General features: G+C 40.4%; 2 protein-coding genes and 1 long non-coding RNA gene across 4 annotated transcripts; all 3 read left to right on the top strand.

The window, feature by feature from the left end:
• The first annotated feature begins 2,268 nt into the window (after nucleotides 1-2,268).
• Nucleotides 2,269-2,721, top strand: LOC138868279 (uncharacterized). The gene has a single exon (XM_070145820.1). It carries the CDS (start codon nucleotides 2,269-2,271, stop codon nucleotides 2,719-2,721), a length of 453 nt encoding a protein of 150 aa, XP_070001921.1.
• Nucleotides 2,722-33,442: 30,721 nt separating this feature from the next.
• Nucleotides 33,443-40,164, top strand: LOC104210786 (iron-sulfur assembly protein IscA, chloroplastic). Of its 2 annotated transcripts, none has more exons than XM_009759749.2 (3): nucleotides 33,443-33,826; nucleotides 38,736-38,954; nucleotides 39,859-40,164. In XM_009759749.2, the coding sequence occupies exons 1-3, from the start codon at nucleotides 33,658-33,660 to the stop codon at nucleotides 39,999-40,001; spliced, it is 531 nt and encodes a 176-aa protein (XP_009758051.1). In that variant the 5' UTR covers nucleotides 33,443-33,657; the 3' UTR covers nucleotides 40,002-40,164. The 2 variants fall into 2 exon arrangements, with proteins under 2 accessions (XP_009758051.1, XP_009758052.1); XM_009759750.2 differs by having other exon boundaries at nucleotides 33,550-33,826; nucleotides 38,739-38,954.
• Nucleotides 33,833-37,314, top strand: LOC104210785 (uncharacterized). Its single transcript, XR_011407508.1, has 2 exons — nucleotides 33,833-35,939; nucleotides 37,039-37,314. It is a non-coding gene; the product is annotated as an uncharacterized lncRNA (long non-coding RNA).
• Nucleotides 40,165-72,089: the final 31,925 nt, after the last annotated feature.

Genomic DNA, 72,089 nt, shown 5'->3' with positions numbered 1-72,089 from the left:
TTCGGGCTCCCGAGGGACTTGAAACCTTTTACCAAACCAAGTCATGTAATTAGGATCTAATTCACCTTTAGATAGATCCCAAACTCGGGTCTTTTGGCTCTAGAAATCTACACTTATTCCAAATCTGACGAACTTTTCCTTCTGGGAACACTACTTTTGGACCCAATTCGATGACTTGTCGGCTTAGATCTTTGTCATGTGGGATATTAATACCTTCCTATGGATGAATACTCTGGAGACCCATTAAGAGAAGATAGCATACCTTAGTTGACATGTATATGACTTCAGTGACCGGGAGCACACCGAAGGTCCACTCAATTTTGTCTGAAGTTAAGGAAATCAAATGCACAAACCAGGCCTCTGTACCTTCTAGAAATTCATAACCCACCATTCGGTTTTCATGTTCTTCAATGCATTCAGACCAGTCATGCCATAATTCATGTACCTCAAACGGTGGCAGAGATGTTCTTGTATCCACAGTTGTAGAAGTATGTTACAGCCCTCAAACAATTTACCCCCTTCTTGGAAAACAGTTAAGGCTCGGTAAATCTCTGCTAAGATCATTGGAATAAGGGTGCCATTCGGTTTTTTAATCATGACGTCGTCCATTCCCACAAGACCCAATTCTATATTTCCATCCTTTCTTGGGCAGATTAAAACACTGATGGATTTTCAATGTCTTAGCCTTATACTTCTTATGTTTTGATGATCTAACAAACTTATTATGAAGAACCAGACAAAGAATCTTGTCGCACAAGTTATACATCTCATATGAACAATTCAGCAACAGGAAGGAACTAAACGATCACAGAGAGGAACATCACAAGGACCTGGTGCCCCGATCTCTTAGAGTTCTCCGGCACAAAGAAGTCAATGACTGTATGCAATCAATATAAAGAGGAACAAAACAGGGACCTGCTCCATGTAGGTTCTCTGACAAAAGTACAGGTCAAGTACACAGCTAGAATGTGACAGAAGAAAGTGACCATCTGGTAACTATTACAGAAGCGGAACACAACGAGGACCTAGTCCGTTAGTGGGTTCTAACAGAAGTACAAAGTCCACTATCCAGCTGGAACGCAACTACCCAGTTGTGGTTGTGCAGAGAGTGCAGCAGTCACTTCTCTCTGGGAAAACGTACACCACAAGTTGACATCACTACCTATTGTGATATCTTTTGTGATAAAACAACCTGGTTCAAGACTCACCAGGAGGTGTACATTCAGTGATATTCTCTCAATAAGAAGAAGCATCGATCCAGCATTGAAATCACTTGTGTGTCAAGAACAAGAAGACAACTCCACTAAGGATCAGTTTCTAAACGAAGTCTTATGTATATCCATAGTGGAGTTGTAATCTTGTTAATTGTTCTACATTGTAATTCCTAGTTTGCTTTCTTAGAACCGTTGTTTTAGGAACAAACAAAATTCTTAAACTTTAGAGTTTATGTTGTGACTAGAAATAGTCATAAGTTAAATCCTCTGTAACTAGGAGAGTTAGAGAGTGGCTTGTGGTAGTTGTATCACAAGTTAGTTTAAAGTCTTTGCAATAGGGAAATTGCAAAGTGGCTTGTAATAGGTAGATTGCAAGTTAGTTGGGTTAAAATCCTACAAGAGTAGGTCATGGTTTTTTGATCCCCTTGTGTGGGATTTTTCCACGTAAAAAAATCTCTTACCTTCTTTACTTTCAGCCTTTACAGCATTCTACATATCAGTCTCATACGGGACCAGCTACTCTATAGTTTGGTGGACTCATATAAGCTATCAATTGGTATTAGAGCAAGGTTCCTCCTATCAGGCTAACACCTAGGAAGGATCTTAAATGGCTGCTCCACCAAACTTTGAAGAAGGACAATCAACCTATAGACCTCCTAGATTCAATGGTCAATACTACAGCTGGTGGAAGACTCGGATGCATGATTTCATAATGGCTGAAGATTTAGAACTGTGGGACATCATTTGTGATAGTCCACATGTTCCCATGAAGAAACTTGAAGAAATAGGACCATTCGTACCCAAAGGGAGAAGAGAGTACAGCGACACTGACAGAAAAGCTGTAGAAAAGAACTATCGCACCAAAAAAATCATGATGTGTGGCATAGGACCTGATGAGTACAACAGAGCATCAACTTGTGATACTGCCAAGTAGATATGGGAAGCCTTACAAACTGCACACGAAGGAACCACTCAAGTCAAACAATCCAAGATCGACATGCTCACTACTAAATACGAGCTCTTTAGGATGAAGGATGGTGAGTCCATATAAGATATGCACACCAGATTTACCTCCATCATAAATGAGCTTCACTCACTTGGAGATGTCATTCCCAGAAACAAGCTTGTAAGGAAAATTCTTAGTGTTCTACCTGGGTCTTGGGAAAGTAAGGTAAATGCCATCACAGAAGCCAAAGATCTACAGACTCTGACCATGGATGAGTTGATTGGTAATCTGAAAACATACGAGATGAAAAGAAAGAAAAATACTGAAAGAAGAGAGCCTAAGAAGGAAAAGAACCTGGTGCTTAAGGCTAAAAGGAGTGACTCAAGTGATGAAGATAGTGACATGGCATATCTTACGAAGAGATTTCAAAAAATGGTTCGAATAAATTGTGGCATACCAAAGTGGGGCAGTTCAAGTAAAACAACGAACAATGATCTCTGTCACGGATATGGAAAGCCAGGGCATTTCATCAAAGACTGCCCACTCACGAAACAGGAGTAGTACAAGCAAAATCCTGACAAAGCTGGAAAAAGGAACCTGGTTCCAGAGAAAAGATTTAATCGATAAAGTGCTGCAGACAATATCGTTAAGCAAGCTCTTGCTGCTTGGGGAGACTCCTCAAGTGAATTTGAAAGGGAATCAGATGCATAAAACAGTTCCATGATGGAAATGGAAACTGAAGCAACAAAGTACGATTCACTGTTCGCGCTGATGGCTCAGTCAAATGATGATGATGAAAAAGATGAAGATGATGAGGTAAACTTCAGGGATGTTCAGAGAAATCTGAAATCCTATTCCTCTAAGAAACTAAGGTCTTTATCAAATGTCCTAATTGATGCTTATTATAGTCTTGTAAATGATAAGGAGATCTTGACTGTAGAACTAGGGGAAGCCGAACAATCTAGAGATGATCTAGTGGTCTGTGTAGTGGACTTAAATGAAACCATAGCTAATCTTGAACTAGAGAAGGAGGCCCTAAATGAAAAAATAACCAGTGTGGAGAATGAGAGAGACGACTTGATGGTAGTAGTAGTAGTTGATCTAAAAGAAACAATAGAAGGTCTTAGCAATGAGAAACACTCCTTAAAAGAAAAGATTGCCTCCACTGAGGAGGAAAGAGATGACCTTCTAGTAATATGCGTTGATCTGGAGGAAACCATTGAGGGACTCAATAGAGAACATAGGAATGTAACTCTTGGTAAAGGGAAGGAAGTAGCCAGTGAGTCGCACATCTTGATCGAAAAGGAGTTAACTATTGTAAAAACCAATTTTTACAATGAACTCGAGAGAAATCAGCAACTCCAAGATGAGTTGGAAAACGTAAGAAATGATCTTGACAAATCCTTGAAATGGACCTGGTCCTCAGATGAAGTCACTGCCATGTATCTCAACAATAGTGGGAACAAACAGGGCATCGGGTTCCAAAGGGAGAAAAATCCCTACAACCCACACAACAAGTATGTCATTGTACCTGATAACTGGCTATGTACCCACTGCGGAAACAATTGGTATTTTAAAGAAAATTGCCAGGCTAGGGTTCAGTATGCTCAGAAGAACAAAGCATTTACTGATAGAGTGACTACTAACAAAGGATCAGGTACCACTCGCAAAAGGCGGATGCTGCCTGCGTGGACCAAGAAAACCCTCATTCATCCTTTTTATAGTAACAAGGGACCAAAACTAGTTTGGGTTCCTAAATCTAACCCCTTGATGTATATGTGCAGGGAGCAGTGAGAGGAAGCAGACTTCGATGGACTATAGACATTGGATGCTTAAAGCACACAACATCATGAATTTCTTCTCATTGAAAGCCCTGCAGGAAGGGAATGTATCCTTGAAAAGAAAATAAAGGGTACATTCTCAGTGGATGAAAGGGCAGCATATGCAAATTTCTCACCTCCAAAGAAACTAACTCAGTCGGACCTGGTCCATAATCTTCCAAACTCAAACGTGACCTGGACATGAGCTCACAAAACTGATGTAGGAGGAGGAGAAGGGATTTTGCACAATTTCTCAAACTCCAAGAATTGCATAACCAAAATGGCGTAGTAGAAAGAAAGAACAGATCTGGAAATTACTGCATGAATTGTGCTCATCGTCTAGGGAATCGCCAAGAAACTCTGGGAAAAGGAATGAACATTCCTCTCTACTTGGAGAACAGGTGTCGGACCAGGTGCCTCCAAAATCAAAACTCACAAGGAACTGCCAAAATGGAAGAAAATGCCTCGTGCTTGACAACAGGAAGGGTCAGCTTGGGGAGCTCAATACAAAAGGACGAGCTAAGGACTTCTTACAAAGTTCAATCCACAAAACAAGGCCACAGGGTCTTCAACAAGGAAGCACAAAATGGCAGGAAATGCTCATGAGGCTTCAAATCATGAGGGTGATAGAGTGAGCAAAATGAAAGAAGACTAGTGAGAGACAATGCAACATCATCTTCCATGTCTCACAAAGAACCTTGTATGTCATTTGCCACAACTGAAGCTGAAGGAAGAAGAAAAGATGCAGCTCATAGCACTACACAAGCAGTAGAACACAAAGTGTGAGGAAATCAAACTGGCCTCCATCTGTATCTTCCCAACCAACCTCTATCTCAAGTTGGGAAACCAAAGTGCACCTATCATGACTCATGCATTATCTTCTGGAAGACAAGGAAGCAAGACAAAATGACCTCATCAACATATGGAGAGAAATTGCAAACATATTGAAAGGTGAAATCCTCTTCTGAGGGTGAATATGAAGAAGGGATTGATCAATGGAAAGGATTGCATAACAGAAGACCAAACTCCAGATATCTGCATACGCCTCAAGTAGAGAATATTTCAGATAAATCAAGGTGAAGACGGGGTCACAAAAATCTAATAAAGAACCTGATTCTCCATCTGTTGGCTGTGTAAGACACCTTCAGGTAAACATAGCTAAAGTGGTTTCTAACCAAGCCTAATTCACATCAATACCATTGTAGGCAAACATGCATGACGATCATAGAAGCCAAAGGTACAGTTATGAACTGCAAGGAGGGGAGCTGTTAAAATCTTGTTCAAAAGATTGCTCTGGCATCAGTTTCTTGTACTTGAGGTTAGTAGGAATATGCTTAATTTTTGCATGACCTTTATAAACAAAAAAAGGCATATAAATACTTTGTAATTCAGTTGCAACGTCATTCAACTTTTCAATGTCTGAGTTCCATGTCTTGTCAGTCAAATCCTTCATCCCCTCTGCATGGTAACACTTCCCCACAAATCTACTGCCGTTTCAGGCGTTTCAGAACCTGTTTCGCTCCCCACTCATCATTAGTTCTTCTTCCAATAAGAAACTTCCTCTCTTTCTCATGGCAAGTTATGAACCCTCATCCTCTATTCATAGTGATCGCTTCAAACTCCACACTACTAAAAAGTAGGAAGAGAGGGTCGCAATAGCTTTTACCCGATATGAGGGTCGGGATCGATTTCCACAGGGAGCTAGGAATGGAGTTGAGTATCTATCTAGACTAGAAGTGTGTATTTATTCCAAATGTCACTTCCATACATTTTTTGGTTTTTAGATTATAAACTACTATTACCAAGCTATTAACTGAAACTAGATTATGCTACGAGATAATTGTTAAGTTGTATCTAATGGGAAAAGGGCACTAGGGTCGTGACATTACCTAGGTTGCTAATTGACGGGTAGAAGTTATTAAAGTTTGATTGACATAATTGGGGCTTATGCTATAACCGTTGCACAATTTTACCCACTCTTACACCTCTCGGTAGAGAGAGTGATTTTTCCCAATTGACTCTCTCGAGACCAAATGGGTAGGCAAATTAGATCAAACAACTAGGATTCAAGTAGGGTGATTACTCTCTCGAGGTTTAACCCATTAACTAGGACTATCAATTCTCTTGAGTCCATTCCAATTCCTTGTTGGGTTAATTTTGGAGACTTAGGCACTCTTTCTCAAGAAGAGCCAAGTCAACTTAGCACAAACCAGTGTTTGCAACCACCAATTTTCTTTCATAGATTATACCATAAAATTGACCCAAATAACAAACACCCACAGTCAATCTAACAATAAATGGCAACACACATCAATTACCCATATTAGGGTTAAGCTACAACCCTAGCTAATGGGTTTAGCTACTCATGCTTGAAGAAGGAAATAAAGAAATAGATGAAGAACAAAGCATATTAATTAAATGCTAATGTAAATACAGAGAATCTATCGTTAATTTGAATCTAAGATACCAAAAATGGCTACAAATGAGGTTCCCACGAGCGCAGCTCAGCTCTAATATATCTGATGACCTAAAAATTGGTAAAATGTTCTATTTATACTTGGCTGGAAAAACTGGACAAAAATACCCCTGCGGGGTCAGTGCGGGCCGCAAAAATGGACCGCGACCACACTAGGCTCTTGGACTTCAATTCTGGGCTCTTTGAACTTGGGCTCCGCGGACCGCGTAGAATGGACCGCGGCCGCGGAGGCAGCTGTCGCGGTCCGCACATCCATGACCGTGGACTGTATTGGTATTTCCCATCTCTTTGAATATCTCTTTCGCGGACCGCACAAAAGGTAGCGCGGCCGCGGAGCCTTCACCGCGGATCGCGAAATGTGTATCGCGGCCACGTTACCTGAAGCCTATTTTTGCCAACTCTCTGAACCTCCTTCCGCGGACCGCACAAAAAGGTAGCGCGGCCGCGGAGCCTTCACCGCGGACTGCGAAATGTGTACCGCAGCCGCGTTGGTTAAAGCCTATTTTTTCTTCTCTCTGAATCACCTAGTGGGGCCGCATTCGACTTTGTGCGGTCCGAACTAGGCTTGTTTGCCCTCAGTTTACTATGTCTTTGATACTTGAGCAGGTTTTACTCCTTTTGAGCGCATCTTTGACATTTCGTCACTTTGTCGATCAAACCTACAATCAAGCACAACTTATAAGCCTTTTGGGACTATTTTGTAACAATTTATAATCAAAGCATAGGCAAGAAGGATCATGAAACTCGTTAAAATCCCTACTTATCAACTCCCCCAAACTTAAGCCTTTGCTTGTCCTCAAGAAAACAAAATAAGACTCACACCTTAAGGAAAAATCCAAATAGTTCCAACTATCCTAAAGTAACCTCAACAAGCATCAATTGGGACTAACAGTTGCCCTCAATACGACTGAATCATTAACAACATTTAAACTTTGAAAAACTATGGATCAAGTGTGACACAAGAGCATCAAGAGTTGACTCATTACATCAAAGAGCTTTCTCAATTACTTTGGTCATTGTGGAACCCAAACTCACACATCCTCAACTCTCCCTAAGCAAACCTCACCTTTTAGAATATTAGCACACAAATCAAGGTTAATGGGAATTTACTAATCTCTCTCAAGGAAAGGTCACAAGTCCGGCTTTAAGTACCATATGTTTACCCCTCATGTAAGTATCCACTAATATAAACGTCCTTCAAATCAAGATCATATAGGGTTTTTGAGGAGTCAATGTGAAAGCTTTTGGTTCAGGGTAGGAAAAGTTTGGTCTAAATGGGTTCCATTTTCCCTTAAGCACTTATTTTGATTCATTTGGCACAATTCTCTTGACTCTTTGAGTATCTCACTTCTTTTTAAGGGGTTAGAGAGATGTAATGTCACTCTTTTTATTGCACTTCAAAGCGTTTCTCCTTTTTCAACTTTTTCCATACCTTTTTCTCTTTTTTTTGAATCCCTTTTTATTCTTTTTCACATTGGGCTTTCTTTTTGTCTTTTTCTTTTTTTTTTTTTAATTGCCTTCCTTTTCTTTGCTTTAGTACCTTTTACCACTTGTTCCTTCTCTCGTCTCTCCTTCCAAACTTAGACTTTTGCCATTTCTCAAGGGAAGATCGGGTGTCGAAAAAGGGCATATTTTAGAATGGATACAGGCTGATAGTATTGGTTCTTGAAAGAAAAAGGTTTAAGGCTCAAAAGGGTTAACTAGGGAGTATATCATTGGTGGGCTATGGAATTGTTCAACTATCATTTGGATCAAGCAGAGCCTATAATCACTTCTCAAGCCAAATTTCACTTAAGATTTCGCCTCAACAGACATTCAGGGCAAGTTCTAGACATTGGCTCGGAACTTGGACTCATAATTCAATTTCTCACCACACAAGCTCAAGGATTGCTAAAGACATAGAGTCAGGGACCCACAACAACCATAGACACAATTTGAGCACACAATGGTCCTGAAAGACCACGTGATGATTGTTTGGTCAACACAAGAGTCTCAAGGTCACGACTTTCATCATCCTTAACACAATGACTTGCCTTTGACCATGGGATCAAAGGCAACTGTGTTAGGCCCAAGTGAAGCTTTGCTTGAGGAAATCTTAATTACAAGCTACCAAAAATAGAAACAAAAATGGACTCAAACCCTTAAGAAGGTTATCACGCCATCCATCATCGGGAAGAGCCACCCGGTTCACACAATACTCCACCGTTGGAAAGAACCGTGGCATTAAGAAAACTAAAGGCCAAAGAAAACAAAAAGCTACGAGCCTATCTAAGGAACTAAAAACGAAAAAAATTACGAAAATAGAAAATAGAATGAATGTGTACAATAGAGGATTTGAATATACAACGGGGATGAATATATAAAATAATGTAACTTTATATACAGACCAAATGAAAGATAAAAAGTGCAATATAAGTAGCTAAACGTAAAATTATATACAGACCAAAGTTGAAAATCAAAAAGACATAAAATGTAACAATATATACAGTCATCCAAAAATGTAGGGCGCACCCCCTCAAACAAAAGTTGGCATTGTCCCCAATGCCAACTAAACAAATAAGCACCAAAAAGCATAAAGAAAGGATATGGGAACTCCCTAAGTTGTGTCCGTCTGCATGGGATCATCAGTGGTCCCTGGGTCCTCTGTATGCGTGGGAACCTCAGACTAGTTCCCGGTCTCCTGCTGCTCAGCTACTGGGACTGGGCCCTAGACCTGGACGGGCTGAATATCAGGAACATCCTGTGGCTGACTGGCGCCTTATCTGCATTAGGGAGCTTTCTCTTCTTCTTTGGAAGCCTCTATGTCTGCTCTTGCTGTGGCTTTGCTACTGGTACTGCTGCTGGAGCTGGATCCTCAAATAGAAAGTCTAAAGGCAGTTGGTCTGCCTTCAGTTTGTCCACATCCGCTCTAAACTCCTTCACAGACTCCTTGGAAGCCCGTGTTTTGCGCAGCTTCTTGTGCTCCCTGGCAAGCTCCTTCAGGGCCTTGCCATGTGAATCTACTACCTTAGCCAAGGCACCCTGAGTACTGATGATCTTTTCCTGGTTCTCCAGGATCTTCTTCAATGTATCCTCAATGGCATGTGGAAGTTGTGTTGGCTGCGGTGCCGACTGAGACGCAATGGTAGAAGTCAAGATGGACAACTTGGATGATGCAACTGACATCCAGTTGTTCAAGCTATAAAATGTCTGACTCGGCTGGTGGGCAGTGATAGGATGGGCCCGGGAAGATGGAATCCCTGGGTCAGCTGAAATAGAGGGACCAGCAGTAGTGGAAGGTCCAGGAGGCATGTCAGCAGCTGTGGAAGCAGGCTCAGTGGAGGGCTCTACCGCAACCGGCTCTTCAGACTGGCCGGTTGAGGCGGAATAAGGTGGCCTATAATTTTTGTCCTTGGGGTTGTCTGACCCCTTCAGACTGTACCATGAAAACGGAGCCACAGGTTTGACCTTGATGTCAAAAGGTCTCTTCTCCACCTCCAAGTCCCTGAAATACATAGTGAGGGTGCTGGAAAAAGAGTAGTTCCAGTCATGCTTAACCCCCACTGCAAAAATGATGCGGGACATCACATTACCCATGTTGATAGGGTATCCCGCCATAATAGATGCAACAAGAATAGCTCGGGCAAGCGGAATAGTCTGATCATGGGTAGTTGGGTCAAGGCGACTGCACACAAAAGTCAACCACCCCTAGCCTCAAATTTAAAAGTCCTCCAAAGTATTTTGACCCGTGCTTGCAACCACTCTGGAACCGTACCCGGGACTGCCAGGTATGAGGCTAACCACGGACGAACCTCCTCGCCCATTGCCAACTTTTCATTGTAAAGGGACTCATCTTCTTCGTTGAACCCCAGGTATTCATTTAGTGCCTCCCCGGTAAAAACCATATTTTTGTTTCACACTTTGGTCACTTTAGTGCCCTTCAAGATGTGGGCCACATTACTATAAAACTCCTTGACCATGTGCTCATTCGCCTTCACACAATTATCTTTGAAGTGTTCCCAAACCACTCGAGCTCGAAACTGTCTATGTACATTGGGGTGTAGGGGTAGAAGGTCTCTGTCAATAAAGCTCCTTTCAAGAATCAACTTTCGTGCCGGCCACCATTCCCTAAACTTATGGAACGTCACCTGGCTGATGAATCTATCTTCCCAAACAGTGGAATTTCTAGTCCAGTCAACACCCCCAACTTGAGGCACACCACCCCCAGGTAACTCCTCATACCCCTCATCACCTCTAGCACCCTCTCCAGATATTGACGTTGTGGGAGAGGTAGAGTATTCATCCCCACAACCTGCCGTTGAGCCCTCAGACGACCCAGAAGAAATGTTGATTGAAGCTCGAGTATCGGGGGAAGAGGGAGGGGTGTCTCTATGTATGGCGTTCTTCGGGTACAGGATGTATAGTGGGACTGAATCTGAAAAGATCTCCCGGGAGGGCTCGTACTCACTCCCCGAGTAGTCAATGGCTCTGTCGGCCGCTTTGATTGCTTTCCTCATGTCCTTTATGTTTTTTCTAGCTTGGGGAGTGAGTTTTACCATTCTTTGCTTCCCTCCCTGGGAGGAATTACCTCGGCTGGGTTGTTTCGAGCCTTTGCCTCTTTGTTTAACCATTGCCTGCAAGCATAAACATCTAGCTTTGTTAGTATCAACACAGACAGTGAAAGATTTGTGGAAAATGAATTGCAGAATAGAAGATCAAAAGTTGCAGAACATATTGCAGAAATAGTGTACCGCGGCCTGCACAAAAAGGAGTGTGGCCGCATTGGGTGCACCGCGGACCACACAAAAGCCACTGCGGTCCGCATTGGGGTAGGGTCTAGAAAACCACTCCTATGAATCTCTCCACCGCGGTCCGCACAAAGTGATATCGCGGCTGCGGTGGGACAGCACGGACCACACTAAGTGCAATGCAGCCGCGCTGGGCACAAGTCAACTTTCAGACACATGAGTACCGCGATCCGTACAAAATGGCACTGTGGACCACGTCAGGGCACCGCGAACCGCACAAAAGCTACCGCGGTCCGCGGAGGGTGCTTAGTTCAGGCACTGAGTTAGGGTTTCCAATTTTTGCATTTTTGTTCAAGTTGTCACCTACTTTGTCCATACTCAATTTACCCAGTCATTATGCACATTAAGCACCCCAGAACTAACATTTAAACCAACCTAAGCTAACAAAAATAGAGAAAACAGGACGAAAAAGAAGTTACAGGCTAATAGTAATAAAATAAAAACAAAATTAATCAATTAAACGAACAAGGAATGCGTGAAATATTACCAGATGTAAAGATGAAATGCAATTAGTCAGTCTAAGCAAGAATTACGGTCACAAGAGAGTATGAATAGTAGCTTTTAGGTCTCTGAGTGTTAAAATTTCGAAAAGTGTAAATGGTGACCCCTGAGCTCTATTTATAGAAAAAGATGTGGGACCCAGTTTTACCTACCAGCGCGACCGCACAAAATAGACCGCGGACCGCGCTGGGTTTATTCAGAAGAAGCTTGAGAAGGCAACCTCTGCGGTCCGCACAAAATCAGACCGCGGCCGCAGAGGTCCACCGCGGACCGCACTAAATGGAATGCGGCCGCGGTGGCAAACTTCAGAGAGTACCTCACTTGGCTTCACCAGTGCGGACCGCATAAAGTGCAATACGGCCGCACTGGCAAACTTCAGAGACTGTTCAATTTTTCCAAAATGTTTTTTGCATTGTATCAACACAATCCCTACAACGTCTCACAAACAATTAGCTCAAAAATAAATCCTAAACTACAAAGAAAATCAGAGAAAACAAGAAGGAAAAGACATGGGTTGCCTCCCAAGAAGCACCTGATTTAACGTCGTGGCACGACGCATGTTACCATCACATCACTTTAGATGAAGAAGTGCCACCACGTGGCTGTCATCAATTTTTCCAAGATAATGCTTGACCCAGTGTCCATTAACTCTGAAAACTTCACCATTTTTGTTCCTTATATCAAGAGCACCAAATGGGGTCACGAACATAATTTCAAATGGCCCACTCCACTTTGATTTGAGCTTACCTGGAAATAGACATAACCGGGAATTGAACAAGAGAACCATATCTCCAACCTTGAACTCCTTACCCCGAGCATATTTGTCATGAAGGTACTTCATTTTGTCCTTATACAAGGATGAACTTGAGTAGGCATGGAATCTAAACTCATCGAGCTCATTGAGTTGTTCAACACGAAGATTTGCAGCAACATCCCATTCCAAATTCAACTTCCTCAAAGCCCACATGGCCTTGTGCTCTAACTCAACCGGAAGATGACAAGCTTTTCCAAACACCAACCGATATGGAGACATACCAATCCGAGTTTTGTAAGCCATCCGATAAGCCCATAGAGCGTCATCCAACTTTTTCGACCAATCGGTCCTATTTGCATTGACCGTCTTTGACAAGATACTTTTAATTTCTCTGTTAGAGACTTCCACTTGACCATTAGCTTGAGGGTGATAAGGGGTAGAAACCTTATGATTGACACCATACTTGGAAAGTAATGTGTCGAAAGCTTTATTGCAAAAGTGAGACCCCCCATCACTAATAATCGCACGAGGAGTGTCAAACCTTGTGAAGATGCTCTTTTTAAGAAATGCAACAACACTTTGGGCTTCATTGTTAGGCAAAGCCACGGTTTCAACCCATTTTGAGACATAGTCAACCGCCACGAGAATGTAAATGTTCCCACAAGAGCTAACAAATGGACCCACGAAATCAATGCCCCAAACATCAAAGATATCCACTTCGAGAATCGTATTGAGAGGAATCTCATTCCTTTTTGAAATTCCGCCCGCTCTTTGGCACTCATCACACCTCTTCACCAATTCGCCCGCATCTTTGAACAAAGTGGCCCAATAGAATCCACAACTAAGAACTTTCGAGGTGGTCCTCACCCCACTATAATGGCCACCATAGGGTGAAGAATGGCAAGCCTCTAATATACTCAATTGTTCTTCCTCCAGGACACATCTACGAATCACACCATCCATGTAAATCTTGAACAAGTATGTCCCATCCCAATAGAAATCCAAACTATCCCGCTTGAGCTTCTTCCTTTGGTTAGAAGAGAGCTCACACAGGATTATTCTGGTCACAAGGTAATTGGCAACATCGGCAAACCATGGCATATCCTTCATTGACACCGCAAGGAGTTGTTCGTCGGAAAATGAATCATTGATCTCAAGGCCATCACAAGGCCTCCCCTCCTCCTCCAAATGGAACAAGTGGTCCGCCACTTGATTCTCACTACCCTTCCGGTCAATAATTTCTAGATCAAACTCTTGAAGAAGTAACACCTATCTCATCAATCTCGGGGAGTCTTTCTTGGTCATCAAATACCTAAGGGCGGCATGGTCGGTGTGCACTATAACTTTGGCCCCCATAAGGTAAGGTCAAAACTTTTCCATAGCAAACACAATAGCCAACAACTCTTTCTCGATGAATGTATAGTTCCCTTGAGCCTCATTCATGGTCTTGCTTGTGTAGTACATCGGATGAAACATCTTGTTGATTCTTTGGCCCAAAACAGCCCCAACCGCAACATCACTAGCATCACACATGAGCTCGAAAGGCAAGCTCCAATTTGGTGCAGTAATAATGGGGGTAGAAGTCAACTTGAGCTTGAGAAGCTCGAATGCTTGCATACAACTCTCGTCGAACAAGAACTTTTCATCTTTCTCTAGCAACTTGCACAAAGGGTGTACAACTTTAGAAAAATCCTTTATGAACCTCCGTAAAAACCCACGTGCCCAAGAAAACTCCTCACCCCTTTGATAGAAATAGGGGGAGGAAGCCTTAAAATCACCTCTATCTTGGCTTTGTCAACCTCAAGTCCTCGCTTCGAGATTTTGTGACCCAACACTATACCCTCTTCAACCATGAAATGGCATTTTTCCCAATTGAGTACGAGGTTTGTGTCTTCACACCTGGCCAATACTCTATCCAAATTTTTTAGACACTCATCAAAAGAATCCCCAACCACACTGAAATCATCCATGAAAACCTCCAAGATATCCTCCAATATGTCGGTGAAATAGCCATCATGCAACGTTGGAAGGTTGCCGGAGCATTACACAATCCAAATGGCATTCGAGATAAGGCGAATGTGCCATAGGGACATGTAAAAGTTGTCTTCTCTTGGTCCTCCGGGGCAATTAAAATTTGATTGTACCCCGAGTAACCATCCAAGAAGCAATAGAATTCACGCCCCACAAGACGATCTAGCATTTGGTCAAGGAATGGCAATGGGAAATGATCTTTTCGGGTCACCTTGTTTAGCTTTCGGTAGTCCATACATACTCTCCACCCGGTGACCGTGCGAGTAGGAATGAGTTCATTGTTGTCATTGGTCACCACAGGCATACCACCCTTCTTCGACACACATTGCACCGGAGAAGTCCAAGAACTGTCAGAAATAGGATAAACCACACCGGCATCCAACCACTTGATAACCTCTTTCTTTACCACTTCTTGCATTGCCTCATTTAATCTTCTTTGATGCTCCAATGAAGGCTTTGCATCCTCCTCCAAGATGATTTTGTGCATGCAAAATGCGGGGCTTATTCCCCGAATGTCAGCTAGAGTCCATCCAATTGCCCTTTTTCGCTTTTGAAGCACCGCCAAAGTGGCCTCAACCTGCATGTTAGTAAGGCAAGAAGAAAGAATAACTGGTAAAATAGAATTTGAACCCAAGAATTCATACCTGAGGTGTGGAGGAAGTGGCTTCAACTCCAACACTGGTGGCTCCTCAATGGATGGCTTTGTTGGTGGAGTTTTCCGGTTTTCAAGATCCAAAGATAGCTTCCTCGGCTCATAAGCATAAGAGCCCATCCCATGTAGGGCATTGACACTTTCCACTCTACTAGAATCATCATTGACATCCATATTCAAGAGCACTGCTTCAAGCAGATCTTCCACGTTAATCATAGCACTGGTATCATCCACAATCACTGCTGTGACAAGGTCTACAAATGAGCATACCTCGGTGCTATTGGGTTGCTTCATAGATTTGCATACGTGGAAAATGACCTTTTTGTCTCCCACTCGGAAAGTGAGCTCACCCGCTTCAACATCAACCAATGCCTTCCCCGTTGCAAGGAAAGGTCTGCCCAAGATAATAGGAACCTCATAGTCCACCTCACAATCCAAAATCACAAAGTCGACCGGCAATATGAATTTGTCCACCCGGACAAGCACATCATCAATAATTCCCAAAGGTCGCTTCATCGATTGATCCGCCATTTGAAGTCTCATTGAAGTTGGCCTAGGTTACCCAATACCCAAAGTTTTGAAAACCGAGTAGAGCATTAAATTGATACTAGCTCCCAAGTCACAAAGAGCTTTAGCAAAATACGCACTCCTAATGGTGCAAGGAATGGGGAAAACACCGGGATCTTCAAGCTTCGGGGCCATTGAATGCACTATAGCACTAACCTGGTGAGTCATCTTTATAGTTTCACAATCCATAGAACGCTTCTTTGTAACCAATTCTTTCATGAATTTTGCATAGCCCGACATTTGTTCAAGTGCCTCCACTAGAGACACATTAATAGATAAGCTCTTCATCATGTCAATGAACTTTTTAAACTGGTTATCAATCTTCTACTTTGCGAGCCTTTGAGGATAAGGTGGAGGTGGCCTTGGCAGAGGAACCTTGGCTTTTGGCATCACCGGCTCGGGCATGTCAATCACATGTTCCCTAGATGGGTTCACGGCATCATGGGTTTCTACCCCTGCCTCACCAATATCAATCCTTACATCATTGTTCACATTCTCTTCAACCACATCTTCAACAATCAAAGGTACATCAACATCCCGCAACTCAACATCTTCATCCACAACTTGCTTTTGCTTTGAGGCATTCACATCACCGCCTCTCCCACTTCTTGTTGTAACCACCATCACATGATTGTTATTTCCACCATTCGGTTTCACTACCGTATCACTTGGTAGAGCACCCTTCGGGTGAGTATTCAATGACTGAGAGATTTGGCCTAATTGCACCTCCAAGTTTCGGATAGAGGTGTTGTAAGAAGCCAATTGTGAATTGGAATCCGTATTCCTCTTCATCATCTGCTCGAACATTATTTCAATTCTACCCATATCATTACCAGAAGAACTAGGACCTTGAGAAGAGAAAGGGGGTGGATTGTTTGGTTGTTGGTACATTGGGGGCCTTTGAAAACCTTGCCCCCTGTTGCCTTGGTTTCCATTGTTGTTCCACCCTTCTTGATTATTGTTGTTGCCCCAGTTGTTGTTATTTCCATTCCAGTTGCCTTAGTTGTTGTTCTGATTACCCCAATTATTGTTTTGGTTGTTGTTCCAATTGCCACCACTTTGTTGTTGATTACCCCAATTTCCTTGGTCGCCATTGTTGGTTTGAAGAGTTGCCCCTATTGCCTTGATAGTTGTTGACATAATGTACCTCTTTACTTTGGTCATCATAACCATCATTTTAACACCCATCATATTTATCAACAAATCGCTCAGAATTTCCTTGATTTTGTTGCCTCCTTTGCCTTCTCTTGTTGACAAGCATACTAACACCCTCCATGGCATTCACTTGGCGAGGATTCTGAACTTGTTGCAACTGTGCCTTAGCCAATTGATTCATCGTGGTGGTAAGCTCAGTTATCGCTTGCCCGTGATCATGTAATTCCTTGTGCAAATGGATAACCGTAGGGTCACCTTGAGGTACGTTTGCTCTACTCTGCCATGCTGAAGATATGTCCGCCATTTCATCAACTACATCACATGCCTCCTCATAAGAAAGTTTCATAAAATTGCCCCCGTCCAATTGGTTAACAATGCATTGATTTGTAGTATTTATGCCTCGGTAGAAGGTTTGTTGGATCATGTCCTCGGTCATATCATTATTTGGGCACTCCTTCACCATCGTTCTATATCACTCCCAAATCTCATGTAAAGGTTCCATTGGTTCTTGCTTGAAGGCTAATATTTCATCTCGAAGTGCCGTCATATGACTAAGAGAGAAGAATTTGGCAATAAACTTATCTACCAACTCATCCCAAGTTGTGATGGAATGGTTGGGGAGTCTCTCGAGCCAATCCAATGCCTTTCCCCGAAGTAAGAACGGGAAAAGTCTCAATCTCAACGCATCCTCGAACACATTCGTCTGTTTGCTCCCCCAACATGTATCTACGAACCCCTTGAGATGTTTGTAGGCATTTTGATTTGTAGCACCCGTGAAGTACCCACGCTGCTCAAGTAAGGTCAACATCACATTAGTTATCTGAAAGTTTTCCGCCCAGATTCGGGGCGGAACAATAGCACTTGCGTAGCCCTGGTTCGGTAATACTCTGGGAGCCGCTCTTAGAGGTGGCGGAGTAGGGTCTGGAATATTATCATTTGGATTAGAATTTTCATTGGCATTTTGGACTCTCCGTTGTCCTTGAGGTGCAAGAGGCACCTCATCTTGCTCAAGATCTTCTACCTCCTCCCCCGCTATCACGTTTCCAAGAGGGTCATTTGCGTTGTTTAAAGCCATGTTGGTACCATAGTAATATCACAAACAAGTAAGTAACAAAGAAGGAAAGAAGAACAAAACTCAAAACTAACTAAATAGATAGCCAACACCGTTAGCTCCCCGACAACGGCGCCAAAAAGTGATCGCTTCAAACTCCACACTACTAAAAAGTAGGAAGAGAGGGTCGCAATAGCTTTTACCCGATATGAGGGTCGGGATCGATTTCCACAGGGAGCTAGGAATGGAGTTGAGTATCTATCTAGACTAGAAGTGTGTATTTGTTCCAAATGTCACTTCCATACATTTTTGGATTTTTAGATTATAAACTACTATTACCAATCTATTAATTGAAACTAGATTATGCTACGAGATAATTGTTAAGTTGTATCTAATGGGAAAAAGGCACTAGGGTCGTGACATTACCTAGGTGGATAATTGATGGGTAGAAGTTATTAAAGTTCGATTGACATAATTGGGGCTTATGCTATAATCGTTGCACAATTTTACCCACTCTCACACCTCTCAGTAGAGAGAGTGATTTTGCCTAATTGACTCTCGAGAGACCAAATGGGTAGGCAAATTAGATCAAGCAACTAGGGTTCAAGTAGGGTGATTATTCTCTCGAGGTTTAACACATTAACTGGGACTATCAATTCTCTTGAGTCCATCCCAATTCCTTGTTGGGTCAATTTTGGAGACAGACTCTCTTTCTCAAGAAGAGCCAAGTCAACTTAGCACAAACCAATGTTTGCAACCAACAATTTTCTTTCATAGATTAAACCATAAAATTGACCCAAATAACAAACACTCATAGTCAATCTAACAATAGATGGCAACACCCATCAATTACCCATACTAGGGTTGAGCCACAACCCTAGCTAATGAGTTTAGCTACTCATGCTTGAAGAAGAAAATAAAGAAATAGATGAATAACAAGGCATATTAATTAAATGCTAATGTAAATACAGAGAATCTATCGTTAATTTGAAGCTAAGATGCCAAAAATGGCTACAAATGAGGTTCCCATGAGCGCAGCTCAGCTCTGATATATCTGATGACCTAAAAATTGGTAAAATGTTCTATTTATACTAGGTTGGAAAAGCTGGACAAAAATACCCCTGCGGGGTCAGTGCGGGCCGCATAAAATGGGCCACGGCCGCACTAGGCTCTTGGACTTCAATTCTGGGCTCTCTAAACTTGGGCTCCGCGGACCGCATAGAATGCACCGCGTCCGCAGAGGCAGTTGTCGCGGTCCGCACATCCATGACTGCGGACCGCATTGGTATTTCCCATCTCCCTGAATATCTCTTCCATGGACCGCACAAAAAGGTAGCCCGGCTGCGGAGCCTTCACCGCGGACCGCAAAATATGTACCGCGGCCGCGTTACCTGAAGCCCATTTTTGCCAACTCTCTGAACCTCCTTCCGCAGACCGCACAAAAAGGCTGCGGAGCCTTCACCGCGGACGGCGAAATGTGTACCGTGGCCGCGTTGCCTGAAGCCTGTTTTTTTCTTCTCTCTGAATCACCTAGTACGGCCGCATTTGACTTTGTGTGGTCCGTACTAGGCTTGTTTGCCCTTAGTTTACTGTGTCTTTGATACTTGAGCAGGTTTTACTCCTTTTGAGCCCATCTTTAACATTTCGTCACTTTGTCGATCAAAGCTGTAATCAAGCACAACTTATGAGCCTTTTAGGACTATTTTGTAACAATTTATAATCAAAACATAGGCAATAAGGAGCATGAAACTCGTTAAAATCCCTACTTATCACATAGCTATGATCCTCTCCCTATCTACTCCTTCCTCTTCCAACTCATATACTAAGGGCTCATCCAATGGCGATTGAAAAATCTTCTCATTCCCCCACCATTAACACTATTCCCATTTCTTCATCACCCTTGAAATCATTCCCAGAGCTTCACTATTTCAGGCCTTCTACCACTTTACACACTTCTGGGTCCTCCTCCACCCCTATAGTCTTTCCATTTCTGATAAACCCTGTTTACCACTATTTTGAGAATCCTATGTCCAGTCAATCTTACGATCTCATCAAAGACCACACAGAAGGTCTCACTCCTCGAGTATTAGAAGCTCCTGAGGACGATCCTGACCAGTACCTTAATACCTCTATGTTAGACTTAGTGACTCTCAAGGAGTCACCAGAAAAGGAAGCAGCTCATAACATTATGGCTATATCTGCAAAGAGTCTGATGGATGAAGAAGTTTATCTCTCCTCAGAGTATCAAGGTGAAGACCTAACACTCCTAGGAGATGTAAGAACCACAGCACTCCTCGAGTCATTGGCTCATGAGATATTTTCAGAAAAGCCTTCTGATGAACCTGATTCACTCCCATGCAAACTCACTCCTGTATCTTCTGCTCATTCCAAACTCCTAGAGTCTTCCTCAAAATCACCCATCACCAGGTCACTACAGTAAGAGAATTTTGAATCCTCATTGCAGAAAAGTAAGAGAAGTGTCAAGAGAAGGAAAAAGAGGAAAATGAATCCAAAAGATTTCATCAAGAGTGTGCTAGTGAATCAGATAGACAAAAATGCTTCTAGAGAACCTGGTTCTTTAGTGCAACAGTCTGTGACGATTAAGGAAAATGTAGAAGAACAGAAAGGGTCACCTAGGAAGCACATCATCAAGTCTAAACGGAGTAAAACTGATATAGTCATGTCAAAGGACAAGACTGTAGAGGTAACAAGATGGAAAGAAGAGTCTGTCGAAGGAACCAGAAACTAGGAAAGGGAAACTATTCATGAACCTGGTCCATCAAAATCCTTAACCTGTGATGGTGTTCAATGGTAGCAAAGATTAAGAACTCAAAAAGTGTTGTGAGGTAGAACCTTTGATCCAGCAATTTCGGAAATGGCTGGCATGAGACAAATTCTGGAGATTGTAGAATTTCAACAATGGGAACACCTATTTGAAGGGAGCATGCCTCTGGTGTATGAAGATGCAATGCAAACCTTCTACTCATCTCTCTTCACTATTGAAGGGGACCACATCTACGCACTTGTAAACGGAGTAGACATTGTACTCGGCACTTCAACATTAGGAAAAATTCTCAGAATTTTGTGTGAAGGTGTGTCCTCAGTCAAGGATGTTTGTGGAGTAAAATTTCGGAGAGCCATCATGAAAGAGCAAGCTATTCAACAGGGGGAATAAGTCCATAAGAAAGTGTTACTTCTTGAGTATCAACTTCTCTTTGAACTGGTCAATAAAGTACTCCTACCCCACAAAGTCAGATTTGGTCCTGATGGAAGCGCTTGATGAGTTTGTACCAATCAACCTGCCAGCAATCATGATAGATCACATGTAGAAGGTGGCAAATTTTAAGGGTGACAATCATGGGTTACCTTATGGCTTTCTCCTCACTCAAGTGTTCAGATTCTATAAGGTTCTCTTGGGAAATTCTAGAGTGGGCACACGCAAGCAAACATTTTCTAAGACCACCCTAGAAGAATGTGAATGCATAGAAAAAGTTGGTGGAAGCATCTCGACCATTTCTCAACTGATAAACACCCAAAATGTAGCCTCTGAGGAAATACGAAGGCTAAGGGCTCAAAATGCCATTCTAGAAACTCAGCTAGCCAAGCAATTAAGGGACCCGATTCTGTACATAAGGAGGTTGCCAAACTGAGAAAGGAAAATGAGAGACTTCGGGCTCAACTACTTGAAGAACAACTGGCCGCAAATGCTAGACTAGACCTGGTTCTCAAAAGCATTGTTGTCTCTTCCTCCAAGCCTCCTTCCCTTAGTTCTCCCTAGGATTCTCCCTAGTATCTAGCTATTTTTGCTCCAACTTCCTGTCTCTGCTGTTTCACTTGTGTTCACTTGTTTTTATTTTGTGATGGCATGTTGAACTTAACCATTACTGCTCCTGACTTGCTCAGTCCAATGTAAACATTAACGAAACAACTTCCTTTTTTTCTTCCATGTACAACACTATGTTCCTCTGGTTTCTCTTTTCAGTCATGATTGTGTGCACATATGTGGCATGAGCTAGTTGTGTTAGACTTCTTTATGCTTATTACCTGCATGTGCTCTTTGTCATACTAGCTGGTCTTTTTAATGATGACAAAAGGGGAAAATTGTTTATAGAATAGATGGGGATGGGGCTGAGAAGATTAAGGGGGAACTATGTTATGCATGTGATGTGCTATGTCTCCATCTTCAAAGGAGGTAGATCTAAGATCAAGGGGGAACTGCTGACTCATCTGGTTAATTAATTGTTAATCCTGGTCTAAACAAATGTTTTTCATCCTTAAGTTTGTCATCATCAAAAAGGGGGAAATTGATGAGTTTTCAATGTCTTAGCCTTATACTTCTTATGTTTTGATGATCTAACAAACTTATTATGAAGAACCAGACAGAGAATCTTGTCGCATAAGTTATACATATCATATAAACAATTCAGCAACAGGAAGGAACTAAACGATCACAAAGAGGAACATCATAGGGACCTGGTGCCCCGGTCTCTTAGAGTTCTCCATCACAAAAAAGTCAGTGACTGTACACAATCAATATAAAGAGGAACACAACAGGGACCTGCTCCCCGTAGGTTCTCTGATAGAAGTACAGGTCAAGTACACAGCTGGAATGTGACAGAAGAAAGTGACCATCGGGTAACTGTTACAGAAGCAGAACATAATGAGGACCTGGTCCGTTGGTGGGTTCTGACAGAAGTACAAAGTCCACTATCCATCTGGAACGCAACTGCCCAGTAGTGGCTGTGCAGACAGTGCATCAGTCACTTCTCTTTAGGAAAACGTACACCACGAGTTGACATCACTACCTATTATGATATCTTTTGTGACAAAACAACCTGGTGCAAGACACACTAGGAGGTGTGCATTCTGTGATATTCTCTCAAGAAGAAGAGGCATCGATCCGGCATTGAAATCACTGGTGTGTCAAGAGCAAGAAGACAACTCCACTAAGGATCAGTTTCTAAACGAAGTCTTATGTATATCCATAGTTGAGTTGTAATCTTGTTAATTTTCTACATTGTAATTCCTAGTTTGCTTTCTTAGAAGCGATGTTTAGGAACAAACAAAATTCTTAAACTTTAGAGTTTATGTTGTGACTAGAAATAGTCATAAGTTAAATCCTCTATAACTAGGAGAGTTAGAGAGTGGCTTGTGGTGGTTGTATCACAAGTTAGTTTAAAGTCTTTGCAATAGGGAGATTGCAAAGTGGCTTGTAATAGGTAGATTGCAAGTTAGTTGGGTTAAAAGCCTATAAGAGTAGGTCGTGGTTTTTTGATCCCCTTGTGTGGGATTTTTTCACGTAAAAAAATCTCTTACCTTCTTTACTTTCAGCCTTTACAACATTCTACATATCAGTCTTATACGGGACTAGGTACTCTATAGTTTGGTGGACTCGTATAAGCTATCAAACACCCAGGAACGCCACTATAAAAGTGAGTCCCCGACGTGCCTTCCATTTATCTTTGTTTCCCAAATGAGTTAGCCCAGTATCTGGAGCCTTAAAACCGTGGGGATCGCCGTAACGCTGGTACAAGAAGTAGAATGTGCAAAATCCCTCGGATAGATTTCCGTCTTGAACATCCTGACTAATGCTTAGAAGGTCCAAAAACTTATGAGGAGTCACTGTTATTGGTGCCACTAGGTACTGACTTCTGAGATTCCCACTAACCATAGCCTGCTATTTCCTCAAGCGTGGGGGTTAGCTCAAAATCAGAAAAATGGAACACATTATGTGTCGGGTCCCAAAAAGGTATCAAAGCTTCAATCATGTCCAACCTCGGTTTGATTTTCAGAAGACCAACAAGACCGCCCAAAACTTTTACCACAGTATCTCTACTCACTTTCCCTAAGTCGTTCCACCATATATGGAGTCCTAATGGGATTTCCTCAAGGACCGTGAAGGATTCATTTTCAATTGTGCTCATCCTGCACATTTATTAGAGTGATTGGTTAAAAGATCAAGATTTATTTTGACTCAAGAAAAAGTTATCAGTTTTCAAAAAAAATTCATTTCAAAACAAGGAACGCCTTTGCAAATATGGCCCTTCAGCACCTTAGGGAAGAAGATTTTAGGGTTGTGTTTACTAATTGGCAAAAATTTGAAAAAGGAACCAAAGGTGGCTATTCTTGCAAAAGCAGCCTTCCGGCGTCCTTTTGGGACGTTTTGGCCATTTAGACAAGAATGGCATTACCTAACTTATTTATGACAAAACAACAAATTTTTTGTTCTTTTTGGGTTATTTTGCAAAAATGGAGTTGGACCCGGTGAGGGTTGCCTACGTATCCCACATCCGGTGAGAATCAAACTTGCGTAGTTCGGGTGGTTTTGACATAATAAAAATAGTACCAAATATTTTTTCTTGAAGCAAAAAAATATCCTTTTCTCTTTTCTCAAAATTTCGACAGAGTTTCGGTATCTTTTGGACACCGGGTTTTGGCCATTTAGACAAGAATGGCATTACCTAACTTATTTATGACAAAACAATAAATTTTTTGTTCTTTTTGGGTTATTTTGCAAAAATGGAGTTGGACCCGGTGAGGGTTGCCTACGTATCCCACATCCAGTGAGAATCAAACTTGCGTAGTTCAGGTGGTTTTGACATAATAAAAATAGTACCAAATATTTTTTCTTGAAGCAAAAAAATATCCTTTTCTCTTTTCTCAAAATTTCGACAGAGTTTCGGTATCTTTTGGACGCCGGGTTTTCAAAGACGGGTAATTATCTCTCTCAATCCTCAAATTGATTTTTCCCAACTTTTTTCCATTATTCAAAAGCCGGTCAACATGTAATCCGAAGCAAATAAATGCACAAGTAGCAAGTAGAATGTATCAGGATGGTCTTTTCATTTCGGGTACACATGTCCTAGACAGACCTAACCCCTGTGTTGAGTCTCCAAAGTCAAATGCACGTGATGCAAACAAGCGTTCCTACTAGGGATCCAGTATGAGGCTTTGTTATACTAGGTTTTAAAACTCTGGGTGTATTGTTCTAGACCTGGCTTACCCGAGCGGACAGCTCGAGCCGGGGGGGGCAGCGTACCGGGAATACAGAAGCTTCCCCGGCTTTGCGACTTGTCGGAACCTCGTTCTAAAATTAGGATATGACTCCAATAGAAAAGAAGTTACATGAAGTGCACACTTCCCAGATGATTTAGAAGACTCAGAGAGAGGAGGGTTTCGTAACAATTTATATACAGTTCAAACAATATCAAAGCGGTAAAAAAGTGAAATTTAGCACATTAGGCTCAAATATGTAAAAATTAGATAATAAATAAAGCCAAGTATAACAGTTATTCTAAGCTCGAATTCTTAAACCCTGAACAAAAGTTCTAGGTTTTGGTCCCCAGCAGAGTCGCTACAGCTGTCTCACCTCCTTTTTACCACCCGAGAGGGGGATATAAGGGAGTTTTTTTCAATTAAAGTGACATTATTCGAAATGGGATTAATTAATTATTTTTTAGAGTCGCCACTTGGAATAGTTTATTTGGTGTCCCAAGTCACCGATTTATTTTAAATTCCAAGTCGAGGAAATTTGACTTTATTTAAAAGTCTGCGAACCAGAAATTTTAGATAAGGAATTCTGTTAACTAGGGAGAAGGTGTTAGGCATTTCCGGGTTCCGTGGTTCTAGCACGGTCACTTAACTATTAATAATTGGCCTCATTATCTGATTTATTACATGTTTTAACCTATTGTGCATTTTTAACTTAGAAACACTTTTAATTGATTTAAACCGCTTTTAGGAAGATTTAATGTCATTTAAAACACGTCGTAAACCACGCTACTTGAAATGCACTCGTGGTTCGCAACACGCTTTAGTTAACATTGTTGAGAATTGGGTCACATGAAATGTACACCCGGATTTAGTAATTAAAAATCACAACTACTTCACGGGAACCGTACCCGTAGCTATGATAAATTATTTAAAGAACGCGCCTAAAGAAACTATGAAGGTTCAAATTAATAAAAATATTTGTGAGGGCTATGGAGAGTTTAATTGATGACACACCTTGACTTTAAGAGTATTAAACTCTCCAATTAAATTTGTGAGGGCCATATATTATGGGTTTTAAGCATGACACACCTCAAATAGTTTTAAGAAAAGGGGTATATATTTTTAAAGGCAATCTAAAGGTACTCTTATTTTTAATCTAACTTGAAACTAGTTATCACAACCACGTCGTGGGAACAGAGATTCCAAACAAGCATAATGAGTTGGCTACTGCATAATTGACAAAGCAAGAGGAAATTCAAACGTCCTCACTACATTGGAACCTCTGACATGCTGACAAACATATACACATAGTGACAAAACCAGTAAATAAAAGAAATTAGTCTTTACAAAAATATGTGACTCTGCACACATTCATCTTCTAATTAAGGATTAAACATTAGTCTTTCAATTTTACCTGACTAACAGTGAATGAATAAACCTCAGAAATACACATAAAACAGTACTCGCACACACACATCATACAAGAAATAGACATGAATCTCGATCAGTTGCACAGAAATTTCACAAGACATTACAGATAAAGCCCTAGCTCTCTATGTAAAAATCTTTGCATTTTTTCAAATAATCACAGAGTAAGCAAATAACCAGCTGGCTTTTCTCACAAGCATATATATCTTCTCATAGAATGACATCTAGAGGAAATGGCTTTTGGGCAAAAATGTGTATTGTTCCATAACTACACCTTCCAACCTAAAGGCTCCAACTCCTCTCACTATTCCAGATCCCATTTATGACATAGGAAGATTTTGGGCAATGAATAACAGGGAAGAGAAAAGTCCCCTTTACTAGTGTAATAGACAATTGTACAATCAAAATTCTAACTTTACTAGTAAACACATAAGGAAAGGAACTTCCATAAATGAAGACTAATCATATAAGACCAAATTGAAACTGCATTACGAGCTGGGACAGAAATAAAGAGATGCAGCAGAACCATTACACGATAGCTTTTGACGATGTTATATATGAAGGGGTTCTAATGGGAGAGGTCACTAATAAGGGAACTAAAAGGAAAAAGAGATGAAGTGATTAACCAACCTAAAACCAATGCACATCAATAAACACACACATACAAACAAAATATTCTGTTGTATCTTAGTGTCGTTTTAAGCATGAATCTTTAGTCTAAACGAGAAGAGGCTACAGAAAGTAATGCACGAATCAATGAGCACTTTAAACAACTTAAAATTTTAATATTTACATACAACAACATCATGCTCAAATATATTTGACTTATGCTATTGAAACCAAAGACAAACAATGAGAGGGATTCAAAGCTAGCATCAACTATTGAGCCAATTGGTCTTACAAAACTGGGCAGAAACTAACGAAAGTAATTTTGCATTTCATGATCCGATGTGGAGCAAAAAAGAAGATGAACATACCTATTAGCAAAACAACTGAAAATATCAAATGAAACTCTGGAATGAGAGAAGAAATTCAGCGAGAGTAACAATAGCTCAACAGATTAGCCAACCAAATCCAAATTACAACCAAAAATCGGACAGAAAAACCACAGCGCCAAAGCTCCAAATCCCAGCGACAAAACCCCAACTTAAACTTCAATCCAAAACCATACTTGAAGAATAGAGATCGAAGAAAAAATGTGGAGATTTATAATTTTGAATTCTTTTGAAATGAAGTGAAACTTGAATCAACAATCAAACTCAGACCAAACTTTATATTTTTTTTTTTTCGTTTTTGAAAATATGCCGAATCAGTAAAGAAAGGGCCTTAGAAGAAGAAAAACTTTAAAACCCTAGAAATTTTACTACTAAATTTTCTGAAGATTTTTTCTCTGAATTTTCCATAACCCTTAAACAAGAAACTCACCTTTTATATATCCCTCCAAAAATCTCGATGCTTCTGCCCAAATATCCTAAAATTCTCATGTTTTTGAACGATTTTTGGGACAAATGGAAGGCATGGATCGATTTACATCCATCCACGACTCCCATTCATCTAGCAAATCGTTCCATCGTACAGAAATCGTACAATTTTGGAGAGAATATTCTTTCTCCTTTGACAAAAAACCATTGGAATAAAGTGACGTGGAGAGGAGGAGACCCATTTGAGTGAACTCGCCTGAGTTTTAGGCGAGTTGAGGTTGGGCTTAGTGAGGGAGACGATGAATAGTACGGGTGTGCGCCGTTTCTGTGTTATTTGGGTCTAGGGTTTGGATTAGGGAAATGGTATAAGGAGGCTTATATATGGAGGGAGACGGGCGGGTCAAAATATGCGGGTTTGGTTCGATTCTTCTTGGGCTGGGGCGGTAAAAGGGAGTATTTGAGCTGAGGGTTTAAGGGTGCAGCCCAAGTGTGCTAGACCCGCTTTAAAATCATTTTTCCCTCTTTCTTTTATTATATCTTTAATCTCTCTTTTTTCCCAAATTAATCTAAATTATTTTTAAAAAAATAGAATTAAACTAAATACCTAATTACAAAATTATAAACATCACTTAATTCTACATTAAAATAAAAATCAATAAATTAAAAATTTAAAGACAAAAAATGTAAAAATGAGCTATTTTTGTGATTTTCAAATTTCTATAAAATAAATAATTACTGATTAATTCTAAAAAATATAAAAATAAATCTTAAGTGCAATGCATGATATTTTAGGTATTTTTCATGATTTGAATAAAAATTAAACATGCACAGAAATGCAAATAATTAAGAAAATTCTACAAAAATTCCTAAAATGGCAAATAATTAACAGAAAACCTATTTTTCTTGGGATTTTATAGGAGTATTTCATATAGGGCAAAAATTACATGCTCACAATCAGGCAAGGTTAGAACTGGTGCCGAAGTTAAAGCCTTCTTCAAGTTGTTGAAAACTTCAGTAGCCCTTGGAGACCACTTAAAGTTGTCCTTCTTCAATAGGTCAGTAAGGGGTTTGCTAAGAACTCCATACCCCTTTATGAACCTTCTATAGTACCCTGCTAGCCCCAGAAATCCCCTTAGCTGCTTGAGATTAGTTGGTTCTGGCCACATCTGGACAACTTCTATCTTTTTGGGGTCAGTAGGTACTCCTTCTGCTGAGATATAGTGCCCTAGGTACTCAACTCTAGTGGCTGCAAACACACACTTGCTTCCCTTAGCAAACAGTTGGTGTTGTATCAATAACTCAAAAGTAGTTTTAAGATGTTGCACATACTCCTGCAGATCCTTACTGAATACTAGGATGTCATCAAAAAACACCAATATGAACTTCCTGAGGTGTGCTTGGAAGATATGGTTCATCAAACTTTGGAAACTGGAGGGTGCATTAGTGAGGCCAAAAGGCATTACTAAGTATGCATAATGCCTAGAATGAGTCTTAAAAGCTGTTTTCTGGATATCTGAGGGTGCCATCCTGATTTGATGATATCCTGCTCTCAAATATATCTTGGAGTAGATCCTTGAACCCCCAAATTCATCCAATAATTCCTCAATAATTGGAATGGGAAACTTGTCTTTTATAGTGAGCTTGTTCAATGCTCTGTAGTCCACACATAGTCTCCAAGAGCCATCCTTCTTCCCCACCAAAACTACAGGAGAGGCATAAGAGTTGGCACTATACTGAATTATGCCTTGTTGCAACATCTCTGACGCCATCTTCTCTATCACATCCTTCTGGAGGGGAGAGTATCTATAAGGTCTTGAGTTCACATGCAGACTATTGTCCTTTAGAGGAATATGATGGTTAAATAATCCCCTTGAAGGTGGTAACTGTCTTGGTTCCTAAAATAGTTCATGATACTCCTCTAGTAATGCTTGCACTTCAGCTGGTTTTTCCTCTAAGATGTTATCATGTTCCTCTTCAATAAATGATTTTGGGCACATCCTGATCATGAAAATCTGGGCATCATAAGTAGTGATGTTGTTAAAGGCCTTGGCATCTATAGTTTTGAAGGAAGGTTGGATGCCCTGTAGAGCAACTTGCTTGCCTTGATACTCAAACCTCATTTATAGCTTCTCAAAATTGATTTGAATATCCCCCAACTTGCTCAATCACTAAATTCCCAATACCACATCACAACTTCCTATGGGAATCACCAAAAAGTTATCTTGAAACATGACACCCTGCATCAACCATTTGAACCTCTGGCTTCCCTTCACTGATTGTATAACTCTTCCATCAGCTACTGACACATCTTGAGGGTTAATCTGATAAACTTTGCATCCAATCCTCTGAGTTACCTTCTCATTAATAAAGTTATGTGTGGAGCCACTATCAATGAGAATATTGATTGGTTTGTGTTCAGTGAACCCTTAAACCTTCAAAGTTTTGTATTCTCTAGAACCCTGCAAGGCTTCTAAAGAGATCTCACAGCTTTTTATAGCCTCTTCTTCTTGCCTTTGATCTGTGATGCCCTCTTCAAGTTCTACTTCTTCAGGGCTAACTGCATCTGTCTCTTCAATCTCCAAAGAGTAAATCTGCCTTTTGACCTTGCACTTATGCCCTGGCATAAATTTTTCATCACAGAAGAAACACATTCCTTGAGCCCTTTTTTCCTCCATCTCAGCTGGGGTGAGTCTCCTTCTCCTATTGTTATCAAAGTTAGCAGTGACTGGCCCCTTGCTTGCAGCTATAATTCTCTTAGAAGGTCCACTAAATCCTGATCCTGAAGCTACCTTAAAAGTAGAGTGATGAGTTGCAGTTTGCCCCTTGATGGCCTTACTCTGAGCAGCAAAATTTGCTTCATGTAGTCTAGCCAGATAATAAGCTTGAGGCAAGCTGCAGAGGTTCCCTACTCTAACAGTATCCCTGAGCTCATGTTTTAAGTTATTCAAAAAAATACTGATTGCATGCTCAGTAGCTAGATTGATCCTGGTGATAATACTAACAAAAGCCCTCTGATAATCCTACACTGACCCTGTGTGCTTGACATTCATGAGCTCAGTCATAGGGTCAGAATACTCAGTTCCAAAGCTGTCACAAAGTGCCCATAAGTACTCTTCCCAAGTAGAAAAAGGCAGTTGTCCTCTACTTCTCATATAACCTAAGTGTCATTGTAAGGCATCCCCTTCAAAATTCATAGATACCAGCTTTATTCTCTGTTGAATTGTAACATCCTCATCAATAAAAAATTGCTCCACCTTATACAACCAAGTCCTCAAGTCATCACCATTGAACTTAGGAAATTTTACCTTGTAATACTTAGCAAAAGGGATGTTAGATAAGGCAATAGTGGGAGTGTAAGGAGGATTCTGTGGGTGGCCAATGGTGGAAGCAGGCTGGTAAGGGGGTGGTGTAGGGAGGTAAGGCACATGGTGGTACAAGGGAGGGGATATGTGAGTGGTTTGGGTAAATTAGGCAGGTGGGAACTGAGTGTGTTGGGCATAATGGTTAAATGGTAGTGGTATAGTCATAGGTGAGCCTTGGGGTTTGAAAGGGAGCCTGTGGGTAGCTCTTACTTAAGCTATTTTGGTTGTGAGGAGGCTGAAGTGGCACCATAGTTGTTCTAGGGAGTGGAGGAGGGTGTGGCTTAGAACTGAATGTTTGGAAGGGAGTAGGTTGTGTTGGTACTACTCGTGCAGGGAAGTTATATGGTGAAGAGCTAGGGTTTGAAGGCATTATGAAGCCGGTGCCATGGGCATAGAAGTGGCTCTAATTGGGGCAAAGAAATGGTGTTACTGCTAGTGTTGACCACAGCAGGGTTATTAACCCTTTGCGAGCTAGGTGAAGCCAGATCTCCAAATTCAAAAGGCTTATCATTGGGAGAATAGAGCTCACCTCCACCATATGCTACTGATTTGTCCATCTCAGGCCTCTTCCCGTCATGTATGACTTCATTGAGTACCTCCCTCATCTCACTCAAAGCTTCTTCTTGATTTCTACATGTTTGCTCTTGAGCAGCCTCCAGTTGTTCCTGTCTTGATGCCACAGTCGACACTTCTGTGGAGATCTTTTTAAGTGTCTCCATAACCTCGTCCATATTGATAGTCATTGTACCCACAGAGCCAAGATATTCTCTGATAACACTGATATGAGCTGAGCTAAGTTGGAGGAATTGAGAAGAAAAAGCAAGAAAAGCAATGGAACAGTAAAATGAGGAAAAGAAAAAGAAAGAAAGAGCAGAAAAGTAAGCTAACTTAGAGCAGCAAAATAAGAGTTTGATATATTTCTTATCTGAAAAAGAGAAGATCCTTACAATTTATAGTATGGTAACCTTAAATGACCTAGCTGACACTGTACGAACACTGCCCAGAAATGGCAACAGAGTTGGGCCTAATGTGCCTTGATAGACTAAATTTATGGGGTGAATGTGTAATTACAATAACTATAACTTAAAAGTAATTGGGACTAAACTGACTATCGTACAAACTTCTCCTAACCTCCTTCCCAACTGATTATAACGGCTATGTACTCCTGCGCAAGCACAGTAAAAATTGCACGGGGCGCCCTATTTGGTCGCCCCCATTAACTTATACCCATTTTTTTAAAAAGTTTTAACATGTACCCAGTTTTTAAATAACTTCAGCCCCTTTCTCCTCCTCCTTCTCCTCCTTCGTTTTCTTCTTCTTCTATTAACAACTGAAAGCACTATGATTAATTCTCTAATACTACCACCATTCTCAAACAATGGCTTAAAGAAGAAGAACTCATCCTCAACAGAATCGCTATGATTATGATTGTATAAGTTGCTCATAGTATGCCTATTTTGTTAAAGTTGTAGGAAAACTTTTCCACCAGTAGTTAGTCACTGGAGTAAGAAGAATTGCTCCAGCCAATCTGTTACATATTACTCCAGTTTACATTGATCGGAAACCCTTCTTCTTTGCCGGGCAAATAAAGCTAAAATTAATATCACTACAATTTGTTCCAACTAAGAAGACTATAAAATTAGACTACTTGTTTCTGCAACTGAAAAGGAATGATTGTGCTCGCCTTCGTATGTAACAATCAGCATGGTGCAACTAAGCAAGTTAACAACAATCAAAAACTTCAGCGCCAATTACAAAACAAAAACTTCAGCTCTAGAGCTGAAGTTCGCCAGTTACAAAATAAAAATTTCAACTCTAGAGCTGAAGTTCGCCAGTTACAAAAACAAAAACTTCAGCTCTAGAGCTGAAGTTCGCCAGTTACAAAACAAAAACTTCAGTTCTAGAGCTGAACTTCAGGCCCGACTACTAGAATGCTGAAGTTTTGCGTGATTGTCTTTGCTACTTCAGCCCCGTATGCTGAAGTTATGCGAAAAAGCGGGTACGCTTGCAATTTTTTTTTTTGCAAAACGGACACAAGTTAAAACGTGACACAAAAAGCAAGTATAGATGCAAATGTCCCGCAAGCACAAGGTACCACAACCTGAAGCAACCTGCAGCTGGATTCGTATCAGATTAATAACGTGCTATAACCGATAAAATTGCACTCATAGTGAAAAATTTGTATATAGAGTATATAATTTAACTCTTTTTAAAATAGGACATTTAAATTTTTTAAATTAGAGGAAAAGTCTAAATAATTGACACTTTCATACAGTTCTAATTTGTTATTTTCCCTTTTCCTTTTCGAAGTTGAGTAAGAAATTAAAGGAAATGAACTTTGACACAAAGTATCTTCCCATTAAGCACATTATAGACCTCAAAAATTGAGTCCCAATTCAACTACCACGTGTGACTAAGCTAAACATACGCAAATAAAAGGGGAAAAAAGAGCTCATTTTGTCTTCATTAGCAGGTGATTGACTGGGCATTTCCAAAACAATGGCGTTCTCTGCAACTTTTCGTTGTTCATCTTCTCTATGTCGTCCTCTGAATAATTCAACAATTTCACGCGCTTTGCCGCAGTCGTCTTCTTCACTCTCCTTTCGATCTTCGCCTTCACTTTTTAACCGCAAAAAATCCTTGTCTCTTCGATCTGCTACACTTGAAGGTAATCTTTTACATACTTGACTTTTGACTTAATAGCTTAATAGTACAATTTCGTGTGTGAAGTAGGCTCTGTTTATTTGAGTTTCGCAAAGTATAGTCTTATTTTAAGTTCAGATAAAGGAGGAGATTTGTGGTATGTTGATGGTTGAATTAAAATTAATTAAATTATGATGAATCATTGAATGATAAGAGGATTCGTAAGAGTAATTGATTTTTCATTAAAGTAAATATAAGCTGTAATTCTTTGATCGATTATGCTTGTGGAAAGAAGAGACTTTTTGTAAGCTATGAAGTGCAGCTGACTGGCTGAGCTTAGTCTATTCCAATTTCTCTTCATGCTTCTAGTCGTGAGAATAATATGCTGTAAAATACTATCAGAATCTTGTTTCCTCGCTCCTGAACTCCTCTTTTTGTCCTAAAATATGGGTTGAAAATGATAGTTTTAGTTTGAAACTTGGATTTTAGAGCTTGGACTGACAATTGTGCATTATAAATAGATGAAGATGAAGTTGGATTTTTTTTTTAATTTTTCGTTTTGTAGAGGTCATTTATGATACTATTTTCCCAGCTGGGGATTGTACCCCATGTACAATCCAGTCTATGACTCTTTTTGTCACTTGATTGGTTTACTAGATAATAGAAATCTTCTCACTTTGGGAAGAGAAAACATAAGAACCTAGGTTTGTGCTTGGACATTTTAATGTGGATATGTTCTAATCTTGTAGTAGTCTGCCTCAAACTTCTCAATTAGCTGCTAGAATATGGGATTTGGTTTTGGTATTTTAGAGGTGGAGAACAATCACTAGTTTTTGCATAACATTTGAAGATAGAAAATAAAAGAAATAAAATTAACTATCTAGTCAGAACAATATGTGTACATAAACGTCATCAAAGTAAAAGAAAATTCTAAAATAGATTGTTTTGGGAGCGTGTAGAGCGAATGATAAAGCATGCAGGGGGCATTCTCGGGATGTGCAGGGCCAACAATTCAAGGAGTAAATTATGTGGTTGAACAACCCACTTTTTGAAGTGTAAGTGTTAACGCCATGGGAGTGAAGTCTCCAGGCTGTAATTCCTTGAGGCTACTCCCGAGCGAGTGAAAACTTTGCATTTTAAACATTGTGCAGGATTATGAGTGTGTAAGTTACCTTGACAAAGGTTCACCAACATATAAGCACCACCAGCATATTCTCATGATATATTTTATTTATTTATATTATACATAGGGGGGAGCAGAAGGGGAATTACAAGGTAGGGAGCGGAAGGGGGATTACAAGGTAGGGAGTCGAACTCCCACAAACAAGGTGGAAGTTTAGGTAGCCAAACAACTAGGCTGTCATGAGTCCCCTGCATATATATATATATATATATATATATATATATAAATATCTTGTGTGGTCGCTACAAAGATAAGGATATAAGATGTGATTTGAAATATTATTAAATACAATCTGCAGAAGAGGACTTTTAGGAGTTGTTTGGTACAATGGTGGGATATCCCATGGGATTAGTTATCCCACCTTCTCTATGGGATAACTAATCCCACCACTTTGGTGTAAACGTTATCCCCCAGATTAGCTAATACCCAAACCAAACATAGGATAAACTGAATTCCAAACTTTATCCTGGGATTGTTATCCTTATCCCATCTACTAAACAATCCCTTAAGCTACAAAGCTCAGCTTAGGCTTATATTTTCTGATTTCTTCTCAGTACTTGGCTGATTCAGTCTTACTTTCAGCCCAGCACCTTGGACTAGTAGAATAGGAAAGACCTAAGTCACCCTTTCCTCCAACTGTAGTTACACTGGCACTAGCTCCTTCATCCACTCCTGTTTCAGCTCTTATTCATGCTGCTGTGACCTTTCAAACCAACTCTTGGTGCCTGTTTTATCTTGCCAGTGACTAGGTGGACATAAATTGCTTTTGCCTTTTATGACCAAGTCTCACAGTCATGCTTGGTGATGCTTGGTGTGCAACATGTTTCTGTTGGAAATAAAAACTATATAACTTTTTAATCTTACATTCTAGGAAACTGTAGGATTCAGCCAAAATGAGGCGGGAAATGATTACATTGTACTGAAGACTTGGATGGATGGTATTTGTCCCTCTATGGTACATCTTTCTTGCTAAGGATTTCAAACTTCTAATCATATCATTTGATTGTAATTAGAGTGGAATAAGATTCATGAACTCTTAAGAAAAGGAACAGTTCAAGGTAATTTGAGAAAGGTCCATTACCTAATTCCAGATTAACCAAACTTTTTGAATTCCATATCATACTCTTAAGAAAGTTTGAGTGCTTCTTTTCAGAAACTTATATGAGAGAGATTCAAACGGTATGTTCTCTTTTCACTTCTCACCACTCAAGAAGCAGTTCAAAGAAAGTGAAGTGCCATATCCTAGGGAAGAAATAAAATCAGCTTTGATTGTTTTTCTTGAATTTAACTGGTTTTCTATTATTTCAATTACTAAATAACATATTTGGGGAGATGAACAAGTTGATAAGAAATGGCTGGTAAGGATTGTTGCATCAAAACCATCATAAATGAGGTGAAGGCTCGTCACTATCTAATTATCTCTTCTGTGCTAATAGCCTGTTTGGCCAAGCTAGAAAAATCAGCTTATTTTGATAAGTGTTTTTTTCCAAAACTGCTTTTCGGAAAAGTGTTTTTTGAAGAGTTTGTGTTTGGCGAATTAATTTGAAAAGTACTTTTAAGCAATAATTTGTGTTTGGCCAAGCTTTTCAAAAAGTTTGGGGAGAAGCTACTTTTTCTTTGCTTCTCAAATATTGCTTCTGCTTCTGCCCAAAAACACTTTTTTACTCCCTAAAAGCTTGGCCAAACACCTCAAGTTAAAGGGGAAAAAAGCATTTTCTTGAAAAAAAAAAGCACTTCTGGCCTTGGAGAAGCTTGACCAAACAGGCTATAAGTCAAGGATGACTCTACTAGTTTTTGTACCTTTCATCCATTGAAAGAAGATTATGTGATGCTTTTCAGCTATGTTGCGCGGACTCAAAAAATGATGCCGCACCCGTGTCGGATCATCCAAAAATACACTATTCTTGGAGGATCCAACACGCACCCAGCAACATTTTCGGGAGTCCGAGCAACATAGCTTTTCAGAGCAGTCTATGTTTTCTTCTGTTATTTCCGTAACTTTAACAGCAGGGAAAGGGAACAATCTAATAATAGCATCTAAAATTTGGCAGTAGAGCCTGAAAAGGAGCTTTCTCATGTGTCAAATGGTCTTGGAATTAGAGCTGCAGCCTCAATTGACAGAAGATAATCTTTGTAATTGTTCCAGGATTACGACTATATAAATTTTAACTGTTGGCTCATTGTCCTACATTGTAAAACTGAAGAAGAAATAAACGTTGCGTCTGTATAAATGATGGTATTATTTATCTGAAAATGGTGTAAGCTGGAATTTCCTTGCCGAGGAAACAATTCATCTTACTTCCATCTGTAAAAAAAATGAGTTTACTTCATGAAGACAACCAATTAAAGGTGCCATAACTATTTTTCAGTCAGGATATTTCATTTGCGTAGTTCTTTTTCTGCCAGATATAATTCATAATTGTGTAGTATTTACAAATGTCTCCTTCCAATCCAAATAAGGGCTCTTGGCTTTCAAGTTATGTTATCTGCTCGAAACTGATTAGAAAAAAGTAATATTATCCTCTCGAACTTGACTAGAATACGATCCATGAACTTGTGAGGGAAATAATGGTCAAGTTACGGTGATAAATTCCTGTATACTCAAATTAACCCTAATAAAAAAACCACAGCATAATCTTAAGAAATTTTGAGCGGTTCACTTCAAATGTAAGGAAATGTGTGATTTCAAATGCAATTGAATAAAAATTGGAGAACGAAGAGTAATTTCGTGAGCTGTGAAATTCAGCTTAGGCTAATATTTTTATGAATTCTATCCATGTTTCTGTTGAGAAGGAATAATTTCTGATGTTTCATCCTAGAATACTGATACCTCCATACCTTGATGATTTCCGAACTAAATATGGAGTTCAAGAAGTTGATTGGATACACATTATATTAGTGATAGTGAAAGAAAACATCCTAATTGCTATGACGCGTAAAATGGAATACTAAAAAATAATCATAATCAAAGAAATAATGAAAAGTAAGCTTGACGGAGAAAACATCACAAAAAATTGAACAGTTTAATGATTTTTAAAATTTAAAGTTATAAAATAGTTGTATAGAATAATATTATTTGTGGAATGGTGTGAAACATTTTGAAAAATCACTAAATATAACTGAGTGTCAGATTATTATGTTAAGCAAGGAGTATACGATTTACAACAAGGTGAGGTGGAAAAATGGCAAGTCCCTTTATGCTAAAATTTTTCTTGCTAAGGACTTCAAACTTCTATTTATATCATCTGAATGTGACTAGAGTGGAATAGTTTATTTTTCCTGTCCCAAAAGAAAAGGAAGAAATAACTAATAGGTAAGACTCGTGAACAATGAGGAAAATGATGGGTCAAGATACTGTGAGGGAAGTCGATTAGTTATTCAAATTTTTGGGTACCATCTCTTAAGTGAGTTTAATTGCTTCACTTCAAAAACTTATATGAGGAAGATTCGAACATTATGTTTACATTTTGCAAGGCTTAAACTGGATTTCTATACTATCTGCTTCCTTACTGCTCCATCTGTCACATTTCTCGTGATTGTGTACCTCGAGCCAAAAGGATGAATTATTAACTGCAATTTTCTTTAGCAAAAGGGATGCATTTTTACTGTAATTTTCTTTATCATTTTTATGTCTTTTGATCTCAAAATCGGTATGAGCCATAATACTTTTAATATGATTTTGTAAACTCTAAGTCATATTTTAGCTATTTCTTTCCTCTCTGATTAGTTGCTTTTATTCTAATGTATGCAGCAGCAACTGCATCTGGAGGAGTAGCGCCTGCTATTTCTTTAACCGACAATGCATTAAAGCACTTGAATAAGATGAGGAATGAGCGGAATGAGGACTTGTGTCTTAGAATTGGTGTTAAACAAGGTGGATGCTCAGGCATGTCATATACAATGGAGTTTGAAAAACGAGAAAATGCTAGACCAGATGATTCGATCATTGAATACAATGGATTTAATATTGGTATGTGTCAATATAGTCTTTCGTTTGCTAACATGACAATCTTGGTTTCTTTTGCCATGAGAATGATTATGTCGCACACCAAAGTTAGAGCAAATTTGCAGTTCATTTATGTTGAATCTGGATTCTTCTGCAGATCCCTAGCTCTTAACATGGAAGAAGATAAATTCAGGGAAATGACTATATATTATTCATGGATACTCAGTCTTCATAGTAGTTGATGAGATAGTTAGTTGTGTTCTTTAAAGGAAAAGACAATAGGATGAATTAAAAAAGCATGGATTGATGGAGTAGAATCTCCCGATAAATTAAAGCGATACTGGATTCATTATAACTTGAACATGACAACTATCATATAAATGAGAATGCAAAGAATTTTCAGGTTTTTAATGAGAACATATTTCAGTCTTGTGGGGAAACAGAGGGGAGATCACTGCTCCAATGAAGTATAACCTTGCCATAAGAACATTTGCGGGGAATTCTGCTTCCCATCTCCCTTGGAATTCCTCTCTCGGGATCTAAACTATCTTCATATCTGGAGACTTGTGTGCTATGTAATGTTTGCCTGATTATCTGATAGTGAATGCAGTATTGCAATTACTTCTATTTGCTCTTGCATACTTCAACAGTCTCACACTATGCCGGTCTACTAGACAATTTAGTTCACTTTCAGATGGAATGTTACTTTAAGACCAATTATAATGGCTTTGATTCAGAGGGTTTGCCTTGTCAGTTTGTGCGACCTTTTACACACCAAGTAGTTGAGCTATTTATAATGTGGGGTGCATGCAGGAGACTTGTATAATTTCGCTCTTGTATTATATGTGCTACCTACTTGTCTGTTTCTTTTTCTGTTTATTATTTGACTTGATTCCTGAAATTTTGATTTTCTTGACTATTCTCGCAGTTTGTGATCCAAAAAGTCTTCTCTTCCTCTTTGGAATGCAACTGGACTATAGCGATGCATTGATAGGTGGGGGCTTCTCTTTCAAAAATCCAAATGCTACGCAAACCTGTGGTTGTGGAAAATCATTTGCTGCTGAGATGTAAGAGCATGTACTCTAAGAAATTTAGTATGACATTGACATACTAGAACACCAACTGTGGTTTGCTTGGACCACTGGATATAAACAGTAATGAAGATTGTTAAATCATATAATGTGCATAGCCCCCGTAACTTTAAACATGTGTTTCCTGGTAATATTTTTAACAATCTCATGGTGTAACTGGGAATGCATTTTATTCTTCCTTGCACCAAAGGCGAAAGCTCTATGCCCTGTCGATTTATGCCTCGTGGGTGGGTTATGAGCTATTTTAGATAAAAATTTGTGACTATCATATTATAAACGACTTGAAAACTATGGTCGCGTGTGGGTTGATGTAAACCAAACCGAATATATAAATAAATCCAGCTTTTTTTGTTTGTTTGGTAACTAAATTGTATTAATCACCAAGTATCCAATAAGTATCCACAGCTTAGCTACAATCCAGCTTGCTGTCAAAACAAAGTAGATAATCAACCTCTATTATACTTCTATGCACTATTTCCAGCTAAGTATAAGAGTATCATCATCTATCTACCTCTTCATTTCTATAAACTAGCAGTATCCACTTATCACTACTCCTGCACTAGTTTCCTAGAAATAAAGCTTTTGCTATACAATTCTAATCTTTCCTGATGCTCTCACATTACACATACATGCTATCTCTTTGGCTATATACTCTGTGCTCCTTGCAGATTTCTCAAATATCCTTGTGTTTCTTTCAGTCCATATTGCATAGATATACTCAGTGAAAGTCTGCTTCAGCACAACAACTTGCATAGATTTCCTTTTTGTATTGTTCAGCACCCACTGTTGCAGTTGTGACCCATTTTCTGATGAGTTATTTATCCTTCTGAGCCATTGCATTAGTCTCTCCCAGATTCTTCTTGCATACTCACATTCTAGGAACAAATGCTCTTGCGAGAATTCCAGAAAGCAGACATACATCTCTACATGAACTCCCCATTTGAGTAGCTTCTCAATAGTGTTCATGTTCCCATAGATATACCCATAGGTAAATTTTGCTTTTGGCCTGGCCTCATTCCTACATATCAAATGCTTCAAAGTCACCTTTGGATGGGTTCCAATCAAATTTAGATATATTTGTCTTATCAAGCTTTTGTTCTGCTTTGGCATGCCTTGTATTTGCCCCATTGTATCTCTAGTTTCTAGAACTTTTCTCACCGTCCAACTTGCTTGTTGAGAGATAGGCATTGTCTCCAGACTATTGCCTCTTATATAATAGGCATGGATCGACCTTATCCACAACTTATCTTGCTTTTGTGCTATATCCCAGCACATCTTTGTTAAAGCAGATTTATTCCATGCTTGAATCAGGACTGGTCGCCTAGATTCATGCTTATCGCCTAGATTCATGCTTATGAAATGGTGTGAACTATAGCACACAAAAATTTGGGAATCGTTTTGACTTCCTCTTTTATGGTCTCAAAACACACAAAAAAATGAGAAACAGTCATGGAATAGCGATCACTAGTGTTCATTCGGTTATTTTTTCCAGGCCCACAAAATTTTAGGAGATTCGGGACCGATCGGCGGAATTCATGTCGATGGCATAGACCAAAGCACACGAAAATCTGGGAATAATCTTGAATTCCTAATTTATGGCCCTAAAACGCCAAAAAATGTGGGACAATCATGGCAAGACAATGCCTATTGTTCATTAGGTCATTTTTTATGGCCCGTAAAATTTTAGGGGATTCGGGGTTGGTCGCCCGAATTCATACAGATGGCATGGACTATAGCATACCAAAATCTGGGAATCTTCTTGAATTCCTATTTTATCGCCCTGAAATGTCAAAAAATGAGAAACGGTCATGGTGAAGCGATGACTCATTAGGTCATTTTTTATGGTCCCGCAAAATTTTAAGAGATTCGGGATCGGTCGCTTGAATTCATGCAGATGGCGTGGATGATAGTACATGCAAATATGAGAATCGTCTTGAATTCCATTTTATGGCCCAAAAACAAGAGGAACGATCATGACGAAGTGATTACTATTGTTTAGTAGGTTGTTTTCTATGGGTCCGTAAAATTTTAGGAGATTCGGGGCGGTCGCCCGAATTCATGCAGATGGCATGAATTATAGCACAAGAAAATCTAGGAATCATCCTGAATTCCTGTTTTATGGCCCTAAATGTTGTTCATTAGGTTATTTTTTATGGGTCCACAAAATTTTAGGAGATTCGGGGCTAGTCGCCTGAATTCATGCAGATGTCGTGGGCTAGCTCAAGAAAATTGGGAATCGTGTTGAATTTCAGTTTTATGGCCCTAAAATGCCAAAAACTGAGGAAATGTCATAGAGAAGTGATAACATTGTTCGTACGGTCATTTTTGATTGCCCGCAAATTTTTAGGAGATTCGGAGCCGGTCGCCCGAGCAGATAGTGTGGACTGTAGCACGTGAAAATCTGGGAATAGTCCTGAATTCCAATTTTATGGCCTTAAAATGCCCAAAAATGAGGAACTATCAGGCTAAATCTCCCCCTCGAACTCCTTGAGTCAAGGTAGTACAGTTGTGGCTCTCACCAATTCGAGGGTCCCTTGGATTATCACGTCCAAACAAACACGAGCGATCGACTCGGAATTCTCTTCTTCTTCTTCGGACTCATCTCTCAGTCGTTGAACTGAGTCCGATGGGAGGGCATCGGTGCTTTCCTTACGTTTGCGCGCCTGCCTCTTTTTTGGTTTCGCTTCTCCGAGTTTGGGGAACTCGGAACCCCTTTTCTTTTCTTCTCTTTGGCCGGCTTCAGAACAAGGGGTCGGGGAAGGATGTCTTCGTCACCAGATGGGGGCCTCATTGCAACATCCTTTCCAAGACCTACAAAAGAAAAAAGATGAGTAAGCTCGAAAAGAAAACCCGAACAATGACTGTTATGATCAGAAAAGAAAACTTACCATGATTACGGGCCTCCCACTGACCCTTTGACAGTTCGCGCCATGCGCGTTCGGAGTACGGCCTATGCGACACGAGGCCCCTCACCCACTCCTCGAGTCGAGGAACATCATTCGGCATCCAAGCAATAGTTGCATCGAGAAACGCCGATAATAAGGGAGGGAAAATGAAAAACAAAATAAGTAAAATTTTAGAGGCAAAGCTATACTTACGATTCATGTTCCATTTCTCGGGAAATGGCATATACTCGGTCGGGATCAAGTCCGAGGTCTTCACTCGAATGAATTGGCCCATCCAGCCTCAGTCCCGATCCTCATCTATACTAGAGACCGGGGCCCTGTTGGTGGACGAGTAAGTTTTATTAGTCCCCTTCGATAGAGTCGGGGACTGTATAGACGTATGAGATGATTGAAGGTGAAGGGACACCCCTCGATTTTGCTTACAAAGAAGCGAAGAAGAATCACTATCCTCTAGAAGGAGAGATGAATTTGATCGAGGATCACTTCGTGCTTCTTGCAGAAAGCAATAATAATCGGGTCCAAGGGACCCAACGTGAAGGGTTAAGTGAAACACTTAAGAAACCCTCCACATGGGTATTGATTGCTTCCTCAGGCGCGGGCACCACCACATGTTTATCAGCCCAGTTGCAACCCTTTTTTACCTTGGGGAGGGGATCATCGGTGATCGAGCATATGTATCTCGAGACCGACTCACATCGATCCGCTACCGATGAAGTTTTTTCAATTTTAAAATCGACATTAGTCGAGCACCCTCCGGGAAAGAACTCTTCAGGGCGTGGCTCCGCCGCTGGTCCTTCGCCGACCGACCGTGACGAAGAAGCAGTTTCCCTTTGTGGAACTGTTTTAGAGGTTTTAGCCATTTTTTTACGAATAAAGAAAAACAAGAAGAATTCATAAATTAATACTTGGTATTATGAGATGAAAATAGGTAAAAAAACTTCGCAGAGATATCTGGTACAAGCATTGAGAATAACAACGGATTCTGAAGATAAGAGTGAAGAAAGTTTGAAGATAAAGTTTGGGCAAATGAAGAAGGGTATATTTATAGGTTTCAAATGGCGGTTCAAATTTGGTAATGGTCGACGGCTGACTGACGTGCATTTAATCATTGAAAACTGTACCGACGGGTCATTTTGGTGACCTTTTGTTGTCGATATCATGATTACATCATGATTTATCGAAGTGAAAACCGAGGACTCATATCGTTTCTTGTCGCCTACTCTCCAAGAAACGAGGGGACTATCACTATACGGGTAAAGTCAAGCTCGATGCTCGACCTAGCATCTAGAACAGTAATTGGATAGAAATCAAAGTCACAGGTGAAACCGTGTCACGACCCAGATTTCCCAACCTCGGGGGTCGTGATGGCGCCTACTAATGGGAGCTAGGCAAGCCAAACCTTAACTACTTGCTACGCTTCCATATTGCTTCATTTTAACAAACACAAGGTGATAACATGATAATAACAGAACTTTAAATAATTAAGCGGAAGTCAACAATTAAATATCTTAAGTCTACGTCTATTACAACTTTTAAAACCACAAATACCCAAAATCTGGTGTCACAGTGTCACAGACTATCTAAGATTTCTACATACAAGGTCTGAAGAAATAACAGTACGTTGTTTCTGAATAAAAGAAAATGAAACAGGAAGTAGAGATAGAGGGAGACGCCAGGGCCCGCGGACGCCTGCAGTCTACCTTGGGTCTCCGGGTGGACTGAAGGAAGCACTCCAACTATTGTCCGAAAGCTGCTCCTAGATCTGCACACAGTGCAAAGTGTAGCAACAGCACAATCGACCCCATGTGCTGGTAAGTGTCTAGCCTAACCTCGGCGAAGTAGTAACGAGGCTAGGACCAGACTACCAAATAAACATGTGCAGTTCAAATATATATACAGCGGAAAAGAAATACAAAAAATAACCAGTCAATGTGGGAGGGGGAAACATGTTGTGGGGGAGATAACAGTTCCGAATAGAAAGCATCAAGTAAGGAAAGAAACAACATAACTCGAATATCAACAAAATTAGAAATCAACAATTTGCACGGCATCACCCTTCGTACTTTTACCCTCGTCCTCTCCAAAGCAATTTTATAATAAAAATATGCATGACATCACCCTTCGTGCTTTTACTCTCGTCCTCACCAAATCAATCATATAATAAAGATGTGCACGGCACCACCCTTCGTACTTTTACTCTTTTTCTTCACCATATAATCAATAAAAATCGGTACGGAATGGTACATCGTACGGCACGACATCACCCTTCGTGCTTTACACTCTTTCCTCACAATAGCAAACAATGCACGACATCACCCTTTGTGCTTTAACACTCTTACTCACCCAAACAACAATCACAAGAAAAGGGGCAAGGGAATAAACAAAATAGTAATAGAGATCCCGGCAAGGGAACAACAGTTAAACAATTAAATCCCGGCAAGGGAACAACATCAATAATCTCAACATCCCGGCAAGGGAGATAATCAACAAAGCAACAATATCCTGGCAAGGGGACAATTCAATAATCTTTCTCTTTCTTACACTTTTATGTCATACTCACTTTACCACTTGAGCCAATGCTCCAAAGGGTTCAATCATCTCCTATACTTTCACAATTCATAATATAACTTGAGTCGATGCTACTCGATGTTCAAAGGTTACAATTCTTTCCACAAACTTTCCACAACAATTAGAAATCATCACCAAGGCATGAAAGATACAACGAAATCAAGATCTTCAAAATTTAAAGACTCACGGTCATGCTAGACACCAACGTATAGATACTCGTCACCATGCCTATACGTCGTACTCAACAATTATCACGTAGCAAATAAGACTCAACTCCTAATCCCTCAAGCTAAGGTTAGACCAAATACTTACCTCGATGCCACGAACACAACTCAAGGTTCAATTATAGCTTTACCCCTTGATTCCACCGTTAATTCGCTCGTATCTAGTCACAATTTACTTAATTACATCAATAAACTCTAAATGAATCAATTTGAATGCATGAAAATGAGTTTTCCAAAGTTTTACCCAAAAAGTCAAAATCGCCCCCAGGACCACGTGATCAAAACCCGAGATTTGAACCAAAACTCGATTACCCATTTCCCCACGAGCTCAAATATGTAATTTATTTTGAAATCCGACCTCAAATCGAGGTCCAAATCCCCAATTTTTGAAAAATCTAGGTTCTACCCAAAACACCCAATTTCCCCCATGAAAATAATTGATTTGAAGTTGAAATCATGTTAAAAGATGTTAATGACTGAAGAAAACTAGTTAAAAACAACTTACAATTGATTTGGAGAAGAAAGGTTGTTTGAAAAATCGCCTCTTATATTTTTGGGGTCTTAAAAAATGAAAAACAACTGAAAATCCCGTCTAAATATACTGGCATCAGATGCCCTGTGCGGACCGTACAGACCTTCCTGTGTTCTGCAGTGCCAGGTCTTAGTATTTTGGCCATAACTTTCTCTACAGATATCGAAATTGTGATTTCTTTACCTTTCCGGAAACTAAACACAAAGGGCTACAACTTTCGTTTTTGAATCATCTCAAAATTCTTTATGTATCAAAAGATATAGGTTCCGAAGTCGGACCAGTGAAGTGTTCTTCACCGCGGACCGCACCAAAACTATTGCGGCCGCACAGGCCCTCACCGCGGTCCGCACAAAATCCAGTGCTGCCGCACAAGACCCTCCGCGGCAACATTCCTTTTTGTGCGGACCGCACTGGTCGGCTCAGAGGTCTTCCACCTCTCTGAACATGCAACACCTATATTTTTAAGCCTAAGACATCCCGGAACCTACCCGAAACTCACCTGAGCTCTCGGAACTCCAAACCAAGTGTGAATACTAACTCAAAAACATCATATGGACCTACTCGTGTAATCAAATCATCAAAATAACATCATGAACATCAAATTAAATCTTGAGATCAATGAAATTTTCTCAAAACTTCTTTAAACATAAATTTTGCAATTTAAGTCTGAATCACGTCATATGACATCTGTTTTTCACCAAATTCTACAGAAATGTCTTATATCATATATAAGACCTGTACCGGGCGCCGGAACCAAAATACGGGCCAGATACCATCATGTTCTAATCAAATTTCATTTCAAATTTCTTTAAACAATTCCAGAAAACAATTTCCTTTGAAAATTCATTCCTCGGGCTTGGGACCTCGAAATTCGATTCCGAGCATACGCCCAAGTCCCATATTTTCCTACGGACCCTCCGGGACCGTCAAAACATAGGTCCGGGTCCGTTTACCCAAAACGTTGACCGAAGTCAAATTAGCTCATTCTATAATTAAAACTTATCATTTTTCACAAATTATTATATTTAAGCTTTCCGGCTACGTGCCTGGACTGCACATGCAAATCAAGGTGACTCTAAATGAGGTTTTCAAGGCCTCAGAACACGGAATTTCATTTTAAAACAAGTGATGACCTTTTGGGTCATCACATTCTCCACCTCTAAAACAAATGTTCATCCTCGAACGGACAGAAGAAGGAAGTACCTGAGTCGAGGAAAAGATGGGGATAACAGCTCCGCATATCGGACTCGGACTCCCAGGTCGATGCCTGAGGAGGCTGACCTCTCCACTGAACACGAACAGAAGGAAAACTCTTCGACCTCAACAGGCGAACTCGCCGGTCTAGAATAGCTACCGGCTCCTCCTCATAAGACAGTCCTTGTCCAACTGGACAGTGCTGAAATCTAACACGTGGGATGGATCGCAGTGATATTTCTGGAGCATGGACACATGAAACGCTGGATGTACGACTGATAAGCTCGGCGGCAATGCAAGTCTATAAGCCATGTGAGCACGTAATTTTTGCCCACATGAATTACTCCTGCAGAATCCCAAAAAATTTGATATTTCTTTATTTTTGTTTGCTATTTTAGGAATTATTGTAGAGTTTTCTTAATTAATTGCAATTTTCTATATGTGTTTAAATTTTAGTTAAATCATGAAAAATGAAAAAATACTCTGTATTTGCATTTAGGATTTATTTTACACTTTAGGTTAATTAGTAAATTAATTGTTTTATAAAAAGGAAAAATTACAAAAAAAGTTCATTTTTTACATTTTTATCTTTTAATTCTTAGTTTATTGATTTTTCTCTTTTAATATAGAGTTAAGTGATGTTTACAATTTTTATAATTAAGTAACTAATTTAATTTCACATTTTTAGATAATTTAGGATTTTTAATTATTGGGGATTTTTAATTAAAAAAAAAGTAAAAGAAAAAAGAAAAGGAATAAAAAGGGGTTAATTAAAGATAAAGTTTTTCTTTATTTGAGTTTGGGCTACCTTGATGCCTAATTTGGTCCAGCCCCCAGCCCAAACAATTTTCTACCGCCCCAGCCCAAAGATATGATCCAAACCCACCGGTCCAACCCGCCCGTTGCCCTAATATATAAACCATCTTATAAACTTTGCCCAAAATTCATGAACCCTAAATCCCAACCCAGAAGCGGCGCCTTTGTGCACTGCTCCTTTGTCTTCTTCTTTCAACTCGTCTCAACTCATTTCCGAGTTCACCCACATGGTCCCCTCCCCTCCACGTCACCTTTATCCCCAACGGATTTGTCAGAAGAGGGGGAGAAGAAAAATCAAGGGAAAAATCAGGAAAAAAAATCTTTAAAGAAATCTAGTAGTGAAAGTTGTAGGTTTTTCTTAGAATTGCTTCTTCTAAAGCTTCTTCTTTCCTGATTCAACAAAGGAAAAACACACACAAAAAAAATCATAGTCTGAGTTTTGATTTTAGACAGAAATCTTGTTGCATTTTGAAAGGGATGAAAATTTTACAAATCTCAGTGCTTCCTTCGATCATTAATTTTTTTTTTCTTCTCAATAATGGTTTCTTGATTTAAGTTTGAGTTGAGTTTGTGGCTGGGATCCCTGCGTGCTGTGGATTTCTACTCGAGTTTTGGCTGCAATTCGGGTTTTTTTTTGTCGAACTGTGCTGAGCTCCGTATCTCTGTTATTTGCTTCTTAAAATCAGAGACTTATTTTCTCCGTCTTTTGTTTGGCCAAGGTACTGCTCAGACCTTCAATGTGTGTAGTCCTGTTTTAAAAAATGATGAAATACCTAATGTAATGGTAATTGTTTTATTGTTTGTGTTGAGTAGACATCACTGTGTGTTCTTATGTATTTAAGATGTATAAATCTGATTCTGCAAGCCATGTGATTAAAGTTTAGGTTGTCATAGTTCTCTAAAATTGGCAGTGAATTGTTCATCTATGTTTCATGTTGAACGTTTTACACGGATGTGGCATACCCTTTAAGTTTCCAGATTATTATTTTCATAATATGATTTTCTTTAGTTGAGTTAAGTTTGAGGTCACAATATTTCAAAATCTACAAACTAGCGTGGAGTTGATTTCTTATTTGGTTGTTAGGCTGCAAAAATAAATTGTAAAAATCATCTGCAGATTCGTCAAACCACATCTTCCTTGTCACTTTCCCTAAATAGAAAAGTTATGCTTTCCTCTTTTACTCTTCAATTTGGCATGGATAATTCCTTCTTTTTTGCTCTGACTATCAGATAATGGATATAAATACAGAGTATAGCAAACGTCTTCTAGTATTGTTGCACTGTTCTTTGTACAGTGCTCTTTCTGTTGATTGAACATGAAATTTATAACATATAAATACTACTGCATTTTGCTAATTTCTTCTAGCCATGTGTTCCACTCTTCCTCTGCCTATCGAGATGGTTATACTTTTGTTCCATACGATTATTGATTGTTTTCATGAAAAATTTAAGCTTTATTTTTTATGTGCTTTTGATATGAAAATATTTAGAGTTTACTTTACACATTTTTCATTAGACATCTATTTGTTTGATTTTAGACAATGGCGATCTCTGCATGTTCTATAGGAAATCTAAAAGTATTATATTGTGCCAACAATATGTTACTCCCTTTCCCTCTTTTATTGTATAGGAAATCCCGTGATGTGGTTGCGATAACTAGTATTTTTTAAAAAAATTAGATTAAAGTAGGAGCACCTTTAATTTGCCTTTAAATATATAACCTTTTTTTTAAATAATTTGAGGCGTACGATGCCAAATAAAACCCTTAAGCCCATGGCCCTCACAAAACTAGTTAGCTTTTTATATAGAAAATTTGAGGTGTGCCATTTAATTAAATAACCCATGGTCCTCATGTAATTAATAATAACTCTTTAAGATCGAGGTGTGCCATTATTAAATTTTCCATGGCCTCGCAAACCTTTTATTAATTTGAACCATCGTAGTTTGCTTTAGGCCCGATTTGGATTAGTATTGCGATTATATATACGTTCGCGTAATATAATTGCAAATTAAATTATTAAAAGACTCGAGGGATGCGTTCGCGCAACTTCAACCAAACTTTTCTTAATAAAATAAACAAAGCGTTATTAATTGTGGACACATTCGCGTGACATGATTTTTGAAGCGCCAAAGGAAAAGAGTATACGTACGCGTAACTCAATTCTTTAATTTTTGAATAAATCAAGTTATTAAAAGCGGTTAAAAGTTAAATGCACATAGGTACTAAAATAAGTAATTAGACAATTGAAACCAAATAGTAATTGCTAAGCGATCGTGCTAGAACCACGGAACCCGAGAATGCCTAACACCTTCTCCCGGGTTAACAGAATTCCTTATCTAGAATTTCTGGTTCATAGGCTTCAAGAAGGAAAGTCAAAATTTCCTTGATTTGGGATTTAAAATAAATCAGTGACTTGGAACACCAATTAAAATATTCCAAGTTGCGACTCTAAAATCAAATAAATAATCCCATTTTGAATAATTTCACTTAAATTGGAAAAACTCCCTTATACTACCTTCGGGTGTGTAAAAAGGAGGTGTGACAGCACTGGCGACTCCGCTGGAGACTCGAACCCAGAATCTCTGATTCAGGGTTCAAGGATTCAAGCTTAAATAGCTGTTATGATTGGCTTTATCTGTTATCTAATTTTTTTTACATGTTTGAGCCTAATGTGCTAAATGCCGCTTTTTACCGCTTTGATTTTGTATGAACTGTATATAAACTGCTACGAAACTCTTCCTCTCTCTGAGTCTTCTAAATCATGGAGAAGGGTGCACTTCATGTGACTTCTCTTCTGTTTAGAGTCTTATCCAATTTTAGAACGAGGTTCGAACAAGTTGCAAAGCCGGTGAAGCTTCTGTATTCCCGGTACGCTGCCCCCCTCGGCTCGAGTTGTCTGCTCGGGTAAGCCAGGTCTAGAACAATAAACCCAGGTTTCAAACCTAGTATAACAAAGCCTCATGCTGGATCCCTAGTAGGAATGTTTGTTTGCATCACGTGCATTTGAATTAGGAGACTCAACACAGGGGTTGGGTCTGTCTAGGACAGGTGTACCCCAACTGGAAAGACCATCCTGATGCATCCTACTTGCTACTTGTGCATTTATTTGCTTCAGATTTGCATGTTGACCGGCTTATGAATAATAGGAGAAAAGTTTGGAAAAATAAAATCAATGTGAGGGCTCGGAGAGATAATCATTTGTTTTGAAAATCAGTGTCCAAAAATATGCTGAAACTCTGCCAAAATTATGACAAAAATTTTATGTTTGAAAAATAATTGGTTTATTTTCGTCCAATCTGCCTGAACTATGCCAATTTGATTCTCACCGGATGTGGGATACGTAGGCAACCCCCATCGGGTCCAACTTACCTTTTTTGCAAAAATAACCCAAAAACAACAAAAAATTATTTTTGTCACAATAAGCAGAGTGATGTCGTTCTTGCTTAAAATAAGCCGAATGTCCTCAAAAAAGGCGTCGGAAGGCTGTTTTTGCAAGAATAGCCCCTTTTGGTCATTTTTGTACGGTTAGCAGGCACAGCCATAAAATATTCTTCCCCGATGTGTTGAAAGGCCGTATCTGCAAAACTGAGTTTTATTTTCAAAGTAAAATTTTCAAAAAAAAAATGGTATCACTTTTGGGTCAAAATGAGTGATTAAAACACCTTAATAAATGTGCAGGATGAGCACAAATGAAATTGAACCCTTCACAGTCCTTAAAGAGATCCCCTTACAGCTCCACATGTGGTGGAATGATCTAGTAAAAGGTAGTAGAGAAACAGTGGTAAGAGTTCTGGGAGGCCTCGTCGGACTATTAAACATCAAGCCAAGGTTGGACATAATTGAAGCTTTAATACCTTTTTGGGACCCGACTCGCAATGTGTTCCGCTTCTCTGACTTTGAGCTCACACCTACATTGGAGGAAGTTGCAGGTTATGCGGGCCTTAACGGAAACTTTAGAAGTCGATATCCATTGGCACCAAGACAGATATCCCCCAACAGATTTCTGGATTTGCTGAGTATTAGTCGGGATATTCGGGACGGAAATTTATCAAAAGGGTATTGCACGCTCCAGTTCTTGTATCATCGATATGGTAACCCCCGGGGTTTTGAAGAGCCGAACACTGGTCTAACCCTTGCCGGAAATAAAGACAAATGGGAGGCAAGGCAGGGTTTAGCTTTTATGGTAGCTTTCTTGGGTGTTGTAGTTTGTCCGCGAAAAGATGGTAATATAGAGATAGGTCTCGTGGGAATGATCGATGTTGCAATCAAGAAAGCCAACAGCACTGTGGTTCCTCTAATCTTATCTGAAATCTACCGAGCCTTGACTATCTGTCGGGAAGGAGGAAAGTTCTTCCAAGGTTGCAATCTGCTACTACAATTATGGCTGCAAGAACATCTCTGCCACCGGGTTGGGTATATGAATTACGGTTTGACCGGTTTGAGCTGCATTGAAGAATTTGAAAGCCGAGTGGCAGGTATTGAATTCCCCAAGGGTATTGAAGCTTGGCTTGCACATTTGAGATCCTTGACTGACGATAAAATTGAGTGGGCATTCGGATGGCTTCCTGCCACCGAAGCAGTGTACATGTCAGCTGAAGTGTGTTATCTCCTCTTGATGGGCATCCAGATCATCTAGCCTTATGCTCCACACAGGGTTTTGCTCCAATTAGGAAGATTTCAAACCGTCCCCAATGATGAAGATTTGAGTAAACATGTAATTGAATTGGGCCCAAAAGCCATATTTCCAGAAGGGAAAATTCGCCATGTGTGGAATGAATGTAGATTTCTTGAACCTAAGACCATGATGTGAAATCTAACTAGAGGTGAAGTGGACCCTAAGTACATTGTCTGGTTCGGCAAAAGATTCCAGATTCCTGAAAGGCCCGCAAAAAGACCCCATGTCCAATAGTTCACCGATGGGGCACAGGTGCAATGGGACTGGTTGACCAAAGAAAATGAGTACAGGGCCAAAATAAGCCAGTTGGAAAGGTGAGTCATGGAGCTTCAGTTTGAAAATGGTGTTCAAGCCGCCGCAGACGAGGGAGAAAAGAAAAAACTAACTCAGGAAAATGAGGCCCTTAAAGCTCAGATCCGGAAGATGAAAATAGCTGCTAGAAACCCGGAAAGAAGCTGGGCTGATGAAAGACTTATAAGCGGTCTGAAAAAAAAAGGTCCTTGAGTGTCAAGAAGACCTGGAAAAGTCTGAAGCCAATCTAGCGAAAATCCGGGCATAATGGACAAAGAAGGCAGAAGAGCGGGCATAGGTTATGCAACAAATGAAGAGGAACTATGAAGGGACCATCACTAGCCCAAGAAGAAAGGTAACCACTCTCGAGAATGAGGCAGCCAAGCAGGCTAAAGATTTCAAAGCTGATAGGGAACACTGTTATGATCTGATGGCTCAAATAGAGGAAGGAATGCAACAGTTGCAAGATCAACACCTTCATGACTCTCAAGTGTTAGAAGCCCGGAATCAACAAATAGGGTGGTTGCTTTAGGAAAAAGGCAGAATTAGAGAAAGGATCAGAACCATCGCTGATTACTTTACCATGAAATGCCAAGCGTGCGAGGACATGACTCGTACCACCTTTTTCGCTGCAGTTATGACTTTTGTCCGCCAAGTTATGAGTGATTTGGAGTGACTGCAAGGTGATCTCGCATTTAGGCCCGCGGCGAGACCGAATGATGTCCCGCGGGCACCAGGAGTATTAATGTATTCTTGATTTTTGCTTGAGTCTGTATCTTTCTTTTCTGTTGGAGTCTGTTAGTTTATTTTTTATTATGTTAGTCAGTTCTTGAGTCTGTATTGTCATCTTGTTGTTGGAGTCTGTTGTCTTCCTTTTAGTTTTGAATCGTTGTAATCCAGAGTATTTCCCTTTTATGAGAAAAATTGAAAAACCCAAAATATTTTGTTATTTAGTTTTACATTTTATCGCCCCCAGAACTACGCTTGGTCTGATTCATGCGGGGTCATGATACGTAGGCAATCAACATAGGATTCGAGCATAACCCAAAAAAAAAGAGCAAAAGAGAGTGGTAATGGAAAGAAGAAAAACGGGAAAGAACAAGTAAAAGCCGGGATGAAGCATGCAACCATTGCAAAACATGTAGAAACACATTTGACTGTATAGGTGCATCACACCCCAACGTGCGATTACCTATCTGTTATTTGTGTCAAACTAACCGTTTGCTGCTATTACTCTTAGTCCATGGTGTTTATAGAACGGTGGTTGGTTTTTCGTGGTAACCTGGCTTCGCACCCGTACTTTACTATATCGAAGGGGAGCATCAGAATGTCTTCAGAACTGACTCTGCCTACAATTCCCATCACGGATGATATCCCAATCTCGTGCATCTCGACCTCAGAATCGGTAGCTTCCAAAAAATATAGAATCTTGCGTTTTCGGGTTATGGAAGTGTGGGACGCTTGGGAAAATGGAAGAGATCCACCAAGTGCAATCCTAGGATTCCCCGAACTTTTTTCTAGATCAGGTGGTACTTCCAATGTTCCAATAAGTCGCCCAAATACCCCACTAGGACATCCAACTATCTTAGCTCATTTTGTGGGAACGCCTTCTGAGGTTCGCTCACAGGTGTTCATGTCCGGTGCAGCTTCAAATATATTCACCCTTCCCCCATGCTCGGCCACGACACAGCCTACACAGCCTACACTGCCTAGGCCCAGTTTTGACCCCTCGGCTTTCACCTTCCAAACACCCACCTTTCAGATAGAACCTCCTCAGTTTCCCACTTATACTTATCCTCAGCCACCTCAATTTGAGTTCACTGCGGGGCAAGAAAATACTACCAGAACTCCTGGGCAAGAAGAGATTGCGAAGAAGATGAGGAGTATGGAGCAGAGCCTCAAGAACATACAAGGCTTGAGTGGGCAGAAAAGTGTGTCCTATGCAGATTTATGCATGTTCCCTCATGCACACTTACCATTGGGATTCAAAACCCCAAAATTTGAGAAGTACGATGGGCACGGTGATCCTATTGCTCATCTCAAGAAATATTGCTATCAATTGCGAGGGGCCGGTGGAAAGGAAGAACTACTCATGGCCTATTTCGGAAAAAGTCTAGTTAGCATCGCCTCTGAGTGGTATATGGACCAGGATATATCCCGTTGGCACATCTGGGATGATCTTGCTGGAGACTTCGTCAGGCAGTTCCAGTAAAACATTGATATTACTCCAGATAGGAACTCATTGACATACTTGAAAAAGAAATCCTCGGAAAGCTTCCGAGAGTACGCAGTTAAATGGCGTGAGCAGGCGTCTAGGGTAAAGCCTCCAATGGATGAGGTCGAAATGGTCACAGTTTTCCTCCAAGCTCAGGAAGCCGACTACTTCCAAAATATGATGTCTGCTATAGGTAAACCGTTCGCTAAAGCCATCAAGATTGGTGAAATGGTTGAAAACGGGTTGAAAACGGGTCGAATTCTAAGCCAATCCGCTATCAGAGCTACTTCCCAATCCATTCAGGGTGGGTCCGGAGGAATAGCGAAAGGCAAGAAAAAGAAAGAAACATCCATGGCAGTGTCGGGTGCAAGAAAATACCGTACTCCTAGATCCCTCCTCCCAGAAAGGACCCCATAACACTATTACCCCACCAAGACTTGGCCTATGCTCATCATCCATACACGGTCATGAATGCTCAACCTTATGTCCGGCCACAGCAACAAGCCAACCATAACCAAGCTCCATTTCCTAGAAACCAGCCTCCTTACCAAAACCACTACAACCCCCGTTCTCCACAAAACACTTTTCCCCCTCGTGAACCACCTAGAAGGCCAAATTTTACACCAATCGGCGAATCCTACTCCAGTCTGTTTCCAAATCTTGTCCAAATGGGTCTGCTACAGCCGGTTCCTCAAACTAGGCAAAGCCCAACATCACCCTCTTACAGAGTTGGTGCCTGATGCGCCTATCACTCAGGGGCAGAAGGGCACGACACTGATGATTGCTGGACGCTGAAGAGAGCAGTGGAGAATTTTATAGAACAAAGGAAGATAGTGCTAAGAGATGAGAATGTCCCCAATGTGACTAATAACCCACTGCCAGCCTACAACAACGGCCGATAATCGGAATGATTTGTGAGGACAAGGAATTTGACCCGGCGTTGAAGGCCATCATTGCCATTGCTGATGTAGAAAAGAAACCAAAAGCTGCCCCGAAGCAAGACAAAGGGGAGAAAAATAACAAAACCACCCCTTCAAAATCAGAGAAGAAAGTTGAAGTGGGGACTGGGGCAACGCCTCCCAGAGATGCTATTCTCTATGTCCCTTGGGGCCGCAAAGAAAAGCAGATGACTTTGAGTCCTCCTAGGAGATTCGAGCTGAACAAGGCAGCCCAAATGTATGTGCCCAAGGGAGCTTATGTGATGCGGGGGCCAATTAATCCACCAAGACTGAGTGAGCCCGTGGTTATTGGCCGCGCACTGCAAAAGCCCATGACGGGTCCTACCATTGTGCCCTGGAACTACAACAAATCAGTGGTAACTTACAAAGGCAAAGAAATCTCGGGAGAAGTTCAAGAAAATAACCCGGCTAAAAAGCATGTCAATTTGGAAGAGGTGAACAATGCCACTAGAAAGCGCTTCCCATCTAAAAAGCCCGTGAGTGCCGAAGAAGCAGAGACCTTCTTTCAAAAGATGAAAATGGCGGATTATGAAGTGATCGACCAGCTTTGAAAATTTCCCGAACAAGTCTCTTTATTGGCTTTGCTGATGAACTCCACCAAACATTAGAAGGTATTGATCAAGACCCTTAACGAAGCATATGTGCCTGTTGAGACTTCTGTAGAATAGTTGGAGAGGATGGCAGAAAGGTTTTTCGTAATTAACCAGATTTCCTTCAGCAAAAATGACTTGCCCCCAGAAGGGGTTGCGTATAACAAAGCCCTTCACCTGACAGTCAAATGCGAAGGGTACTACACGAAAAGGGTTATGTTGGATGGAGGCTCTGGGGTAGACATCTTCCCACTCTCAACTCTACAGCACATGGAAATCGGGACCGAAAGAATTTGACCCAACAATGTCTGTGTACGGGCTTTTGATGGTATAAAAAGGGACACAATTGGAGAAATAGATCTGATTCTGACCATTGGCCCAGTAGATTTTGAAGTAACCTTCCAAGTTCTGGATATGGACACATCCTACAATTTTCTTTTAGGGAGGCCATGGATTCATGCAGCGAGGGCTATACCTTCTACCCTTCATCAGATGGTAAAATTTGAGCACGAAGATCAAGAGATTGTGGTCCACTGGGAAGATGAGCAATCAATTTATCGGGACCCATCAGTCCCATGTCTTGAAGCAAGAGAGGGGAGTGAGCACATAGTTTATCAGGCCTTTGAAATTGTGGTCGCAAACCAGTACGAAGAGGGAAACACTTGCCCCCAACCCTTTCTTTCTAATGCATCAATCATGGTGGCCAAAGAAATGATCAGACATGGCTTCAAACCGGGGAAGGGGCTTGGGAAATCCTTGCAAGGGATAACTGAACCTGTCACCCTGACCGCCAGTGAAAGGTTCTTTGGGATAGGCTTCCAACCCACTCCAACTGATGTAAAATGGGCAAATGATAGAAAAAATGATAGTTGGGGTCTTGTCTCAGCCGGTGCCGCATCTGTACAGAACATTTATCAAGCCAAAATACCATGAAGAAGAAGAATATGAGGCCTTCACGGCTGAAGAGATTGAAGAAATCTGTGGGGCAATGAGGAAGATACTATATGAAACCCACATGGTCCAGCTAGGGGAGGGCTCAAGCACCGCTGAGGTGCTGTATATGGGACCTGACGCCAAGCTACAAAATTGGAAGGCTACGCCATTCCCAATCAGGCGGGAGTCCCGGTAGACCTGTCCTACCACCTTTTCTGCATCACGAGTTATTTTAGGGTGTAACTCGGATGTTTTATTTAGTTTCTTGTCTTTTAATTTTCCAATGTAAACCCTTTTATCTAGAAATTCCAAGTGAAATCAATATTTCATCATTCATCTTTCTTTATTCTTTCTGATTTTTGTTATTTTTCCCTTTTGTTTCTTCTTTCAGTTCTAACAATGCAGCTTTAAATAACATGACATGCTTGCGGACTTCATGCCCAGATCCGAACACACTATTTAACTATGAAATAATGAACCAAGAACCGGAGTACGATGAAGAAAAGGCTTTTAGGGAAATAAATCGAGAATTGGAACAATTTGAGAAACCTAAGCCGAACTTAAATGATACTGAACCGGTTAATTTGGGTAGTTCTGAAGAAATCAGGGAAACCAAGATAAGCATTCACGCAGACGAAAAAACTTGAGACGCCTTAATCCAACTCTTGTTTGAGTTCAAAGATGTGTTTGCTTGGTCATATGACGATATGCCAGGACTGAGTGTTGATTTGGTGGTTTATAAGTTGCCTACTTACCCAGACTGTCCCCCAGTCCAGCAAAAGCAAAGAAAGTTTAAAACTGATATCAGTGACAAGATCAAAGAAGAGGTCACGAAGCAGTTGAAAGCGGGGTGATCCGAGTGGTCCAGTACACCACATGGTTAGCTAATGTAGTCCCAGTGCCAAAGAAAGACGGGAAGACCCGGGTATGTGTGGATTACAGAGATTTAAACAAGGCAAGTCCCAAAGATAACTTCCCTTTGTCGAACATCCACATCCTTGTGGATAACTGCACCAAGCATGAGATACAGTCCTTCGTGGATTGTTATGCAGGATATCACCAGGTGTTGATGGATGAAGAAGATGCAGAGAAGACAGCTTTTACCACACCTTGGGGTACATACTGTTATAGATTCATGCCATTTGGTCTCAAGAACGTCGGGGCAACCTATATGAGGGCCATGACAGTCATTTTTCACGATATGATGCCCCAAGAGATAGAGTTGTATGTGGACGATATAATCATCAAATCCAAAACCTAAGAGGACCACGCTCGGGACTTGAGAAATTTTTTGAGCGACTGTGCAAATATGATTTGAAGCTGAACCCAGCCAAACATGCATTTGGGGTGCCATCCGGCTAACTCTTGGGATTCATCGTCAGTCGGAGAGGCATCGAGTTAGACCCAACAAAGATAAAGTCTATTCGAGATTTGGCTCCTCCTAAAACCAAGAAGGATGTTATGAGTTTGTTGGGTAGATTGAACTACATCAGCCGGTTCATTGCCCAGTTGACGTCCACATGTGAACCCATATTCAAATTGCTAAAGAAAGACGCGGCAGTCAAGTGGACAGATGAATGTCAAGAAGCTTTTGATAAAATTAAGGATTATCTGCCAAATCCGCCAGTCTTGGTCCCACCTGAGCCAGGGAGGCCTTTGTTCTTGTACCTGACAGTCTTGGAAAATTCTTTCGGATGTATCCTCCGGCAACACGATGTGACCGGAAAGAGAGAGCAGGCTATTTACTATCTGAGCAAGAAATTCACCAGTTATGAAGCCAAGTACACTCTGTTGGAAAGGACCTGCTGCGCTTAGACTTGGGTCGCTCAGAAGTTGAGGCATTATTTGCAAGCCTACACCACTTACCTCATAACCAGGTTGGATCCCTTAAAATACATATTCCAGAAGCCAATGCCCACTGGGAGGCTAGCAAAGTGGCATATCCTGCTTACGGAATTCGACATAGTATATGTCACTTGCACGGTAATAAAAGCCCAGGCGTTAGCAGATCACTTGGCTGAAAATTTGGTCGATGATGAATACCAACCTTTGAATACTTACTTCCCGAATGAAAAGGTAAACTCAGTTGAGGCAATATCCAAAGACATCGACGCTTGGAAAATGTTCTTCAGTGGAGCGGTAAACGCAAAAGGTGTTGGGATTAGGGCAATCTTGATCTCGCCCACCGGTCAGCATTACCCGGCCATAGCTAGGCTTCGGCTTTTCTGCACAAACAACACTACCGAGTACGAAGCTTGCATTATGGGTATGAACATTGCAATCGACCAAGATGTCAAAGAATTGTTAATCATGGGAGACTCGGATTTGATTATCCGACAAGCTCAAGGAGAATGGGAAACCCGAGACGTCAAGCTTATTCCTTATAGGAAACATGTGGAAGAACTTGGTAAGCGATTCAAGTCAATAGAGTTCAGGTACATTCCTCATTACCACAATGAACTAGTTGATGCGCTTGCCACTTTAGCCTCAATGCTACTATACCCGGGCAATACCCACATTGACCCCTTGGAAATCCAGATCCGGGAAAGGCATGATTATTGTAATACGGTTGAAACAACACCGAATACCCAACCATGGTATCATGACATCAAAAGGTTTTTGAAAATGCAAGAATACCCCGAGCAAGCCAGTGGAGACCAGAAGAGAACCATTAGGCGGCACACAAGTGGTTTCTTTTTGAGTGGCGATGTCTTGTACAAGTGAACTCCGAACCTCAACTTGTTAAGATGTGTTGACGCAGAAGAGACTGGAAGGATCATGCATGAGGTACACATCGGAGTATGCGGACCCCACATGAACGGGTATGTTTTAGCAAAGAAAATCCTTCGAGCGGGCTATTACTGGATAACCATAGACAAGGACTGTTTCAGCTTTGTCCGAAAATGTCATCAGTGTTAGATGCACGGTGATTTGATTCATGCACCTCCCACAGAACTGCATCCCATGTCAGAACCTTGGCCATTTGTTGCTTGGGTTATGGACGTCATTGGGCCAATCGAGCCGAAAGCCTCAAATGGGCACAAATTCATACTAGTTGCCATTGACTACTTCACGAAATGGGTTGAAGCCATCACTCTCAAATCCGTCACCAAGAAAGCTGTGGTAGATTTTGTGCACTCCAATCTTATCTGCCATTTTGGCATTCCTGCAACTATTATCACAGACAATGCTGCAAACTTGAATAGTCATTTGATGGGAGAGATATGTGAACAATTCAAGATAATGCATCGGAACTCTACTCCTTATCGGCCCAAAGCCAATGGGGTCGTCGAAGCAGCAAACAAAAATATCAAAAAGATTTTGAGAAAGATGATTCAAAGTTCCAGGAAGTGGCACAAAAAGTTACCGTTTGCATTATTGGGATATCGCACTATTGTGCGCACGTCAATTGGAGCCACCCCATATCTTTTAGTTTATGGCACTGAAGCCGTAATACCCGCAGAGGTTGAAATCCCTCTCTCTGGATCATTGTTGAAGCTGAAATTGAAGACAGTGAGTGGGCTAAAACCCGGCTGGAACAGTTAACCTTGATCGATGAAAAGCAAATGGCCGCGGTCTACCACGGGCAGTTGTACCAACAAAGAATAGCCCATGCCTACAACAAGAAAGTGCGGCCTAGAAATTTCGAAGTGGGGCAACTCATTTTAAGGGGTATCCTTCCCCATCACCAGGAAGCGAAAGGAAAATTTGCTCCTAATTGGAAGGGCCCATACATCATTAGAAAGATATTGCCAAAAGGGGCATTGTATCTGGGCGATATTGGAGGGAATGATCCCAAAGTAGCTATTAATGCGGATGCAGTCAAAAGGTATTATGTTTAGCTTTTCTGCAGCGACAACCTTGTCTGATTGGGATAACGAAAGCTTTCATTCTCGCTACCCAAACACTATCCACCCTTTGCAAACTCATTTGAGCCGGTTACTCTTCTTTGATTACCCTCTTAGGAACTGTAAAGTGTTTTTAAAAAAAAAGAAAAAACAACAAAACAAAATGTTTCCCTGAACTATGTTCGACTTGATTCCAAAAGGATACGTAGGCAGCCTCTCTATGGGGTTCAGTCACACCAAAATAAAAACCCAAATTCCCCCAAAAGTGAAATTGGGGCAGATGACATAATGGTTCGGTAATAAGCCTACCAGAACGGTTCCGAAAATGTAATTCCATCTAGATTCTTTTTACCCAAACCTTGTCCAAGTCCTTCTGATCAATTGGCAAAGGCGTCGGGATTAGAAAACACTGTTGTTTGGATGTAATACAATCAAACTGAGAGAAATAAAATGAGAGAGTCTTATCGGTGAAAACCTATGGGCACCATAAGGTGACAGTGAGCTGAGAAATTGGAAACGAGAGAGCCCGCTTAGTGAAAACTTGTAAAAGCATTATCAGGCGACAGTAAGAAGAGAAATGAGAGAGGTCGATTGGCGAAAACCCGCAAAGGGCGCCATCGGTCGAAAAAGAACACACTTCCCACCAATGAAAGAGTCCTGGCAAGATTCCCTAGTTTCGAAACATGGGTCACAATGAGTTTATGGGAACTTGGAAAGTTTGTGCGGGTTGGGCATCCAATCCAAGAAGCATGTCATGTATATTTGAAGTCTGCATGCACCCCAGATAAGTCCTTCCCTCCTTCCTGAAAGGGACGCTTCTCTTTAAATTCATTTTTCTTGCCTTTTGTTTACTTTTTCCTTGAATCCCTTTCGGTCTAACCCTGAGTTGAGCCTTTTTAGACATAGGGCCTCCATTTCCTAGTCGCATTTTGCCAACATTAGGGCTTCAATCCCTGAGTTGGGCCTTTTTAGACATAGGACCTCCATTCCCTAGTCGCCTTTTGCCAACATTAGGACTCAAATCCCTGAGTTGAGCTTTTTAGACATAGGGCCTCCATTCCCTAGTCGCTTTTTGCCAACATTAGGGATCCAATCCCGGAGTTGATGCTTTTTAGACATAAGTCCTCCATTCCCTAGTCGTCTTTTGCCAACATTAGGGCTCCAATCCCTGAGTTGAGCTTTTTAGACATAGGGCCTCCATTCCCTAGTCGCTTTTTCGCCAACATTAGGGCTCCAGTCCCTTAGTTGACATTTTAGAAATAGGGCTCCATTCTAAAAAAAAAAAAAAAAAGAGAGAGAGTTTAGATTTTAGTTACAAATAACTCACGAAATTTTCCTAGTGAAAACTGGGGCAGAAAAATTCGTTCGTTTATTTGTTTTGGTGTCTGAGCAGGTTTGACCTCGAGCCACAAGATTTGAGATGACCAAAGAATGAGTCTCAATCCAAAAAAAGAAGAAAAAGAAGTTAATTCAAAATGATGAAGCGGAAAGATGCGGACTGCTCAAGATATGATTGAAGTCACAAGCTTCGCATGTCCCACCTTGATCCAAAGCTGAAGAAAGAACCAGCACCTACAGCTGACAAGCATCAAGATTCATATCGGAGTCTGCAGCGAGAACCAGTCAAGACTCAAGATCAAGCTTCAAAAGATTTATAGATAAGAATCTTGTAACTCGTAGGTGATAGATTTAGCTAGCTTAGCTCTTTATGTTCTATTTCTGGTGTAATAAGGAGCTCAACAAGCAGAAACAGCAACAACAACAGTGAAATCGCAGCTTCCCGGTAGTCCCAGTTACCAAAACATCCAGAACTACACTAACCTGATTCCTTTATAGCCAAGGATATGTAGGCAACCTTTGAAGCAAGGTTCGGTCAGACTCTTTTCAAAAATGCTTCTCATGGAGTTTCAAACAGGCAAAAATCCCTCATAATTGCTCATTTTATCTTTGCCCGAAAACCCTTCGTGTCTCCGAGTAAAGAGGGGCAACTGTGAGCACGTGATTTTTGCCCCACATGAATTACTCTTGCAGAATCCCAAAAAATTATATATTTCTTTATTTTTGTTTGTTATTTTAGGAATTATTGTAGAGTTTTCTTAATTAGTTGCAATTTTCTATATGTTTTTAATTTTTAGTTAAATCATGAAAAATGAAAAATACTCTGCATTTGCATTTAGGATTTATTTTACACTTTTAGGTTAATTAGTAAATTAATTGTTTTATAAAAAGGAAAATTTACAAAAAAAAAGTTCATTTTTTTACATTTTTATCTTTTAATTCTTAGTTTATTTATTTTTCTCTTTTAATCTAGAGTTAAGTGATGCTTACAATTTTTATAATTAAGTAATTAGTTTAATTTCACATTTTTAGATAATTTAGGACTTTTAATTATTAGGATTTGTAATTATAAAAATTAAAAGAAAAAAGAAAAGGAATAAAAAGGAGTTTATTAAAGATAAAGTTTTTTTTATTAGAGTTTGGGCAACCTTTGATGCCTAATTTGGTCCAGCCCCCAGCCCAAACAATTTTCTACCGCCCCAGCCCAAAGATACGTTGCCCTAATATATAAACCATATTATAAACTTTGCCCAAAATTCATGAACCCTCAATCCCAACCCAGAAGCGACGCCTTTGTGCACTGCTCCTTCGTCTTCTTCTTTCAACTCGTCTCAACTCGTTTCCGAGTTAACCCATATGGTCCCCTCCCCTCCACGTCACATTTATCCCAACGCATTTGTTAGAAGAGTACAAATATTCCCTCAAAATCGCACAATTTTGGGTACGAAAGAATGATTTGTTGGATGAATGGGAGCCGTGGATAGATGTAAATCGATCCACGCCCTCCATTTGTCCCAAAATTGTTCAAAAAAACTGAAGATTTTCGAAGATTTTGGCAGATTTTTGGGAAATTTTTCGAAAGCTATATATGAAGTAAGTTCTGTGTTTAGAGGGGGAGAAGAAAAATCAAGGGAAAAATCAGGAAAATTTTTTTTTAAGGAAATCTAGAAGTTGTAGGGTTTTTTTAGAATTGCTTCTTCTAAAGCTTCTTCTTTCCTGATTCGACAAAGGAAAAACACACACAAAAAAAATCATAGTCTGAGTTTTGATTTTAGACAGAAATATTGTTGCATTTTGAAAGGGATCAAAATTTTACAAATCTCAGTGCTTCCTTCGATCATTGATTTTTTTTTTCTCAAGAATGGTTTCTTGATTGAAGTTTGAGTTGAATTTGTGGATGGGATCCGAATCTGCGTGCTGTGGATTTCTACTCGAGTTTTGGCTGCAATTCGGTTTTCTTTTTGGTCGAATTGTGCTGAGCTCCGTATCTCTGTTATTTGCTTCTTAAAATCAAAGACTTATTTTCTCCGTCTTTTGTTTGGCCAAGGTACTGCTCAGGCCTTCAATGTGTGTAGTCCTGTTTTAAAAAATGATGAAATACCTAATGTAATGGTAATTGTTTTATTGTTTGTGCTGAGTAGACATTACTGTGTGTTCTTATGTATTTAAGATGTATAAATCTGATTCTGCAAGCCATGTGATTAAGGTTTAGGTTGTCATAGTTCTCTAAAATCGGTACTGAATTGTTCATCTATATTTCATGTTGAACGTTTTACACGGATGTGGCATACCCTTTAAGTTTCCAGATTATTATTTTCATAATATGATTTTCTTTAGTTGAGTTAAGTTTGAGGTCACAATATTTCAAAATCTACAAGCTAGCGTGGAGTTGATTTCTTATTTGGTTGTTAGGCTGCAAAAATAAACTGTAAAAATCATCTGCAGATTCGTCAAACCATATCATCCTTGTCACTTTCTCTAAATAGAAAAGTTATACTTTCCTCTTTTACTCTTCAATTTGGCATGAATAATTCCTTCTTTTTTGCTCTGACTATCAGATGATGGATATAAATACAGAGTATAGCAAACGTCTTATAGTATTGTTGCATTGTTCTTTGTACAGTGCTCTTTCTGTTGATTGAACATGAAATTTATAACATATAAATACTACTGCATTTTGCTGATTTCTTCTAGCCATGTGTTCCTCTCTTCCTCTGCCTATCGAGATGGTTATACTTTTGTTCCATATGATTATTGATTGTTTTCATGAAAAATTTGAGCTTCATTTTTAATGTGCTTTTGATATGAAAATATTTAGAGTTTACTTTACACATTTTTCATTAGATATCTGTTTGATTGATTTTAGACAATGGCGATCTCTACATGTTCTATAGGAAATCTAAAGGTATTATATTCTGCCAACTATATGTTCATCCCTTTCCCTCTTTTATTGTATAGGAAATCCCGTGACGTGGTTGCGATAACTAGTATTTTTTTTTTAAAATTAGATTAAAGTAGGAGCACCTTTAGTTTGCCTTTAAATATATAACCTTTTCTTTAAAATAATTTGAGGCGTATCATGCCAAATAAAACCCCTAAGCCCATGGCCCTCACAAAACTAGTTAGCTTTTTATATAGAAAATTTGAGGTGTGCCATTTAATTAAATAACCCATGGCCCTCATGTAATTAGTAATAACTCTTTAAGATCGAGGTGTGCCATTATTAAATTTTCCATGGCCTCGCAAACCTCTTATTAATTTGAACCATCGTAGTTTACTTTAGGCTCGATTTGGATTAGTATTGCGATTATATATACGTTCGCGTAATATAATTGAAAATTAAATTATTAAAAGACTCGAGGGATGCGTTCGCGCAACTTCAACCAAATTTTTCTTAATAAAATAAACAAAGCGTTATTAATTGTGGACACGTTCATGTGACATAATTTTTGACGCGCCAAAGGAAAAGAGTATAAGTACACATAACTCAATTCTTTAATTTTTGAATAAATCAAGTTATTGAAAGCGGTTAAAAGTTAAATGCACATAGGTCCTAAAATAAGTAATTAGACAATTGAAGCCAAATAGTAATTGCTAAGCGACCGAGCTAGAACCAAGGAACCCGGGAATGACTAACACCTTCTCCCGGGTTAACAGAATTCCTTATCTAGAATTTCTGGTTCACAGGCTTCAAGAAGGAAAGTCGAAATTTCCTCGATTTTGGATTTAAAATAAATCGGTGACTTGGAACACCAATTAAAATATTCCAAGTTGCGACTCTAAAATCAAATAAATAATTCCATTTCGAATAATGTCACTTAAATTGGAAAAACTCCCTCATACTACCTTCGGGTGTGTAAAAAGGAGGTGTGACAGCTCTGGCGACTCCGCTGGGGACTCGAACCCAGAATCTCTGGTTCATGGTTGAAGAATTCGAGCTTAGAATAGCTGTTATGATTGGCTTTATCTGTTATCTAATTTTTTTTTACATGTTTGAGCCTACTGTGCTAAATGCCGCTTTTTACCGCTTTGATTTTGTGTGAACTATATATAAACTGCTACGAAACCCTTCCTCTCTCTGAGTTTTCTAAATCATGGAGAAGGGTGCACTTCGTGTGACTTCTCTTCTGTTTAGAGTCTTATCCAATTTTAGAACGAGGTTCGGACAAGTTGCAAAGCCGGTGAAGCTTCTGTATTCCCGGTACGCTGCCCCCCCTCGGCTCGAGTTTTCCGATCGGGTAAGCCAGGTAAACCCAGGTTTCAAACCTAGTATAACAAAGCCTCATGCCAGATCCCTAGTAGGAACGTTTGTTTGCATCACGTGCATTTGACTTAGGAGACTCAACACAGGGGTTGGGTCTGTCTAGGACAGGTGTACCCCAAATGGAAAGACCATCCTGATGCATCCTACTTGCTACTTGTGCATTTATTTGCTTCGGATTTGCATGTTGACCGGCTTATGAATAATAGGAGAAAAGTTTGGAAAAAGAAAATCAATGTGAGGGCTCGGAGAGATAATCACATGTTTTGAAAATAAGTGTCCAAAAATATGCTGAAACTCTGCCAAAATTTTGACAAACATTTTCTGTTTGAAAAATAATTGGTTTATTTTCGTCCAATATGCCCAAACTATGCCAGTTTGATTCTCACCGGATGTGAGATACGTAGGCAACCCCCATCGGGTCCAACTTCCCTTTTTGCAAAAATAGCCCAAAAACAACAAAATTTTATTTTTGTCACAATAAGCAGGGTGATGCCATTCTTGCTTAAAATAAGCCGAATGTCCTCAAAAAAGGCGCCGAAATGCTGTTTTTGCAAGAATAGCCCCTTTTGGTTATTTTTGTACGGTTAGCAGGCATAGCCTTAGAAACTTCTTCCCCGAAGTGTTGAAAGGCCGTATCTGCAAAATTGGGTTTTATTTTCAAAGTAAAATTTTGAAAAAAAATGGTATCACTTTTGGGTCAAAATGAGTGACTAAAACACCTTAATAAATGTGCAGGATGAGCACAAATGAAATTGAACCCTTCACAGTCCTTAAAGATATCCCCTTACAGCTCCACATGTGGTGGAATGATCTAGTAAAAGGCAGTAGAGAAACAGTGGTAAGAGTTCTGGGAGGCCTCGTCGGACTATTAAACATCAAGCCAAGGTTGGACATAATTGAAGCTTTAATACCTTTTTGGGACCCGACTCGCAATGTGTTCCGCTTCTCTGACTTTGAGCTCACACCTACATTGGAGGAAGTTGCAGGTTATGCGGGCCTTAACGGAAACTTTAGAAGTCGATATCCATTGGCACCAAGACAGATATCCCCCCACAGATTTCTGGATTTGCTGAGTATTAGTCGGGATATTCGGGACGGAAATTTATCTAAAGGGTATTGCACGCTCCAGTTCTTGTATCATCGATATGGTAACCCCCGGGGTTTTGAAGAGCCGAACACTGGTCTAACCCTTGCCGGAAATAAAGACAAATGGGAGGCAAGGCGGGGTTTAGCTTTTATGGTAGCTTTCTTGGGTGTTGTAGTTTGTCCGCGAAAAGATGGTAATATAGAGATAGGTCTCGTGGGAATGATCGATGTTGCAATCAAGAAAGCCAACAGCACTGTGGTTCCTCTAATCTTATCTGAAATCTACCGAGCCTTGACTATCTGTCGGGAAGGAGGAAAGTTCTTCCAAGGTTGCAATCTGCTACTACAATTATGGATGCAAGAACATCTCTTCCACCAGGTTGGGTATATGAATTACGGTTTGACCGGTTTGAGCTGCATTGAAGAATTTGAAAGCCGAGTGGCAGGTATTGAATTCCTCGAGGATACTGAAGCTTGGCTTGCACACTTGAGATCCTTCACTGACGATAAAATTGAGTGGGCATTCGGATGTCTTCCTGCCACCGAAGCAGTGTACATGTTAGCTGAAGTATGTTATCTCCTCTTGATGGGCATCCGGAGCATCTAGCCTTATGCTCCACACAGGGTTTTGCTCCAATTAGGAAGATTTCAAACTGTCCCCAATGATGAATATTTGAGTAAACATGTCATTGAATTGGGCCCAAAAGCCGCATTTCCAGAAGAGAAAATTCGCCAAGTGTGGAATGAATGTAGATTTCTTGAACCTAAGACCATGGTGCGAAATCTAGCTAGAGCTGAAGTGGACCCAAAGTACATTGTCTAGTTTGGCAAAAGATTCTAGATTCCTGAAAGGCCTGCAAAAAGACCCCATATCCAACAGTTCACCGATAGGGCACAGGTGCAATGGGACTGGTTGACCAAAGAAAACGAGTACATGGCCAAAATAAGCCAGTTGGATAGGCGAGTCATGGAACTTCAAATTGAAAATGGTGTTCAAGCCGCAGCAGACGAGGGAGAAAAGAAAAAACTAACTCAGGAAAATGAGGCCCTCAAAGCTCAGATCCGGAAGATGAAATTAGCTGCTAGAAACCCGGAAAGAAGCCGGGCTGATGAAAGACTTATAAGCGGTCTGAAAAAAGAAAGTCCTTGAGTGTCAAGAAGACCTGGAAAAGCCTGAAGCCAATCTAGCGAAAATCAGGGCATAATGGACAAAGAAGACAGAAGAGCGGGCACGGGTTGTGCAACAAATGAAGAGGAACTATGAAGGGACCATCAGTAGCCTAAGAAGAAAGGTAACCACTCTCGATAATGAGGTAGCCAAGCAGGCTAAAGATTTCAAAGCTGATAGGGAACATTGTTATGATCTAATGGCTCAAATGGAGGAAGGAATACAACAGTTGCAAGATCAACACCTTCATGACTCTCAAGTGTTAGAAGCCCGGAATCAGCAGATAGGGCAGTTGCTTCAGGAAAAAGGCAGAATTAGAGAAAGGATTAGAACCATCGCTGATTACATTACCATAAAATGCCAAGCGTGCGAGGACATGACTCGTACCACCTTTTTCGCTGCAGTGATGACTTTTGTCCGCCAAGTTATGAGTGATTTGGAGCTACTACAAGGGGATCTCGCATTTAGGCCCGCGGAGAGACCGAATGATGTCCCGCGGGCACCAGGAGTATTAATGTATTCTTGATTTTTGCTTGAGTCTGTATCTTTCTTTTTTGTTGGAGTCTGTTAGTTTATTTTCGATTCTGTTAGTCAGTTCTTGAGTCTGTATTATCATCTTGTTGTTGGAGTCTGTTGTCTTCCTTTTAGTTTTGAATCGTTGTAATCCAGAGTATTTCCCTTTTATGAGAAAAATTGAAAAACCCAAAATATTTTGTTATTTAGTTTTACATTTTATCGCCCCCAGAACTACGTTTGGTCTGATTCATGCGGGGTCATGATACGTAGGAAATCTACATAAGATTCGGGCATAACCCAAAAAAAAAAGAGCAAAAGAGAGTCGTAATGGAAAGAAGAAAAATGGGAAAGAACAAGTAAAAGCCGAGATGAAGCATGCAACCATTGCAAAACATGTAGAAACACATTTGACTGTATAGGTGCATCACACCCCAACATGTGATTAGCTATCTGTTATTTGTGTCAAACTAACCGTTTGCTGCTATTACTCTTAGTCCATGGTGTTTATAGAACGGTGGTTGGTTTTCGTGGTAACCTGGCTTCGCACCCGTACTTTACTATATCGAAGGGGAGTATCGGAATGTCTTCAGAAATGACTCTGCCAACAATTCCCATCACGGATGATAGCCCAATCTCGGGCATCCCGACCTCAGAATTGGCATCTGCTGAAGAAAATAGAATCTTGCGTCTTCAGGTTATGGAAATGTGGGATGCTTGGGCAAATGGAAGAGAGCCACCAAGCGCAATCCCGGGATTCCCCGAACTTTTTTCTAGATCAGGTGGTACTTCCAATGTTCCAATCAATCACCCAAATACCCCACTAGGACATCCAACTATCTCAACTCATTTTGTGGGAATGCCTTCTGAGGTTCGCCCATAGGTGTTCATGTCCGGTGCAGCTTCAAATATCTTCACCCCTCCCCCATGCTCGGCCATGGCACAGCCTACACTGCCTAGGCCCAGTTTTGACCCCTCAGCTTTCACCTTCCAAACACCCATCTTTCAGATGGAACCTCCTCAGTTTCCCACTTATACTTATCCTCAGCCACCTCAATTTGAGTTCACTGCGGGGCAAGAAAAGACTACCAAAACTCCTGGGCAAGAAGAGATTGCGAAGAAGATGAGGAGTATGGAGCAAAGCCTCAAGAACATACAAGGCTTGAGTGGGCAGAAAAGTGTGTGCTATGCAGATTTATGCATGTTCCCTCATGTGCACTTACCATTGGGAATCAAAACCCCAAAATTTGAGAAGTACGATGGGCACGGTGATCCTATTGCTCATCTTAAGAAATATTGCAATCAATTGCGAGGGACTGGTGGAAAGGAAGAACTACTCATGGCCTATTTCGGAGAAAGTCTAGTTAGCATCGCCTTTGAGTGGTATATGGACCAGGATATATCCCGTTGGCACATCTGGGATGATCTTGCTAGAGACTTCGTCAGGCGGTTCCAGTAAAACATTGATATTGCTCCAAATAGGAACTCGTTGACAAACTTGAAAAAGAAATCCTCGGAAAGCTCCCGGGAGTACGCAGTTAAATGGCGTGACTAGGCGTCTAGGTTAAAGCCTCCAATGGATGAGGTCGAAATGGTCACAGTTTTCCTCCAAGCTCAGAAAGCCGACTACTTCCAAAATATGATGTCTGTTATGGGTAAACTGTTCGCTGAAGCCATCAACATTGACGAAATGGTTGAAAACAGGTTGAAAACGGGTCGAATTCTAAGCCAATCCGCTATCAGAGCTACTTCCCAACCCATTCAGGGTGGGTCCAGAGGAATAGCGAAAAGCAAGAAAAAGGAAGAAACATCCATGGCAGTGTCGGGTGCAAGAAAACACCATACTCCCAGATCCCTCCTCCCAGAAAGGACCCTATAATATTATTACCCCCACCAAGACATGGCATATGCTCCTCATCCATACACGGTCATGAATGCTCAACCTTA

The sequence above is a fragment of the Nicotiana sylvestris genome, chromosome 5 (genome assembly GCF_000393655.2).
Source record: "Nicotiana sylvestris chromosome 5, ASM39365v2, whole genome shotgun sequence".
NCBI lineage: Eukaryota > Viridiplantae > Streptophyta > Magnoliopsida > Solanales > Solanaceae > Nicotiana > Nicotiana sylvestris.
Note: the sequence above shows the minus strand (reverse complement) of the source record. Positions and strands in the feature narration are given on the sequence as shown.

Coding starts and splice junctions, on each gene's coding strand:
- LOC104210786 (XM_009759749.2), top strand. CDS start 33,658: ATGGCGTTCTCTGCAACTTTTCGTTGTTCATCTTCTCTATGTCGTCCT. Junction 33,827..38,735: donor TCGATCTGCTACACTTGAAG/GTAATCTTTTAC, acceptor TAATGTATGCAG/CAGCAACTGCATCTGGAGGA. Junction 38,955..39,858: donor ATACAATGGATTTAATATTG/GTATGTGTCAAT, acceptor CTATTCTCGCAG/TTTGTGATCCAAAAAGTCTT.
- LOC138868279 (XM_070145820.1), top strand. CDS start 2,269: ATGCACACCAGATTTACCTCCATCATAAATGAGCTTCACTCACTTGGA.